Genomic DNA, 72,089 nt, shown 5'->3' with positions numbered 1-72,089 from the left:
AAATACATTTCTCTAATGAAAAAAGAGATTGGAGATGGAATAATAATTACTTTAATTAGAGTGAATGTATATAGCTTAAGGAATGGACCTGCAGCTGAGGTCTTCAGAGATTTGCGTTGGAAAATAAACTGAAACTAATTGATTAAGAAGAGTCATGATATACTTGGGATAAATAGAAAGGCAGTAAACTCAAAAATAGGATGGAAGCAAGGATTCCCAACTGTGTCTCTTCCCAGGACCTTTGATGCACTAACTGATATGAATAAATGTACAGTTTATACTTTCTTCATCTGAATTGGTGAGATTTTCATTGTCTTACCTTCTATGTTGGTTATTGCTCTACATATCATAGATTATCATCAAACCAAGGATCATTCATTATAGATATTTCTGCAAGCATATTTTTATATAATATATTTGTTTCAGTGCCAGGGTATACCATGGGATACCAACCTAAACATTCTTTCATAAACCATATATCAAATTATCGTAATAACCTCATGCCATCCAGAAGGTTGTTGTCAGAATTGTTTACAGGCTATCTGTGCATAATATTGGTGGTGGTGATATCGATGGAGTTATGATAATTCCATTATTTTAACAATAATGTTGCTTCTCTTGCTGTTGCTCATGCAGTTAAAGGTAAAGAAAAAAAGTTCAGTTAATTGAATGCTCTTCCCAAGATCCTATGGATTTTTCCCACACAGAAATAGACAGGATGGTCAAAGAAAATATAATGGTTCACTATATTCCCCGATTCTGTATCTGTACATAAATGTATTCAAATTTGAGCTTTTCCATAAATGCATCCTTATAAAGTTGAAAGATCAGATATCCATGGCAACCAGACTCCTATTAGTTGCCTCACAGAGATCACTATGTAGCCCACAGTCAAAAGAAAAATCCATCCCAACTCCAAGTACATCCCAACATCAATCTTTCCCCCTAAAGTCTAGTTGCATTATCATGGCTGGAGGTTTCTTTCCTCCATGTTCACTTTTTCTTTCTTGCTAGTTAAGGTTGTTGCTCTTAAGTAGCAGCAAACTCTTCTACAATTTTTCCATTTGTGTCCCTCCAAAGAGTGCACCTGTAATCCTGTGAACTTCAGATTCATCAATGAAGACTGCTTGATAATGGTGACATTGGTGTTCAAGAATTAAGTTAGAATGGCACAAAGAGATACAAAAATGATTGCTTGCAGACCGCCTCTTATGCAAACAGTATCCAAATGTTTAGTTTGCGTCCATCATTCAAAAGCCACTTCTATAACCAATTCTTGGGTTTATGATGCTACAAACCATGACCTGACAAGTCTTTAAAATAGGCTTAGAAATGGGGTTTGTCTTTTAGCATTTGAAGGCATACTTGCATTGTGCAGTTTAAAAGAAAATTCAGAACACAATATTTTTTGCAAAAAGTTCACAAATCAATGGGAATGCTACATTGTCAAAAACATATTTCGACAGAAAAGTTCTCTTTTAAAGGGTATCATCAATCTTGCTGATGAGAAACATATGCAACCTTCTAGCAAGGGTCTATTTCAATTAGGGATGTGAATCGTTTTAGGACGATTAAAATTATCGTCCGATAATTTTAATATCGTCTTAAACCATTATGGAACACAATACAAAAGAGATTCTAACGATTTATCGTTATAAATCGTTAGAATCGTGAGCCGGCACACTAAAACCCCCTAAAACCCACCCCCGACCCTTTACATTAAATCCCCCACCCTCCCGAACCCCCCCCAAATGACTTAAATAACCTGCGGGTCCAGCGGCGGTCCGGAACGGCAGCGGTCCGGAACGGGCTCCTGCTCCTCAATCTTGTTGTCTTCAGCCGGCGCCATTTTCCAAAATGGCGCCGAAAAATGGCGGCGGCCATAGACGAACACGATTGGACGGCAGGAGGTCCTTCCGGACCCCCGCTGGACTTTTGGCAAGTCTCGTGGGGGTCAGGAGGCCCCCCACAAGCTGGCCAAAAGTTCCTGGAGGTCCAGCGGGGGTCAGGGAGCGATTTCCCGCCGCGAATCGTTTTCGTACGGAAAATGGCGCCGGCAGGAGATCGACTGCAGGAGGTTGTTCAGCGAGGCGCCGGAACCCTCGCTGAACGACCTCCTGCAGTCGATCTCCTGCCGGCGCCATTTTCCGTACGAAAACGATTCGCGGCGGGAAATCGCTCCCTGACCCCCGCTGGACCTCCAGGAACTTTTGGCCAGCTTGTGGGGGGCCTCCTGACCCCCACGAGACTTGCCAAAAGTCCAGCGGGGGTCCGGAAGGACCTCCTGCCGTCCAATCGTGTTCGTCTATGGCCGCCGCCATTTTTCGGCGCCATTTTGGAAAATGGCGCCGGCTGAAGACAACAAGATTGAGGAGCAGGAGCCCGTTCCGGACCGCTGCCGTTCCGGACCGCCGCTGGACCCGCAGGTTATTTAAGTCATTTGGGGGGGGTTCGGGAGGGTGGGGGATTTAATTTAAAGGGTCGGGGGTGGGTTTTAGGGGGTTTTAATGTGCCGGTTTTGCGATTTTTCGATTTTTTCGATTTTTCACGATTTTTCACGATATTTTACCCCCCCAAACGGCAACAATACGATTCCCTCCCCCTCCCAGCCGAAATCGATCGTTAAGACGATCGAGGACACGATTCACATCCCTAATTTCAATGATAAAAACTATTGGAAAAATTGTATTCAAGCTGTTTCCAGTTGATTTCAGTAGACCAACTTGAAATGTGAAAAGGAAATTGTGGAACAAGCCTTGATGCAAAATATTGTGGGGGAAATAATACAAAAAGTCCTTTTATTGTTTTATGAATAATAAATTTAGCACTAAAGAAGTACGATGGCTGTGTTCATAAACATATTCTTTTAAAGCAGGAGTAAAAGGAAGAGAGGTAGCAGGAAAGAGAGACAGTGAGAGAGATGGGGAGGATGCTTAATTACCGAGGGAAATCTTTTGAAAATTGTCCTTAAAAAATAACTTCATAAAATCAGTTTCCAGAGTGAATAAAAATGTTTAAAAATTAATATTTCTAACTGCAAGTAAAAGTGATATACTCCCATCAGATGCAATCATACCAGGACTAAGCATCAATGAGCACATATACCCTTCAGCATAATTGAAACTAGCGAGTGTGTATCAGCAAGGTCGAAGAGTGCAATAAAATTGTGAAACCTACAGGATCCATTTCAAATATTTCCTTTTCCACTCACTCATATTACGGGCCGGAGAAAAATCACGTAACTTTTTTCTACTCTAATTGAGGACCTGATTTCTGAAGCTTTTTTCACCATTCCGAGTTTATGGGATGAAAAAGCTTAGCAAATCAGGCACTTAGGTTGCATGAACGTTGAAGAGGCAGCCTTGCGATCACTGAATGTGCCATATGCACTGAAAAACACTATGGAAATAAGAGCAAGTAACATTATTTTGTTGCATGCATTCAATGATGCATCCTCCCTCTCCCTACAGATGAAATTATTTGGTCTGCACAAAGAAATGAAATGAGGAACCAAAGCAAAGTGACAGAATTTATACTCCAAGGATTTTCGGATTCTGCTGAACTACAGATAGTCTACTTTGTGGTTTTTCTGATCATCTACATAATTGCAGTGGCCGGAAATCTTTTGATCATTACCATAATAAAGTCAGACCCTCAGCTTCATACCCCCATGTACTTTTTTGTTGGCAACTTGTCAATCTTGGACACATTTTACATATCAACAACCGTGCCCAAAATGCTGGTGAATTGCTTGTCGACGAGGAAGACGATCTCTTTCTCTGCTTGTGTGGCACAATTGTCTTTCTTCCTTTCTATGGCGGCAACAGAGTCTGCCCTGCTGGCCACCATGGCTTACGATCGTTATGTGGCCATCTGCAATCCTTTGAGGTATTCGATCATCGTGAATAAAAAATCATGCATTTTTCTGGCTGCGGCTTCATGGTTCATTGGTATAGTTTATTCAGTCATACACACCAGTAACACATTCAGGTTAAACTTCTGCGGTTCCAATGTCATTAACCACTACTTCTGTGATATTCCACCCCTGCTAAAGCTGTCTTGCTCTGATACCAATATCAATGTAATCCTGGTATTTTTGGTAGGGGGATTATTAATGCTGGGCTGCTTTGTGCTTATACTGACTTCATATGTGAACATCATCAAAGCCATCCTAAAAATCTCTTCAGCAAAAGGCAGAAGTAAAACATTCTCGACTTGCATCTCCCACCTGACCACTGTTGCTTTATTTTATATCACTGGCAGTTGTGTGTATTTTCGACCTGCATCCACCCATTCCCTGGATCAAGAGAAAATTGGAGCACTGTTTTATTCTGTCATTGCTCCGATGCTCAATCCCTACATCTACAGCCTAAGGAACAAGGATCTGAAAGGGGCTATAATAAAAGTCATGAGAAAGAAGCTGATCTTTCAGAGACACTGAGGGGTAGATATTGAAAAGATCCAGGCACCCAGCTTAAGGAGTCCTGTGACCAAGATCTGCCTAAATAAAAATCCCCCCCCTTCCACGGGTCCTAAATTTGGATATCTAGTTGTACTAGGCCCCTAAAAAATAGGTATGGTTAGGTTGGGGGAAGTAAGTTAGGCATTTAGAGCTGATTTCTAGTGAAAGGTGCCTAATTTAGGAGCTTATAGTTGGGTGAATGAATAGTGGATCCGAATTTAGATACCTCAATTTTAGGTCACTAAAGTTAAACACATTTTCATTCTAAGGGGGGTCATTCCTCAAAATGTGTTATGGCCTTAATGCGGGAGAGGAGGGGAGGAGAGAGAGAAAGCCTCTGTGGAGGGCCTCTCAATTCTGAACTTCAATTCTGCCACCTCTTACCACTGTAAGAGGTGGCATTATGAACTCAGGGTGAGGTTTGTGTGGTGAGTTGGGGTTTAGGTGACAGTTTATAGTTTCCTGGATCATTCCTGGAGCCCTTTTTCAATATCTGGATTACACTGGCCACCCTCCAGGCTTCAGGTACAATGGATGATTTTAATGATAGGTTACAAATTACTAGTAATAGATCTGAAGTTTCATTTTTTAGTTCCTTCAGAACCCTGGGGTAATTTGCTACCTTTCAGTTTGTCAATCTGGCCTACTATATATATATTTCAGTTCATCTGAATCATCACCCTTGAAAACCATCACTGGAACCCATATCTCCCCAACATCATCGTTTATAAACACAGAAGCAAAGAATTTATTTAGTCTTCCCGCAATGGCCGTATCTTCCCTAAGTGCCACTTTAACCCCTCAATCATCTAACGGTCCACCAACTCTGTCGCAGGCATCCTGCTTTGAATATATTTAAAAAAGCCTTTATTATGAGTTTTTGCCTCCATGGCCAACTTCATTTCAAATTCTCTCTTAGCCTGTCTTATCAATGTTTTACAGTGAAGTTGCCAATGCTTCTGCTTTTTCCTATGTTCTTCAGATGTATCCTTCTTCCAATTTTTTAAGTAAGTTCTCATGGTTAAAATAGCCTCGTTCACCTTGCCTTTTAACCATGCCAGTAGTTGTTTGGTCTTCCTCCCACCTTTTTTAATGTATGGAATTCATCTGGTCTGTAACTTTTTTCTACTCTAATTGAGGGCCTGATTTATCAAAACTGTTTTTCACCATTCTGTATCTATTGGATGAAAAAGCTTAGCAAATCAGGCACTTAGGTTGCATGAATGTTGAAGTGGGAGCACTGTGATTACTGAATGTGTACCATGTGCATTGAAAAACACTGTGGGGCAGATTTTAAATGCCCTGCGTGCGTAAATCTGGCCGGATTTACATGCACAGGGCCCTTGCGCGCCGGCGCGCCTATTTTGCATAGGCCTCGGGCGCGCGCAGAGCCCCGGGAAGCGCGTAAGTCCTGGGGCTTTCTAAAAGAGGCGGGGAGGGGGCGTGTTGGGGGCATTCCCGAAACGATGCGGCATTTCGGGGGCGTGCCGCAGTATTTTGGGGGCGGGCCCAGGGGTGTGGCGCCGGCCCGGGGGCGTGGTCGAGGCCTCCGGACCAGCCCCCGGGTCGGGTGATGGCGCGCCAGCAGCCCACTGGCACGCGCAGATTTACGTCTGCTTTTAGTAGGCGTAAATCTGCCAACAAAGGTAAGGGGGGGGTTTAGATAGGGCCAGGGGGTGGGTTAGGTAGGGGAAGGGAGGGGAAGGTGGGGGGAGGGTGAAGGAAAGTTCCCTCCGAGGCCGCTCCGAAATCGGAGCGGCCTCGGAGGGAACAGGCAGCGCGCGCTGGGCTCGGCGCGCGCAGGTTGCACAAATGTACACCCCCTTGCGCGCGCCGACCCCGGATTTTATAAGATACGCGCGGCTACGCGCGTATCTTATAAAATCCAGCGTACTTTTGTTCGCGCCTGGTGCGCGAACAAAAGTACGCGATCGCGCAATTTTTAAAAATCTACCCTTATGGAAATAAGAGCAATTAACATTATTTTGTTGCATGCATTCAATGTGGCATCCTCCCTCTCTCTATAGATGAAATTAATTGGCCTGCACAAAGAAATGAAATGGGGAACCAAAGTAAATTGACAGAATTTATACTCCAAGGATTTTCAGATTCTGCTGAACTACAGATAGACTACTTTGTGGTTTTTCTAATCATCTACATAATTGCAGTGGCTGGAAATCTTTTGATCATTACCATAATAAAGTCAGACCCTCAGCTTCATACCCCCATGTACTTAGACACAGAATTGCCCTAAAATAGCATTTTCAGCATATGGCTGTCATTAAAAAGGATTCAGCCCGTAATTTGTTAAATGAAAATAAATAAAATAGTCTAGAAATTTTGTGTTTATTAGGCCTACAAATTCTTTTTGCAAACAACTCACTTCCTTTCTTATATCTGAAGGAATCTGTATGTGTAATTCTGATAACGTATTTCTCTCCTTCCACAAAATCATCCACTTCAAACCTCCACTGACTTTCGAAAAATACAAAAATTAGACAGGTTTTTATTTTCTAAATTTTACCTGGTACAATCTTGTTTTAAAATAGAGAGGACTCCTATTTATGAGAACAAACCAAATATATTTCTCATGCACTTCCAATTTAATGGCTTTATTGTTTATCTATTTTATGATTTAAACTTCTAGGTTTGCATAACAATTTAATGTCACCAGTTTTAGGTTTTTACCATAATCCCTTTGTAAACACATAGATTACCTTGACTGCCTTCCTTGTTGCCTTCAACCACTGGCCCAGTGGTAAGTGCACATTCCCCCTCTCTCCATGACTTCAGATACTATTTATCATAACTCGCCATTCCTATTCTTTCACATTTAAAAAAATTCAAACTAACAGGACCATTCCCTGTCCAAGAACATTGGCCCCCAAGTTGGATAAATGTGGATATCATGGCAGTACTCCCTGCTGCTTGCTGAGAAGCTTTTTGTTTTTTTTCACAAAATTAAATTATTCTAACTTGTAGCACTGGATAGTCCAGGAGGTTATCACTTGGTCCTTTCCCAAGACCGCGGACATCAGCGAAGATGATCAGTGGTGAGTTTTTCTGTGCTACCCTCTCAAGTTCCTTTGAAATACGTGTTATGAATAATCTCATGTAGGCCTTTTTAAGGAGGCAACACTCAGAGCTGATGTCTTCCTCCAAACAAGGTACCTATTGCAACCTTATATTTATTTATATATTTCGTAGCTTTTGCCAGTTGATTGTGTGGAACGTGCTTTGTGTCTGTTTTCTTTTTATGTCACTTAATGCTTCCAAGGATACACAGAAGAGGAAAATGTAACTATAGGGACAGGATTTGTCATTTTGGGGTTTGCTGAATTTCCACACCTGCAGATTCCCCTTTTTTTCCCTGTTTTTTACTGATGTACCTGGTCATCCTGATGGGGAACCTCACTATAATAGCTGTGGCATGCCTGGATCCTCGCCCGCACACCCCCATGTATTTTTTTCCTCATTAACTTGTCCTTCCTGGACGTCTGTTACACTTCGGTCACTCTCCCGAAATTGTTGGATATCATCTCGAGAAAAAGTCAACATATTTCTGCAAATGGGTGCTTTACACAGTTGTATTTTTTTTGTGTGTTTTGCATGTATTGAATATGTTATTCTTTCATTCATGGCTTATGACCGTTATGTTGCTGCGTGTCATCCCCTACGCTCTGTAGTTATTATGAATTGGAGAGTTTGTGTCATGATAGTGTCAGGGACTTGGATCTTCGGATTTCTGCAACCGGTAGCAAACATTGTGCTCGCGTCCCATTTCTCATTCTGTGACTCCAATGAAATTAACCATTTCTTCTGCGATCTCTCCGCACTGCTTAAACTCTCTTGCAGCAGCACTTACTCTGTTGAAGAAATGACTTACATTTTCAGTGCTTTCGTGGCCCTGCCCTGCTTCACAGGCACCCATGCATCCTATGTCTGCATCATCTCTGCCATCCTGAGGATCCGTACCAGAGAGGGCAGGCACAAAGCCTTCTCCACCTGTGGCTCCCACCTCACTGTAATCATCACCCTGTTTTATGGAACTATACTCTGTTTGTACGTCAGACCAACATCCATGCAGCCTGCGGATCGAAACAAGATTTTTGCTGTGTTATACAATGGCCCTCATTCCACTATTCAACCCCATCATTTACAGCTTGAAAAACAAAGATGTAAAAAAAAAGCCCTAAAGAAATTGCTTTCTAGGAGCACATTTTCTGCGTCTGTGCTTGCAAGTAATTAAGGCTGAGCGTACGATAAAGGAAATGATTCCAATATTTGTGTGCTGTCTTTAGGTGAACTTGTAAGCTCCCTAGGGTTGATTTTTAAAATGCACGCCGACGACATACAATTTTAGATACTGAGTGACCATGAAAGGGTATTTCTGCTAGAGAAATTTACTATGGTGCTTGGACTAGGGAAAAATGTTGTTTTTTTTTTTTATTACATGAAGGGGAAAACAACTGTTTTATGGTTAGGACAGGAGTCGGATGATACATTTATGGCAAAAGTTGGGTGTCCTGTGTATACATACGTCTGTGGAAGCAAGGCGCCTAAGGTTTATACTAGAATCTGATCTTTCTTTTCATGCACAAATAAAAAAAGGTAACTAGAAATGCCTTCTTCCAGTTGCCTGCAGTAAAATCTTTAAGAGACTTGTGGGTAAATTTTAAGAGTAACGCGCGTGCGCCCATAAACGCATGTATCGCAGCACAAACTAAAACACGCCTCATTTTATAAAGTATGCACATGGCATTTAAAATACTGTTGCTGTGCTTGGGAGGAAGGGAGAGAGAGAGATAGAGATAGCACCTCTGTATAGGGACCGTCTGATACTTTATATATAGGTACCACTCTAGAGGGGCACTTTGAATTGGGGTGGGTTTTCAGGAGGTGGGTTAGGGTTGGGGGCTGTTGTTACAGACACATTCAGAGGTATTCACAGTAAAATTGACATCAGTAAAGAATTATAGCCCTTATAAGTGATGAAAAGTCCAACAAGAGGAGTTGATGTGTGTACACTGCTGTGCTAGCTGCATTGCACAAATCTACTCCTTTTCATCACTTATAAGGGTAATAATTCTTTTCTTAGTTCTATTGTATGAGTTTCATATGGTGGTACAGTCATAAGTTCATTGTCATCTGGACTATCGTAATTTTCTATATTTAGGAATTCCTAAATATTTGTTGCACATTATGCAAATAGATGGCAACTTTCAAGCCGGCACATGGGTGCACATTTGTGCATGTGCCCAGGGATGCAGCTATTTTATAACTTTTAAGAGTGCAAATCCTTTAGAAAATTAACCCCAGAAGTTCTTTGGTACAGTAGCGTCCTAGTATGATAAATACATATAACTCCCGTAACATGTATGAAGAAATAAATGAATGTCAATCAGATATTTATCTGATTAAAAGATGTCAATGTGTTACCTCCTTTGGAAGGAAATCTCGCAGGACAGGTATAGCTTTGTTGGGCAGACGTATCAAAAAGACTTAACATATTTATCCAAAGGCAAAAGTAACAGTGAAAAAGAGACCTTTCTGGGATCTCTCTGTTCAATTGTTTTCTGTTTCACAATTCTTTTCTATCATTTCCTTATTAAAATAACTTTTATTTCACATTTTGCTAATATAAACTTTTGGATTGTAAGGGCCTGATCAATCAAGGGTTTTTTTTTCTTTTTATAAGTACAGAATAAGAGAAAAAGCCTTAGGGGCGGATTTTCAGAGCCCTGCTCGCCTAAATCTGCCCAAAACCGGGCAGATTTAGGCGAGCAGGGCCCTGCGCGCCGGTAGGCCTATTTTACATAGGCCTACCGGCGCGCGCAGAGCCCCGGGACTCGCGTAAGTCCCGGGGTTCTCCGAGGGGGGCGTGTCGGGGGCATGTCAGAGGCAGGCCCGGTCGTCGCGGCGTTTAGGGGGCGTGTCGGCAGCGTTTTGGGGGCGGGTACGGGGGCATGGCTACGGCCCGGGGCGGTCCGGGGGCGTGGGCGCCCCCTCCGTACCCGCCCCCAGGTCGCAGCCCGGCGCGCAGGAGGCCCGCTGGCGCGTGCGGATTTACGCCTTCCTCTGGGAGGCGTAAATCCCCGGAGAAAGGTAAGGGGGGGTGTAGACAGGGCCGGGGGGTGGGTTAGATAGAGGAAGGGAGGGGAAGATGAGGGGAGGGCGTTAGAGGATTCCCTCCAAGGCCGCTCCGATTTCGGAGCGGCCTTGGAGGGAACGGGGGTAGGCAGCGCGGCTTGGCGCGCGCCGGCTATACAGAATTGATAGCCTTGCGCGCGCCGATCCAGGATTTTAGTGGATACGCGCGGCTCCGCGCGTATCTACTAAAATCCAGCGTACTTTTGCTTGCGCCTGATGCGCCAGCAAAAGTAGGCCTATTCGCATAGTTTGAAAATCTACCCCTTAGTGAATCAGGACCCTAAGGCTCAGGATGTGCCCTGCTTGAAAATGATTTCATTGGTCGACAGGATAAGTCATCATCCAACACTGGCTGTTCATTGGCTGCTCATTTCTGATACAGAAATAATAAAAAAAAGAATGACTCCGGAGGTTTTCTGCTTCTGTTTATTTTGTGACATGATGGTGATGGGAAAAAAAAAAGTGATTATGACTTCTAAATCGAGTGGATGTCAACTGTGGAGCACGAAACGATATCAGATTGTAATTGTAACTTAAAAGATTTTTTTAAAAATGTTTCCTCAGCCTTTGATACAGTGAATCACGAGCTGCTACTATCTCCACTTGCCGAGTTAAGGATTGGTAGGCATGTGCTTTCCTGGTTTCAGTCTTATTTATTAAGAAGGTTGTTTCAAGTTGAGAATGCCCAAAATAGCTCTACCTTGCGAAAGTTGGAAGTAGGTGTCTCACAAGATAGCATACTCTCAGCTACTCTTTCCAATATATATTCATCTCCTTTGTGTAGAATATTAGAGGAGAAGATTAGCATTTTATAAAATATATGCTGATGACATTCAGTTTTTTGTTTTTTTTTTAACAATGGATGTGGATTTAAAAACCACAGTACAAAACGTTATTCAATGTTTAGAAAGTATACAGACCTGGATGACTACTAGTCTGTTAGTACTGAAAGTTAAGAAGACCGAGGCTATGTTAATTGCCAGCGCTGCTTTTTTTCACAGTGGGACTGGGGTATTTGCCTTCAAAAACCGATCGAGCATATCATAATTCCTGCCTTATTCTATACTTATGAGGGGGGAATAAATACATTTTCAAAGGCTAAGGCCTAGATTCACTAATACCACCGGGCTCTTTGAATCGTGTGGTACAGGGGGGTGGGGGGTGAAGCGGGGGGTGGGCTTTTGCACCCAATAGCGCCATCATAAAAAGTGATGCTATTGGGCACAAAATTGGCAGCGAAAAGGGTTTTTACCTTTTCGCTGTCCGCGATGTCTTCGTGGCGTCCACCCCGGTGCCGCCACGACTCCTCCTGTTCCGGTCTTGACACCACCCCCATTTAGTGATTGCATGAGAAAAGGGACTTTTCGCATGCGATTGCTTTGGAAAATCACCCCCTAACTTAGGTGTTCAGACCTTTTTTGATAAATGGACTAAGAGTTGGCTTTAGGTCACATCTTTGATAGCTTAAGGGAAGATACATTCAGGTACTGTATATCCCGGGCCCCAGAGTGTTAACAATCTGAGAAACATATTAGCTAAGAAAAATTATAGAGATAATAGAAAAAATGTCTAACTATGACATTTTTATATGTCATAAACACAAAATAGGGGAAAACCTTTAGTAAGTAACCCCCTGAGGCAACAGAAAGTGAAGTGATTCACCAAAGGTCACAAGGAATTTCAGTGGTATTTGAACTCTGGCTTCCATGTTTTTTACTCTGCTGCTCTAACTGCTAGGCCAAGAGTTCTCAACTTGGTCCTCGGCGCACCCCTGGCCCAGTCAGTTTTTCATGATATCCACAATGAATATGCACAAGATAGATTCGTATGAATTGTCTTCAGTGTATGCCAGTATCTCTCATGCATATTCATCATGGATAGCCTGGAAAGCTGACTGATTAGGTGTGTTCGGAGGATCAGGTTGAGAACCTTTACCCAAGGCTACTCCTACAATCTGAGCTATATTTTTCCTGCAGACTGGAAAGGATGATAGCAGCAGTAGCAGTAACGCCATACATTATCGTTCACAGGAATATATGGTCTTTCCCACCCCACCCACTCCAGTAAAGACACAAAAGGGCATGAAGCCACAAGTTACAACCCCCCTCCACCCCTGCCAAAGAAGCAATCCATTCTTGGCATCCCAAGCATCAAATCTGAAGGTACATTCCCATAAAGACATCCCTACTTCCAATGCAAAGAAAGACCCCTACTCTCTGCTACTGGGACCTCCCCATTCACCATCTCTCTTCACCCCTACGTTCCTCCTACTTGGCATAGCCCCTGTCAAAAAAGAATAGGAGTGATCCCAGACACAGTAGCACCACTATGCTATCCTTCAATATGACAACAGCTAAACACGTGAGGACCTCCAAGAAAGCATCGTCACAACTTGCATGAAGCAGCAGTTACAGCCCTAAACAGCAGTGGTGAAACAGCATCAGGCAGGCTTTCAACTACACTGGTGAGACCTGCACGGAGTGATCATGATCAAAACCCAAACATCAGTGAGAATGGGGAGCTCAGAAATCTTTACAGCAGCCTTACTTAGAGGCTGAGTTACTAAGCCACATTAGAAATTAGCTGCTAATACATGTGTGATTAATATGCATTAATAATTGCCAATCTTATCACAGCTTACATTACAATAAACTAAATTTATTTAGTAAAGTGCATTAATAATGTCATTATTTTATGTTAATGTGCATTAATATGGCCGCGCATATTAGTAAATCAGCCTCTGACCTTGGCTGTGGATATTATTATAAAATTTGGTAATTAAGAGATAGAAGGGGGACAGGATGTTGCAATAAATACTGACCTAGCAATAAGCAGACTTGAAGATAGCAAGATAGGAAGTGTCCTTCTATTGGACCCAGTGGAGGACATCACTAACAATTTTGGGCATGCTTAGGACAGATATAGAGGACGATGGTGAGAAAAGGGTGGCAAGTTCAGGTAAAAGACATGGGGAAGCAGAATATTGATGCAAAGTAGAAGAATTTCAACTGGGCAGACTGGATGGGCCAATTTGGTCTTCATCTGCCATCATTTCCTATGCTGCTATGTTACTATTTAATCAAACAGAAAGGGAAGAATTTGCCTGTTCCCTTGTGCACGCTTTGACTTTGCTTTTCTAGCCTCAGGGACCTTTCCCAAATGGGACTACAGTGAGGATAAATATTCATGACTTGCTGAGGATTACCACATCAGAGATCATGCAAATCCTTCTGATATTTAAAAGGTAAGAGCCTAAGTATACCATTAATATTAGTCATGATAGAAGAGCATTTAAAATAGTATCTGTGACTGCTGTGGTTTGCACAATAGGAATTATAGAAAAGTCGTATCAAAACAGAAGAAAAGTTAAATAAAAGTTGCAGGAGAATTCCAGTCAAGATGGACAAACATGGCTTCTTCAGTGATTTCCTGAACTCCATGCAACAAACAAATGTGAGAAATTATATAATTAAATAACAAAATCATTATATATATTCCAGTGGGCAATTTATGCAATAGTATCATCATTCATGCAAATGGGATGGATGATAAATAAATAATCTATTATCTTTGCAGCTCAAAATCCAATGGAGCTTGCAAATTTCACCACAGTGACAGAATTCATCATTCTGGGATTTCCTGAATATCCAGAGCTGCAGATTCCCCTTTTCTGTTTCTTTTTACTCGTTTACCTGATTGTTCTGATGGGAAACCTCACTATCATCACCGTGACATGCCTGGATCCTCGCCTGCACACTCCAATGTACTTTTTCCTCAGTAACCTGTCCTTCCTTGACATCACTTACACCTCATTGACTCTTCCCAAACTGCTGGATATCCTCCTAAGAAACAGTCATCGGATTTCTGCGAATGGCTGTTTTACTCAGATGTATTTATTTCTATCACTGATAGCCATGGAATTTTTGCTTCTTTCTGTCATGGCTTATGATCGTTATGTTGTAGTATGTCAACCTCTTTGCTACCATTTAATTATGAATCAGAGAGTTTGTATCTTGATGACCACAGGGACATGGATCCTTGGGTTTCTGATACCAGTATCTTATGTTATTCTTCTTTCTCAGGTCTCTTTCTGTAACTCCAATGAGATTAATCATTTCTTATGTGATTTTTCAGCATTGTTAAAGCTTTCTTGCAGCAGCACCTCAACTATTCAATGTATAGTTTATATTTTGGGTGTGTTTGTTGGGCTGACTTGCTTTAGCGCAACCCTCACATCTTACATGTACATCATCTCTGCCATCCTGAGGATCCGTTCCACAGATGGGAGACGCAAAGCTTTCTCCACCTGCTCCTCTCACCTCATGGTAGTCATTCTGTTCTATTTGACTATGATCTGTTTGTATATCAGACCACCATCTATGCAAACTCTAGAGCAAAACAAGCTTATTGCTCTTTTGCATAATGCTTTAATTCCTATGTTTAACCCTTTGATTTACAGCCTGAAAAACAAAGATGTGAAAGACTCTTTCAGAAAAGTGGTATATAGAAAGCTATTTTTCTAACGATTGAAAATCATATCTGTGTTTGATTGTGAATGTAAAAGAGTATGGCTCACCAAGACTTAAAGTGGGAGGTGTCTGGCTGAGATTATTCACTTTAAGGATGCCATTTCATGAAAGGCATGACAAGATGGTATCTAGAATTTTGGAGATTATTCTCAGAATTACACCCTTAGGAGTCAATTTTCAAAGAAGTTTATCTGGGTAAGTAAGAGTAAGCACTTACCACATAAATCAAAGTCTGTGAATTTTTTTTTAATGGATTAGTGAAGGTTGTATCATTGAGATGACATTATCTTTTGTGCGTAGGACTATGTTATCTCTCCTGATAAATCTGCTTTGTTTATCAATCGAAGGGCTCATGTCTCATTCAGAAAACGTAAAACTCAACTGCATTCAATGACAACTAACTGAAGTAGATCATTTAATTTGAACTTGTGCTTAGATCTTCTTTAGCTCTCTTCCCATGAAGAGGGGAAGGAATAAGAAGGGACCTGATTGTCCACCGGAAAAATGATGGTACTTAGAGACTCAAGCTTCTTGGTTTTTTTCCCCACTACCTATGTGATTTTAAAATTAAATATAAAGACAGAGCAAAAATCATACAGCATTGTTTGAGGGTCACTTTGTATGCACAATGATTTTGTGCGCGTGAGATTTGGCCTTGTGCTAAGTATATGACATTCTGCTTTGAAAGTGCAAGCTGGTGGAGGAAACCTGGCCACTTTTGTGTTTGGGTAATTTTCACCTACCTTGAAGCAGGGGATTTCAAAATGAAATCTCCACATTTACCTTCTCTCCACTGGCTTTTACCAACTCCCTTTTTCATTTAGGAATATAGCATTGAGTGGAGAAGGGTAATGGTCAATTCATATTTTTACATGGACAAACACAAATTTATCCATGTAAAAACCTTGGATTATTGTCCATATAACGATTTATGTCATCTGTGTAAATGACTACATTTTTATGTTACATTGCTGGAAAGTCAAGATAGCTGTGCAATCCTTGAATTTGACAAAATACTAAATATTTATTCCTGAAAAATATTCATATATTTGTGGAATATGTTTTAAAATGCTTTCCTCCAATTTTTAGACTTATCCCTTGGTATAATGGCCGATCCATCGGGCGATAAATTAAGAGAGACACCTCTGATATTTGTTTCAGTTTCCGATATTTTCTAAGGAAAGATAGTTTTTGAATAATTCTTTTGAGTCCTGAAAACATCTTCCCCTTGAAGTATTCTTCCTCTTTTGCCTTCTCAGTTTATATTTGAAACCATGTCTTTTCCCACCACATGGAGCTGAGGCTGGATTTGTTGGCACACTTGCAAGCAGTCATTCACTGAGGAAGAGAACAGCTGAACGTTTTCTGTTGAATGTGCATGACCCCTCATTCTAGTAGCCTCAGCTCCATGGGAAAATAGAATTCCATGGAACTCAAAAACACACATATTCTGCTTGTTTTGCCAAAAACTTGGATTGTTACAGTTTTATTGAATTCTCCACGTGGGAAGATGAGTTTTCCCCCTCATCTTTGCTTCATAACGTAGCACAGTTCTACAGATGTGAATGTACAAAGGAGACAAAGAGACATTAAATCAATTTTCAAAGATATTTCTTTGTTATTGTTGTTGTTGTTGTTGTTGTTGTTAGTCCCTGTAGAGATTTATATTAGGGAGGGAAAGTTACATTGGGGGAGAGTGAAATTTGTACAATTGTAAAGTCTTTGGCATTGTTTTATTGGAGGGTGTTTACTTATGCTCTGTTTATGTCTGGTGATATTTGCTAAGCTTTAATTCACAAATTTAACCAAATACATTTTATAAGAAATATGGTACTCATCCAATTAGACTTAAGGACTTAAATGTGAATTTTAAAAGCCTGGCGCACGCCTAAACTGTGAGATATATGAACAAGTCGGGCCGCCGTGTACCGAGTGGATTTTGAAAGCTGCCTGCGTATGTGAAGCTAGGCGCACAAATGAAAAGTTCCAAAAAAGGGGAGGAGCATGGTCTGGGCAGGGCATGGGCATTCCTGGATTTCCTATTGAAATCTGAGCATAAATTCTTACTCACACAGGTGCGCGCCCTGCCACGTAACATTACTTCTGCTATGGATGACATGCAAGTAATAAAATAAAATCAATAGACAGATCGGCAGTGTTTTAAGTGTCAAGAATAACAGGGGAAAAGGGAGGCTATTAAACTAGCAGGGTTTGAAAGTCCTATATCTTACCTGGGTGAACTAGGAATGAACTGGTAAAGCTGGTAATGATGTTGGCGTACATGTTTTTTAAAATCCCCCCACTTAAACAATAAAAGCTTGATACCCTCTCTACCTAGCTTGATGCCAGCTTGATGCAAACTAGGTAGAGAGGGTATCAAGCTAGGCAGAGAGAATATATGGCACAAATCTCCTCTTCCTTCACCTTCCATCCATCCAAATCACATTCAATCTTCGCTAAACGTAGCTGTGCTGTTTGTATGTCTCATTGTGCATCTTAAACTGCCCCCTAAACCCCTATTCACCACACAAACCTCACCCCAAATTACTAGTGCCATCTCATCAGTTGCATAAATAGGTCAGAAATCTATGTTCCTCCACAGATTCTTTCTCTCTCTCTCTCTCAAAAGGTATAGTTATTTCCTGCAATAATGTGTGTTAAGTTTGCAGTGTTATGGTAACCTAAACCCCATTTTGATGGGGTTAAAGGGCCTGGGGTAACTGGAGGGAGCTCAGGCTATCAAACCAGTGGGGATTTGGAAAACCTAGCTGTTAACTTGGTGAACTGGTGAATGAAATGGTGAAACTGACAATGGCATGGATACGCAGCCCTTTTAAAATGCTCCAGCTTACACGATAGAATCGGGATTTATGCTCAGATTTCAATAGGAAATCCAGGAATGCCCATGCCCTGCCCAGACCATGTTCCGCCCCTTTTTTGCAACTTTTCATTTGTGCACCTACTTGTGCATGCGGCCATTGTGTTTTATAACATGTGCACATTTGTGCACAAAAGTTATATAATCATCACCTATCTGGACGTGAGCCAATATACATCCTCCAATGTGCGGCCATGTGCCGATTTGAAAGTTACTGTCAATACATGGAAGAGCTGTGGAGGGTATCTATGACCCCTGCATGACTCCCAGTGTCTCTGAAGATAACAGAATCGGTTCATTTAAATGATTTTTCCCATTTGGATTATCAGAATGCATTATCCCTATCTATCCTGTTCTTTCATAATTATCCTAGACCTACCTCCTCACCTTACTTTTAGTCTAATTACTCTTCTTTTCCATCATAATTCACTCCTTCAAGCTTATTTTAGCTTTTCCTAGTCATTTTTATCTCATGTCCTGGCACTCCACTACATCTTATCACCTAACAACACCTTAACTCCATTGTAAAATATTGCATTTTATATATATATATAACATGCAACTTAACCATGTTTAGCATGTGAGCTAAATGGCACCGGATGCAGAAATCCCCAGTGTGGGGGCAAAACTGACTCCATACACCATGAATTCAGGTATATTAAATGTTAGTGTCCCCGCATATGCTAAACATTTGCATGGTATGATTATGATCTCATTACCATACTGTGTTCAGAGAGCAGGCCGAGAAATTAAATTAACCGATTGTGGTTCAAAATTTGATATTGCAGAAATATATCCACTATCCACTAGTACTAAAATTGGGTGAAAAGAAAAACCTGCCTAAAAAATTGCAGCAACTAATATGGACCAATGCTTATGCCTGGACAGGGCCAGCGGAGCCACTAGGCAAGCTAGGCCTGGGCCTAGAGTGCTGACTTCTAGGGGGCGCGAGCCATGTGTGGCCATGTGCGACATGGAGGAGTGAACTTTCAGCAGGAGTGAAGTTTCCGCCCCCACCTTCTCGCGGACCAGCAATGTGATGGAAGATAGGAATCAGTGCCAAGATCGGGGGGGAGGGGGGGGGGGCAGTGTAACCAGGGGGGTGGCATGACCGGGGAGGGGTGGGCACAAGGCAGAAGCTGCCTAGGGCTCTTAATCCCCTTGCGCTGGCCCTGTGCATGACCCAATACAGTTGCAAGGAAATATATTAATCTTTCCTCAGACGAGTGTTATGAAGGTCATTTATACTGCATAGGTGTATTGAAAAAGCAATGCTAAACATATTTTGAATCCTCAGTTATTTGTTTACAAATATTTTTAGCCAGAAAGTTTTGAAAAACATCATTTTAAGAAGATTTGAGTTCTTCTTGATCCTGTCTGAATGAAAAGTGCTTTACTGGATATTGTTAATGGGGGCAATGATTAATCTACACAGTGGGGACCCTGCAAGGGGTTTCTCTTTGAAAATCCGGCCAGCAGAGGGTTTACTGGACACCTAGTACCCGCATATACTTGCATCTGCCTAAAAGCTGGTGCAGATATACCAGCAGAAACTGCAAGAGGACCTTGCAAAACTGAGAGACTGGGCATGCAAATGGAAAATGAAATTTGATGTGGACAAGTGCAAAGGGAAGCACTTAAAGGCGAAATTTAAAAGCCCTGTGCACCCAAAAGCCAGGAGATACATGCCTAAGTCAGTCTGGTGCATGCCACGCAGATTTTAAAAGGTAAGCGAGTATACGCTTATCTCCTGGTATGAGCACAAACATATTTTTGGGGGATCAATACCAGAATTAAGCTTATTCTGTCAAAATCGGTAAGGAACTAGTCAGTGGTATTTTCTTATTTGACAAAAAGAAATGAAGCTGATTAGAGGTAAAAAAAAAAAATGTGCGTGAAGCCCTGGTATCTTATAACATACTTGCATGGAAGTGTAAGGAGGTATGACGCTCCTATTTCAATAACTCTTGGTTTTAATAAAAGCTCTCCGTATTGTAGGCAATTTCTTAGCTTTCAAAGCTGTAAAGTTTTCTTGCACTAGTGATATTAGGTCCCTTTGAGGACTAATAAGAGAGAGAATTGAATATCAATATTTTTCTTATTGTTATTACTTTCAAATTATAGTGGAAAGAATTATTTGCTTTGAAATGTTGTAATTGTTTTGGTAAGAATATTTGAAATTTGATAATTGTCAAAGCTCTCCCTGTATTTCATGTCAAGATGTTTAATGCTTGAAATGTTATTGTGAAAATTTATAAAATATAAATAAAAAACAAAGCAAAACAAAAACTAAAATATTTTTGAAAAAAAAAAAAGGGGGCAGGGCATGGGCATTCCTAGATTTGTCAGAGAAATCTGTGCAGAAGAACGCCGGGGTCCCCGACCATGTAACTTTATTTCTGCTAAGGATGGCATGTAAGCCCTGAAACAAAAAACAAACAAACAAACTCAAGAGGTTAGCGGGATTTTTAAGGGTTGGGGCTGATAGGATAAAAGGTAGGTTAGTTAACTAGGGGGAGGGGGGTTGGGAAGTCCTATCCTTTAACTGGGCAAACTGGGAACGAACTTGGAAAACTGATCATTGCATTGGGGCGTGTTTCTACTAAAATCCCCCCCACATACATGGTAGGCTTGGCATTTCTATGCACATATGCGTGTCTATATAAAATTGGGCAGATTTTATAAAACTACACGTGCACATACTTTTGTTCGCGGACCAGGCGCAAACAAAAGTACGCCGGATTTCAACAGATATGTGCGTAGCCGTTAAAATCCGAGGTCAGCGCGTGGAAGGCTGCCCAAAATCGACAGCCTGCGTGCACTGAGCCGTGCAGCCTGCCTCCGTTCCCTTCCACCCCCCCGCACCTTCCCTTCCCTTCCCCTCCCTAATCCACCCCCCCAGCCCTATCTAAACCCCACCTACATGGTCCGGTCCGAGGGGCTGGTCCGGAGGCCGCAGCCACGCCTCCGGAACGCCCCCGATGACACGCCACCACGACAAGCCCCCCAATACGCCCCCCCCCAGGAAAACCTCTTTGCGCGCACTGGCAGCCTATGCAAGATAGGCTCGGCACGCGCAGGGGGGGGGGGTTTGGGGTAGGTTTTCGGGGGTTACGGGCATAACCCTTTGAAAATCTACCCCAATATGTGTGCACACAGCCTAATTGCCGTCATACACGCATACATGGGCGCACGCATGGATATTTCAAAGTTAGCGTCTTAGGGAATGTTAACCCAAATTATAGCTACACAGTGCATGGTTCCATATTAGGAGTCACCCTTCAGGAAAAGGAGGTCATCGTTAACAATATGTTAAAATCTTCTGCTCAATGTGCGGCAGCAGCCTAGAAAGCAACTAGAATGCTAGGGATCATAAGGAAAGGAAAGGACAATAAAACTGAATATTGTAATGCCTCTGTATCGCTTCATGGTGCAAACTCATCTTGAGTATTGTGCGCAGTTCTGGTCACCACATCTCAAAAAAGATATAGCAGAATTAGAAAAGGTACAGAGAAGGGCGACCAAATTGATAAAGGGGTTAGAACGATTCCCCTGTGAGGAAAGGCTAAAGAGGTTAGGACTCTTCAGCTTGGAGAGGAGACGGCTGAGGGGAGTTATGATAGAGGTCTATAAAATAATGAGTGGAGTGGAATGAGTAAACGCTAATCAATTGTTTACTCTTTCAAAAAGTACAAAGACTAAGGGACCCAATCAAATTACTAGGCAATACATTTAAAACTAATATGAGAAATATTTTTTTACTTAGCACATAATTAAGCTCTGGAATTTGTTGCCAGAGGATGTGGTGAAAGCTAGTAGTGTAACTCTGTTTAAAAATGGTTTGGACAAGTTCCTGGAAGAAAAGTCCATTCACCATTATTAAGGAAGAGTTTTAGAATTCCACTGCTTATTCTTGGGATCAGCAGCTTGGAATCTCTCTACCCCTTGAGTTCCTGCCAGGTACTTGTGGCCTGGATTGGCCACTGTTGGAAACAGGATACTGGGCTTCATGGACCCTTAGGGCCAGATTTTAAAAGGGTTACGCACGCTGGGCCTATTTTAAAAAGGCCCGGCGATGCGTGTAAAGCCCCGGGACACATTAAAGTCCCAAGGCTTGTAAAAAGGGGCGGGGCGTGGATGGGGAGGGGGCAGAGTCAGGCTCCCGGCACAGCGGCCATATTTGCTGCTGTGCCAGGGATTGGGCGCCGGCAGTTGGCCGGCGTGTGCAACTTACTTCAGCCCCAGGGGGGAAAGGATGGGAAGGGAAGGGAAGGTGGGGTGGGGGGTGGGGGGTAGGGAATGGGGGAAGGCAGCGCGGCTCGGCGCACGCAAGGTGCACAATTGTGCACCTCCTTGTGCGCGCCGACCTCTGATTTTATAACTTGCGCGCGCCTGTGTGTGCAAGTTATAAAATCCAGCGAACATGTGTGCGCGCCGGGTGTGCTTCTTTTAAAAACTACCCCTTAGTCTGACCCCTTATGGCAAGTCTTTTGTTCTTATGCCTATGTTATGTCTGCACCAGGCTTTCGAAACAAAAGCCCTGTAAGTCCACCTCCAACCTAACCTCGTGCCTTCCTTGCCCCTTTGTGGACAGGGATAAAACTGTGAGCATTGCAGGTACTTTCAACCGCAATAAGAGGAATGGACAACTTTCACTGGGGCTTTTTAAAGGGAAAGCAGCTGTTCACCCGTGCAAAAATCTATGAAAATCACCCTTCCATATACATAATATTTTGTTTGTGATCCCTGTGCGATGACACGTTTAATTGGTGATGTGCATCATTCCCTCTGGAGAGGATCACAGATGCTCTATAATGTTTATACTGGTAAGCATGTAATGGGAATGGGTTGGCTGATCATTTCCCTGAGGTCCTTGGGTATTAGTTTGAATAGCCCTTCCCATCCGCATGTGTCGCCTCATCCAGATAACCACGGAGAAGAGCGATCCGTACTTTTGTTTTCTTCTGCTGGCAGAACAGAATCTGCCTCTACATTAACACAAGTAGCATCTAATATGACATCGAAGCCATTGACTTCTTTCACTGGAGATCCCATAATCAGCTGAGCTGTGTACAGACAAGTATGGTGAGAGAGTTTCCAAAATATATTTACATGAAATATGTTTTTATATATATATATATATATATATATATATTTATATATATATATATATATATATATATATATATATATATATATATATATATATACATATACATACACACAGAACTAGTACTGGAACATATATGAAGTGATTCAGATGTGCACGGGGAGTCTACACAACATTCCTGTGAAAAAATTACAAAGTATCTTTTCTTGAGTACTGTGCTTCAACTATATCCCCTTATTAATTAAGTTGTCATCCATGTGACTCATTTGCAATTCACAAAGTATCTTTCTTGAAGTTCAGCTCTATTGAAAAGGTTTTATTGTTTCATTACACGCACTCTGTATGTATTTTGGCAATGTTTTATGTAGTTATTTATACATGTTATAAATGCACAACACTGAAGAGAGTTTAGAAGTGGTGTGAATTAGGAATGATTGATTAGGACAATTAATCAACATGTGTGCATGTTATTGTGCCGATTTTATCTTTTGAATAGTTCTGGTATTCTTTGTCATTGCGTAATAAAGCTTGCAACATTAAGCATCTTTCAAATCATTTAAAACATTAGTGGTGTTACTTATCCTATTTTAGGGTTCTCTGACATATATATATATATATATATATATATATATATATATATATATATATATATATATATATATATATATATATATATATATATATATTATTGACCTAATGTGAGTGGCTCTGTTTGGTTATTTGGCCCTTACAAAAAAAGTTATTCAAGATTCTTATACTAATTATACTTTATATGCCATTCCTTAATTCATTTAATAAAATGAGGAATGAAACAGTAAGAAGGAAGCATAATGAAAGGCTAGTTGTCTTGAACAATACTGGGGGTTTCTCATCTTATATTATAGAAAATATTATGAGTCTCTCTCTCTCAAGTTTTGATGTCCATGTCTGCTTAAAGCTTTTGAAAATCATGCAAATAATTTATACAGTGTTTTTTTTTGTTTTCATGCAAAATATATAACCAAACATATTTTCTCAGTGAAAAACATTTCTATTTTTCAGGATAGCAAAAATATGTTTTTAGCTGATTTGCTGTCTATCTATTGTTCTGTTGCTCTATTGTACTGTCTACAGTATATCTCTGTCACTCTGCCTATCCATTTGTCTCTCTATTGCTCAGTCTACCTACCTTCTGTATCTATCTATCTATCTATCTCTCTATATGTCTGTCTATGATTGTATTTCTCTATAGGTCTGTCTACTTGCTGTCTCTCTCTATATGTGTGTATCTGTCTACCTATCAATCTATCTTTGCATTTACAGTTTTTCAATGTTGCCCAAACAAGAGTGACTCACAACAAAACTTTGAAACAATTAAGGTATATGGTACAGAGTAATTGCTAAAAAAAAACTCAGGCCAAAATCTGGAAATTATTTCAGATTTGTAAACCAAATGAATGTAAATATATCTAATGAATACCTGAACATATTCTGGTTAATCCCATGCTATAGGTTAATGCCCTTGGATGCTGATACTTTACATGAATGAGATTTTTTTTTCCTCTACAATAATCCACTCTGATCCACTTTGACACTGTTCACCCTGAGAGTTTTCCTTTATCCAACAGGTCAGTTACAGAAATGGAATGGAAATCACAAATCAGACCATGCCTTCAGAATTCATTATTTTGGGGTTCTCCAATATTCTGGAGTTACAGGCTCTATTCTTTGGTGTCCTTTTGGTGATCTATTTACTGACCCTGGTAGGAAATATTGGTATCATCATAGTAACCAGAATTGACATTCACCTCCATAAACCGATGTATTTTTTCCTTGGGAATTTGTCCTTCCTGGACATCTGCTACACATCTGCTACAGTGCCCAAAATGCTGGAGAACCTCTTGATGGATTTGAAAACCATTTCTTGCATTGGCTGCATTGCGCAGTTGTATTTCTTTGTTTCCTTTGTGGGCACAGAGTGTGTCCTGCTGGCAGTGATGGCCTACGATCGCTATGTGGCAATCTGCAACCCCCTACGATATATGATCATCATGAATAAAATGGTGTGTTGCAGTCTCGCAGCAAGTTGCTGGCTCGCTGGTTTGGTGAATTCAGCGATACACACTTATTTCACTTTTACACTGCCCTTCTGTGGTGCCAATAAGCTCAACTATTTCTTTTGTGATATACCTCCTCTACTTTCCATCTCATGTGCTGATACGTCCATCAATGAAGCTCTGCTATTAACCATTGGTGTGTTCATAGGTTGGACTCCCTTTCTGTGTATTATCATGTCATATGTTTATATCATATCAACCATCTTAAAAATTCGCTCTAGCAAGGGGAGACATAAAGCATTCTCTACTTGTGCATCTCACCTGATCATGGTGATATTATATTATGGAAGTGCAATCTTCACCTATGTACGCCCAATTTCAAGCTACTCACTAGATAAGGACAGATTGGTGTCCATGTTATACAGTTTTGTGACTCCCATGTTGAATCCTATCATCTATACCTTGAAAAACAAGGACGTGAAAAGTGCATTGTCAAAGTTATTTGTTAAAAAAATATTCTCAAATTCCTGATGTTGACTGATTTTTATGTGTAACCCATTGTGTCCTTATTATCAATTATAGCACCAGTAAAGGGTATTATTTAAAAATCAAGGACTGCCTAATGGCAAAAGGTAGAAATGGAACAAAACATAACCTAGTCAGTGGATAAAATTCTCATAAATTACTGTTTTCCAGGGATGTGAGCAGAAAAGAAATGATTTTATTTGTTCAGTTTTACATCATTTTTTTATTTTTTATTTTTTCATTTCATGAGTTTTTTTAAATTAATTTTTTGTTCCTTTTGGGAAACATGGCACAATGTTTACAAATTGTTTGTGATTTTTGCAAATATCACCTGCAAATAGTGCATGCTATTTCCAAAACAAATAAAAACAAAAATCTGGGCGATGTTCAGCGTGTGTGTGTGGGATTTTCCTTTGTTTTGGGGTAAAACAAACTCAAATAAAAATGGCTGCTTTCATTTCATTTAAACAAATGCACATCCCTACAGTGCTTTTACCATTGATTCTGTGGGATATTTGGAAATTCCCTACTTCCTTTTACCTCAATTTACCTGGCTGGAGGGATCTCGTTTAAGATAACTTTTTTCTTTGTACATTTTTTGGAGCATCTTTCCAAACAAATTGTGAGATTTACTATGTCGGAAATGGAGCCGTGAGAGTCCCTTGAAATGTTACTGTACAAATTCTGAAGATCGTTTTGTGAGCAATGGGTTTGAGAGTATAGCATCGCTGTTAACATGGAGGGCTTTAGGACCGGTGTGTGTTTAAACATAATAAGGTTGAGCACAACAGAATGGTTGTGGGGATAAGCATCGTGTGTTTTTGTAATCACCTTTTGAAGATCGTTATATAAATGTTTGGATTATTATTATTCACAAACTTCTACCCGTTCACCACTGTATTCCAGCGTACCTTACTTGTGCACACACAAACACGAAACAATCGTATCACTGGTCAATAGTTCATGTAAATCAATCTAGCCAAGTATATGTAGGCCCCTCATTCTGAGGGTCTGTCAAAACATACAGACTCCTAAATAGGTATGGGGCCACCTTGCTTTATTATTATTGGATTATTATTATTGGATTATTATTATTGGATTATTATTATAACAGATGAACATTTGAGAAGTTTGTTTGGACTGGTGATATACATGTAGTTTATTTTTCATTCTTTCTCAATTGTTTTTGTATGTAATGATTAAAAAATATAGTCATCACCTTATGGGAGATTCAATAAGTTGGTCTATTTATAAACACATTTTTTCAATTGTCCACACCAAAGGAGCCCAATAGAAGTAAAGTATTTTATATACACAATTTTGAGATATATTTACTTGCATACTCAGTGTCTTTGGACCTTTTAGTGTCCGTAAACATTCAATGCATGCACATCACTTACAAAATACTTCAGAATCCTGGCCTGGAAAATCTTCAGAAAGCCCATGTTTTCACTCACATAAAAGCATATGCGAAATAGTAAGTACACAACTACTTCTGATCTTCCGAAAATTTGCTAAACATGGCCAAGGGCTGCATACACATGTGTGTACCTATAATAGGTGCACTTCCCTCATCTAACTCTGTGAATGATAATTTCGTTCTCATTTTTTTGTTTGAAAATCTCCACGCTACAGTATGTCAGCTCCATTTCTCAATCTGATGCCCAAGTTTGCCACTTATAGTCTCTTCATATGAAATTCTCAAGATGAAATAAAAATGTTCCCATTTTTAATACATTTCCATTGCTACTTTTGAGTGGTTACTGGGTATACTTTACTCAGGAACAATATCGTTCTCTTTGATATGAAGTTTTATGAATAGAAGGAGTACTTATTCCATTCATCACTGGCTTTGCAAAAGCTCTGATCCTGAGGGACCTATTCCCAAAGCTGTGATATTGTAACAACATACATTAAATGTAGACTTTGGCATTTGATTGAGCCTTAAACCATATTATTGTGTGATATCAGAAACATTCATGCAAGCATTACTGATATCACAAAATAAATGTGAACCAAGGCAAGTAAAATATTAACAAGCTGCTTCATGCAAATACATCTAAATCAGCCTTTTAATAATAACCGTATAGTTTAGATTCCCCCAAGAGCATTGACAGATTAAGACACAGTTGGTAGATTGTAAATTAGCAGGGGTTATGCTGAGGCAGGGGGTTTATAACCAAGGAGAGGGGTTATGCCAGAGCTACCACATAATATTTGGGCAGGGGGTTTAGCAGGGGTTATCCTAGGGTGGGGGAGGGGGGGGGGTGTCAGGATGGATCTTTCATTGGTAGAGGGGGGATTTGATGCCTGGGAGGGCCTAGAAACTCAGGGTATCTTTAAAGATTGCATCCCAGGGCTACAATTATATATGGTCATCCCCCCCCCAGAGCTGCAATCATAAATTGCTACAGACCAGTTAGGCTCCTCCACTCCATTTTGATATGCAATAGGCTATATCAGGATCCAGTAACACAATAAATGATGGCAGGGAAAGGCCAGTTGGCACATTTGATCTGCCCACATATTCGGTCCATACCACTAAGGATATGTCCAGGGCAACCCAAAGTAAATTTAAAAAACGAAACAAAGCAAACAACAAAAGTAAAACAATTTTCCACCTGAGCCCGGCCAGCAACATTTTGTACTGCCAGAACATAAGAACATAAGAACATAAGAAAATGCCATACTGGGTCAGACCAAGGGTCCATCAAGCCCAGCATCCTGTTTCCAACAGTGGCCAATCCAGGCCATAAGAACCTGGCAAGTACCCAAAAACTAAGTCTATTCCATGTAACCATTGCTAATGGCAGTGGCTATTCTCTAAGTGAACCTAATAGCAGGTAATGGACTTCTCCTCCAAGAACTTATCCAATCCTTTTTTAAACACAGCTATACTACCTGCACGAACCACATTCTCTGGCAACAAATTCCAGAGTTTAATTGTGCGTTGAGTAAAAAAGAACTTTCTCCGATTAGTTTTAAATGTGCCCCATGCTAACTTCATGGAGTGTCCCCTAGTCCTTCTACTATCTGAAAGAGTAAATAACCGATTCACATCTACCCGTTCTAGACCTCTCATGATTTTAAACACCTCTATCATATCCCCCCTCAGTCGTCTCTTCTCCAAGCTGAAAAGTCCTAATCTCTTTAGTCTTTCCTCATAGGGGAGTTGTTCCATTCCCCTTATCATTTTGGTAGCCCTTCTCTGTACCTTCTCCATCGCAATTATATCTTTTTTGAGATGCGGCGACCAGAATTGTACACAGTATTCAAGGTGCGGTCTCACCATGGAGCGATACAGAGGCATTATGACATTTTCCGTTTTATTCATCATTCCTTTTCTAATAATTCCCAACATTCTGTTTGCTTTTTTGACTGCCGCAGCACACTGAACCGACGATTTCAATGTGTTATCCACTATGACACCTAGATCTCTTTCTTGGGTTGTAGCACCTAATATGGAACCCAACATCGTGTAATTATAGCATGGGTTATTTTTCCCTATATGCATCACCTTGCACTTTTCCACATTAAATTTCATCTGCCATTTGGATGCCCAATTTTCCAGTCTCACAAGGTCTTCCTGCAATTTATCACAATCTGCTTGTGATTTAACTACTCTGCACAATTTTGTGTCATCTGCAAATTTGATTATCTCACTCGTCGTATTTCTTTCCAGATCATTTATAAATATATTGAACAGTAAGGGTCCCAATACAGATCCCTGAGGCACTCCACTGTCCACTCCCTTCCACTGAGAAAATTGCCCATTTAATCCTACTCTCTGTTTCCTGTCTTTTAGCCAGTTTGCAATCCACGAAAGGACATCGCCACCTATCCCATGACTTTTTACTTTTCCTAGAAGCCTCTCATGAGGAACTTTGTCAAACGCCTTCTGAAAATCCAAGTATACTATATCTACCGGTTCACCTTTATCCACATGTTTATTAACTCCTTCAAAAAAGTGAAGCAGATTTGTGAGGCAAGACTTGCCCTGGGTAAAGCCATGCTGACTTTGTTCCATTAAACCATGTCTTTCTATATGTTCTGTGATTTTGATGTTTAGAACACTTTCCACTATTTTTCCTGGCACTGAAGTCAGGCTAACCGGTCTGTAGTTTCCCGGATCGCCCCTGGAGCCCTTTTTAAATATTGGGGTTACATTTGCTATCCTCCAGTCTTCAGGTACAATGGATGATTTTAAGGATAAGTTACAAATTTTTACTAATAGGTCTGAAATTTCATTTTTTAGTTCCTTCAGAACTCTGGGGTGTATACCATCCGGTCCAGGTGATTTACTACTCTTCAGTTTGTCAATCAGGCCTACCACATCTTCTAGGTTCACCGTGATTTGATTCAGTCCATCTGAATCATTACCCATGAAAACCTTCTCCATTACGGGTACCAAGTAACAGCTGCAGGGTAGGAATAACCAGGGACCCGCTTCTGTCCCATGAAACAATAAAAAAAGGCAAAAGGTTTCAGGGTGGGGGAACTGGGAAGGACTCGGAGTGTTTTTTTGGGCACTAGTGACTGCCTTTTTATTTTAATTTTTTACTGAAATAAACAAAAATGAATGACATTTCATGTGTTTTTCTTTCATTTTATTATAAAATGAGCTTAAATGAATGCACATCCCTATCCTATTTTATTGCACCACAAAGGCGACCCAGTGCTAGAGAACTTCCTAACTCAAAACTACGACATCACAAAAGCTACAAAGCAGCTCCTGAAGAGCTGCCTAGGCTGCAGCTCTGGCACCTGACCTGTAAGTTACCTGCTTGTCTTGCAAAGCAGTGCTTGAAATGAAATGCACTTGGGTATTGCTTTACCCTGCAGTTCTCAGACCAGCACCAGGGCTGGCTCTGAACTTAAGAGACATACGGCCCGATTTTAAACGGGCCACGCGCGTAAATAACGGGGGTTACGTGCATGGTCTGGCCTTGTGCGCGCTGCGTACATTTACGGAAGAGCCTGGCCATGCGCGTAACCGCCCTTATGTGCCGAAGTGCCAGGCCTCTCCAAAGGGGTGGGGCGGGGGCGGGGTCAGGGAGGGGCGGGGCCGAGCTCGGACAGCGCCATTCGACGCTGTCCTGGGGAAGCACGTGCAGGCAGCAGCGGACCCGGAGGGAGTTGGAAAAAAAAGGCCGACCGTGTCGCTGCACGCAATTTGAACATTCCCCCCCCTGTTTGTGATTCACGGGCTGCTCGCACATACGAGCGCGGCCATGCGCGCGCGCCAGGAACTGCATGTGCTCAGGTCTTAAAATCAACCCTTAAGAACTCTCCTGGCTGCACGCCCTGAGGGTGCAGGAACCTCTGTTGTCAATCCCCAGTGGCAAAAAAAAAAAAAATATATATATATCTTCTATGTCTCTTATAAGGATATGCAGATTTTTTTTTTAATTATATTCATTTTTGGATCTTTTTAAATTTTCTTTTGTAGTCTTTTTGCTTTTTTCATTTTTATTTGTTTTACAAATAGTGGGGTAGATTTTAAAAGAAGCGCGATCAGCCTACTTTTGCTTGCGCATCAGACTCAAGCAAAAGTACGCTGGATTTTAGTAGATACGCGCGGAGCCGCGCGTATCCACTAAAATCCTGGATCGGCGCGCGCAAGGCTATCGATTTTGTATAGCCTGCGCGCGCCGAGCCGCGCTGCCTCCCCCCGTTCCCTCCAAGGCCGCTCCGAAATCGGAGCGGCCTCGGAGGGAACTTTCCTTTGCCCTCCCCTCACCTTACCCTCCCTTCCCCTACCTAACCCACCCACCCGGCCCTGTCTACACCCCCCCCTTACCTTTGTCGGGGGATTTACGCCTCCCGGAGGGAGACGTAAATCCCCGCGCGCCAGCGGGCCTGCTGTGCGCCGGGCCGCGACCTGGGGGCGGGTACGGAGGGCGCGGCCACGCCCCCGGGCCGTAGCCACGCCCCGTACCCGCCCCCAAAACGCTGCCGACACGCCCCCGCAACGCCGCGCGCTCCGGCCCCGCCCCCCGACACGCCCCCCTCCGAGAACCCCGGGACGTACGCGAGTCCCGGGGCTCTGCGCGCGCCGGGAGGCCTATGTAAAATAGGCTTCCCGGCGCGCAGGGCCCTGCTCGCGTAAATCCGCCCGGTTTTGGGCGGATTTACGCGAGCAGGGCTCTGAAAATCCGCCCCAGTGTGCACTATCAGGCAAAATAAATGAACCTGGAAATGTTTGCCATTTTGTGTGTGTGTGTGTAGGGGGGGGGGGGGGGAGGAGGGGTCATTATGCATTTGTTTCAGAGTAAAATAACCAAACTAATGACCGATTTAGCTCAGGTTGCTTTTCGCTTTAAATAAATTTGCGTCTGCTACCACTAATAAACATTTCTGCAGCGCAACACGACATACGCAGCGCTGACCAGACAGAGACAAAAAGACAGTCCCTCCTCAATGGAGCTTATGATCAAATACGACAAACATACAGGACAAGAGACTTGGTTAAAAGAAAAGAAAGTGAGTCAAGACTAAAAGCAGACAATCAGGCCGAAGATTTAAAAGTGGTTTCAGAAAGGTGGGTCTTTAGCTGGGATTTAAACACGGTGAGAGAGGGAGTGGGACGCAGCAGCTCAGGGAGACTATTCCAAGCACAGGTGGAAAGCATGGGGGTATGGGATTGGCAGCAGTCCAGTCTGTTACACGTTAATAAATCGGTGTTTTCAAATCATTTCCATTTTGAACCCTATAAAGAGACTATTGGAATTAAATAAATCTGCTTGCAACCTGACACCTTGTCTAACTGACAGAATCCGAAGCGTTTGATGGGCTCTAATAAAGTTTAGCTTTAGAAATTTCTTCGTTACAAGCCAGTTGCATTCTGCCGCCCCCCTTTTCCCTCTCCCTTGCTTAATTTTTCAGCTTAAAATTAAAACGGAAGAGGCACCATTGGGGCTACCAACTTGCACAATTCCACCACAGCGCGGGTCTGACCCAGCATAATATTTGCGCCAGGATCTCCCCAACTTCCTGCCCGCCCTTTCTCTTTTCGTTCAATAATATTGAACGAGCATAGAGGCAGGAATATTGGAAAGACATTTGGCTGCAGCTTTATTATGTATTACATTGACCTTACACATGCATCCCCCAAAACTACTCCAAGATGTAACAATCTTTACTAAGCACAAGTAATTCATTTAGGTAGTACAACATGAGGGTGTATAGCACAATTATTGCATTTCTTGATGCTGGCTTCCTGGCCTAATACATTGGTGGCCTGTCAGGCAGATCTGGCCCTTGCAATCCATTCTTTGCAGCTTTTCAGACAGAGCCAGCTGTGCACTACTGCGTGGCTTGCCACCTGCCAGACAGTCCCAGTAACCTGCTTGAAGGTCCTTGAATATTTGATAAGCTGCTCTTGGACTTAGTTGTAACCATTGTCTCTAGACACCAAATTATCTTGCTTTGTTCTACCAGGGATGATGCAATCCTCTGTCTGGAAACCACCATAGCTGCAAAATCTTAGCCCATTCTGATGGGAGGGAGGGAGGGATGGGGTTTACACAGTCCTCTGGAACAAAGAGACGGCACACACCACCCCTTTATGCACCCCTCAAGCAGCCCAGTTTTGAGGCTTCCCACTAAGTCACCAGGCTGTCCCTTCCCCTGGTGTCATGTTCCTTCTGGTTTCGCTTTTTTACCCTATGACGGTGGGCCCACCACATGGTAGATATTCTGGCCTCCTGCCTCAACACACGGAGGCATCAACAATCACATTTCCAAACACTTGGAGATGCCATTTAATATCTTTGCTAATAGGGTTTTTGCATATGCATCTTTTATTGCTACTTATCATCATTAGAGAAACTCAGAAGCATAGAATATAAGAGCAGATTATTATTATTATTATTATTATTATTGATCCTCCTAAGTCCACTCCTTTGGAATCTCATACCATGACCACTATTCTCAAACTTATTTACTCTTAGAAAGGTTTGCTCTTTCCAGCCCAGGGTCAAACTCCCATATTGTAAAATATTTTTGGCAGCTGATTAAATGATGGATTGAAGTCTATGTAAACGACAGAAAATAAATGTATTTAACATATATTGAATATAGAGTACCTACTAAAGTGCACATTGTATCATGTAATCAGAGGGGAAGATTGGATGCCAAACTCCAGCTGGGCTAAATCAGGATATTACCAAACATTTTATTCTATTTTTCTTTATAGTTCTCCAAAAATTGGTACAGTCTAGAAACAATCAGGACAGGTATCGATCCTTGGTACCATACAGCCCAGAGACGAGTCTTCAGACCAAGCTTGGAACAGGAAACACTGACAGAGGAAGATGGTGTTTGCTAGGTTTCGCCTGACCCGTTTTGCTATCTCAGAGCGTTTGATCCAAGTGCAGCCATTCCTATTCCACGCCCATAACTGGTCTTTGGAGGAAAAGATCTGAAAGCCATTTCTTCCTGAGCCATGACTCCTACCACCAGGTGACTAATGAGCATATCATGTATCAGTTAGTCCTCTGTCATCAGTGCATCACCTCCTTTTCTTGAAAGCCTTGGAAACAACCCTGCAATCAATCCATTGTTCCTGCATTGCATATGAAGCAAGAGATAAAAAGTTACTTTTATGATATTTACTTCCTGTATAAAACTAGAATAATTGAACGTTCTCAAGTATTTTTATGCATCCGTTATCCCAGGAAGTAATCATACATGCATACCTATAACATTATCGGATTCTGAATATGCATGTGTGATTAGATGCTGATATTACATCTGATGAACACGTTTTGTTTAGTGGGGCCTGCCATGCTCCATGTATTAAGGCAAAGTAGCAGAAGGAAATACCAACTCGGGTATTATTTAACCACAGGTGCCACTCACCAAAATTAATTTATCCAATATTAGAAAAAATGTTTTTGAAAAATATTGCTTTGCCGCATCACCAAGCCTGACAGCGTGCCTACCTTACTTTCAAATGGAGGCCGCCCGGTCTTCTAATCATCTGCAGTCACAGTCTTGTTTTATCTTTCTTTTTCTAAAACATTTTTTCTAATATTGGATAAATTAATTTTGGAGAGTGGCACCTGTGGTTAAATGATACCCGAGTTGGTATTTCCTTTTTGGCTGTGAATTTTCACAAGTGGAAATCAAGATAAGCTCTGTTTTTGTGTGTGTTAAGGCAAAGTAGACCATAACGCTGATGAACTCAGTTCACTCTGAGAGAAAAGAAGACTTGTGATAAATCCAAAAAGTAAGTTTTGATCTGAAAACAACTCAGAAAATGGCTGTCTTTCCTGTTGGATATTGAGGTATTTTTTTTGTTTCAGTGATGTGTGTACATACAGGTGAACATATTTGTATAAGAGAAGGTTAGCAGTTCTGTCTGACATAGTGAGTCGGAAATGAAACAGTTCCTGGCTAGGAGTTTACTGTGCAAACTCTGATTGAAGAAGTGGATGAAAGGTTAACGTCCTCCTCATAGATAAGACCAGTGGCGAAGCAATTTTTAACACTTCCCATGCTGCTGAAGCAGGATGACAAGGATATGGTTCATTGGGCATTATTACAAAACTGGGTAATAAGTCTCAGAAGGGGGCCTAGGTGTTTGACTTAAATATTAGTCTTACAAGAAACAATCATACATTTATTTATTTATTTTGAACATTTCTAGCCTGCTAGTTCCTAAATTATTTGCTCTTGGAGGATAACAACTAAAATGAATATGCAAAATTGCACATAAAGGTATCAAATGTACAATCAAAACCTACATTGTACAGCAACATTAGAAAAACCCAGGTCATGTTGAAGATGGTGGGGCCTGAAATGGCCTACTAACAGAGGTGGTGGAGAACATTACTGTAACAGATTTTAGACGTGCTTGGGACACATGTGGAAAGCAGTGGCACAAAAAGGGTTGACAAGTCAGGTATAAAGACATGGGGAAGAAGGAGATTGTGTTGGGTTGGCTTTTAGGAATTATTTGCGCATGAACTCACAATGGACAGACTGGATGGATCTTTTTGGTCTGCCATTATCTTCTATGTTGTTATGTGAGATACTATTGAGTATATAATAATTTATAATTTAGTATGTTTCTGGCCACAGTATGATGACATTTTTTATTGCTAATGTGCAACCTTACCCTAGGGAGGGTCTCAGGTGCTAAATGATGTTTACAACAATATGAATATATTTAAGAATGAGTTGATTGATCATTTCCCTGAGGTTCCCAAGAAACATTATGAATATTCCTTCCAGCACCCATGCATTGCCATATCTATATGAACAAGGAGAGAAGCAATCCATGTTTTATTTTCCTCTGTTAGCAGAGTAAAAAATCTGCTTTTACATTAACAGAAGTAGGATCCATTATGCCACCAAAGCAACTGACTTTTTTCATGGGAGATCCTGTAAACAACTGAAGTTTGTGCTATCAAATATGGTGAGAGAATCTCCTGAATGTAATTGTATGCAAAATGCTTTATAGATTTATACATATTTTTATGCCATTCTTTATTTAAATTCACACTCATTATCTAATTCAATTCACAAGATGATGAGAACCATGACATTTTGGTGCTAACATACTGAATGGCTTCTCCATCAAAGAATGCTTTGCGGTTCTCATCATTATTTACCAAATGATGCTATGTACGATGAGCCTCTTCATGTCTTTCTGTCTCTGTTAGGTACTGACAACCCTTGATTTTTGATTGGAAAGATGGTAGATTGGGGCATCAATGCTCTTTGATGGTTGATTTTGGGGGGAAAGAATGGGAGTTGGTGATTGTGTTAGCCTTGATAACTAATAATGCATCAATTTATCTACATCTGTCTTTTAGTACATAGAATGTTTAATTCACTGATAATAACCATGTTAAAACTGACACTTTAACCCATGCTAGCAACCAATCTTAACATGACTTACTACAGAAACACTTTTCTCCCTCTCTTTCCCAAGCTGACTGTGTCTGTTTCTCAAGACTGTTGAAAATGAAAATGATGCTAACAACGTGTAATTTATTTTTGGTTTTCATCCAACGTATACCATCAATCTTCCAATCTTTTTGAGTTAAAAAAAAAAAAGAAAAACATTGCTTTTTATAGCAGTGCAGTAATGTCACCATCTTAATATTAATGTAGAGATTTGATCAGTGATTTGCTACCAAAAAAATGATGTGCGTCTAATGTATGATGGTCACGTTTGGACGGCCATTTCTTTTTGGTCTGCTGGATATCAAAATAAGATGAGAGCAAAAATAGAATTACATAGCTAAAAATGTTTAGCTATCTGTTTTAAAAAGCCCCATATTTAAGTGGGGAGTCTACACCAAAAAGCCTCTATAAACCATATTGATGAGAAAACCTAACCATTATTGTTGTTATTATTATTATTATTATTATTAGGTATAAGCTCATAACATTTGTGAGTTCGATTTCCTACAGACAAAGAATGGGAGAAAAATGTTTCAGGTCCTATATATTACAAGCCGGCCTGATATGTCTGCTTTTCATTACCGCGAATTAGCATAGTCATGACTGCAGGTCTGTTTCCTGCCACTTATGTATGCAACCAGGAGCCTTCTGAGTTACCTCTCTGTCTTGCATTTCAGAAGTCCATCCACGTTTACTCACACACCTGATGAGATGTAGAATCAATACCACACATTGCTCCGTTTCCCATCATTTCATCTCCATCGATTCTCCCTCTGAAAGTCTACAATTTAAAAAAAAAATTCAGAAAGTTATTCATTTTTTTTCAGTCTGTCATGGGGTTAATTTTAAAAAGGTTTCCATGCATAAAATATCCAGGGACCGCATTGTACAAATGAACTCCTTTTGTTGTGCAAATCAACTCCTCTTGTTGTACCTTTCATTGATTGAAATAATAGAAATTATTCAGTGATTTCAAATTTGCAATTAATTCCTCTGAATGTGTAACACCACCCCCGTAAACCCATCCTGAAATGAATGTGCCCATCTATAGTGCTAGATGTATATAGAGTCCTATTTTCCCTATTAGAGTGCTCTCTCTCCAGCTATACACAAACCACATAGTATGCAACGTAAAATGATATGCGCTGTGATACCAAATTGTCTATGAGGAAGATAGGAAATTAGCCTAACCACACCTATCTATTTTTACCACAGTCGCTATATTTCTGCTATAGTTATTGCATTTTGATGACTCTAGGGGTAAGGTACTAGTCTTTTGTCTGCAGTTTTTGGGTGGGAAGTCTGGATTAAATGGTGAGGGATCAGGGTGAAGTGCTGGATGGTCAGGGTGAATTGGTGGAGATCCAGCTGAATTGATGGAGGTTTTGGTAAACTGCTGACTCCGAGTTTGCTAATAAATATTTGCATAAGCAGAGTATGTGAAAAGGAGGTAATTTTCAAGAGGATTTAGGCGCATAAAACTGGGTTGTACATGCATGTACATGGACTTTTAAAAATTGCTACTTTTACATGCGTAACTCCTTTGAAAATTCCCTCCATAGGACTGAATTTTCAAAAGGTTTTATGCATGTAAATGAACTTTATATGCATAATTTGGATTTTAAAAATTGATATGGTATATGCTAATTTTCTATGCGTAACTCTTTTGAAAATTATCTCCATACTTTTTAAAATAGCTGCCTCTATGTTTAACTCTGGGTTATTATGTGCACATTGGGGTAGATTTTAAAAAGCATGTACTCGAGCAAAACTGGTTTTTGCTCAAGTAAATACACTTTACTCAAGTAAGTGGGCTTTTCAAAATTGCTACAATATATGCCATTGAATTGTCCATAGGATTTACTCAAGTAAGTGCACTTTACTTGAGTAAATAGCTTTTGAAAATTGCTACGATAGTATGTCACATTTACATGCGTAACTCCTTTGAAAATGACCCCCATTACACTTATTACAAACTTAAAATATAAGCTTGTACTTATATATAATGGGTAGAGAAAATATGTATTTTCCTGCATTAGAAACATCTACACAGCTGAATGTACTTTCAGGACACAGATATGTGCTATTTTATATACTGTGTGGTACCTGCAACTTTACATGTTCTGAGTTATGCACCTATGTAATAAGTTACACAGACTATTGAAAACTTCTCTCCTACAGTCTAGTAATAAGTTGGAATTTAACCCACCAGCAGTCCTAAAAAGCTCCAAGTCTAGTTTACCTCATAAATAAAAATGTAATCTATCCCTCTTATCTACTTGGTAGAGTACCATGCGAAATTCCGGACAAAAATGCACATAGAAATGGATGCAACTTGATTAATATGTAATATAGATTGGCCACTGTTGGAATGGGATCGACCTTTGCTCAGACCCAGTATGGCAAATCTTATGAATCTAGTTATCCTGAAAATTAGCCCTGTATTTGGATAATAAGAATGTGATCCTTGGCCAACTTCTATTTCCATGGCATAGATTCATGACATTGGAAGCTGCGGGTTCTACAAGTAAAAGTGTGCATGCAAAACTGGCTTTCCTACATACTTTTACCCATAGCTTTTGAAAGTATATGCAGAAATCTCCACACAAAAAGATCCACCTGCTCTAGAGCAGATATAACTTTGTGCACTTACACCTGCATGCATAGCAGAGAAACCTGTGAGTTGTAAGTGGACATAAGTCCGCTTTGAAACTGTAAGCCAAAATCCAATAGCAGAAAGTACCGACAGACTTTAACTCTGTTATCTGTTATAAAATTACCTTCCATATAGATGAGATTTTTTTCCTACTATGAAAATTCACTGTTTGACTATAGAATTTCACCCTTACAGTTTTCTTTTATCCTTTCATGAACCGCCTACCCAAGAGATGAAAACATAGAGGAAATGGAAATAGGAAACCAGACCACACTTACAGAATTCATTATTCTTGGATTTTCTAATCTCCTGGAGCTACAGAATCTATTATTTGGAGTCTTTTTGGTCATCTATTTGGTGACCCTAGTAGGTAACATTGCCATCATCACTGTAGCCAGAATTGACATTTGTCTTCATAAACCGATGTATTTCTTCCTGGGGAATTTGTCCTTCCTGGACATCTGCTACACAACATCTACGGTCCCCAAAATGCTGGAAAACCTCCTGGCAGAGAAGAAATCCATTTCTTACCCTGGCTGTATCGTGCAGTTGTATTTCTTTCTTTCCTTTGTGGGCACAGAATGTGTCCTGCTTGCGGTGATGGCTTACGATCGCTATGCAGCAATTTGTAACCCCCTGCGTTACACGGTCATCATGAATAATATGGTGTGTTGGAGTCTCACAGCAAGTTGCTGGATCACCGGCTTGGTGAATTCGGCAATACACACCTATTTTACTTTCAGACTTCCCTTCTGTGGTGCCAACAAACTCAACTATTTTTTTTGTGATATCCCACCTCTGCTGTCACTCTCCTGTGCTGATACCTCTGTCAATGAAGCTGTGCTTTTAGCCATAGGTGTGTTCATAGGCTGGACTCCCTTTCTGTGTATTATCATGTCATATGTTTATATCATATTGACCATCCTGAAAATTCGTTCTAGCAAGGGGAGACACAAAGCCTTCTCTACCTGTGCATCCCACCTGACTGTGGTTTTACTATATTATGGTAGTTCGATCTTCACGTATGTGCGCCCAATCTCAAGCTATTCACTAGATAAGGACAGGCTGATTTCTGTGTTGTATAGTTTTGTGACACCCATGTTGAACCCTATCATCTATACCCTGAAAAACAAGGATGTAAAAAGTGCATTGAAAAAGATATTTGTTAAAAAAATGGTCTCAAATGCCTGATGTTTACTTAGGTGCACATCAATAAACAGTTGTACTCTTATTTTCAGTGACTGTTGTTTTTGAGTGCTTAATATGAAACCAAACAATGTCATTCTTTTCTATACCACTGTATGCTTTGAGTTAACCTCCTTAGACTGTCATCACTAAAGGTCTGGCACTTACCCTATAGCTCAAACCCCTATAAAAGTTTGAAGCCCTATAAATCACAGGTAACTCTGCTTTTGGTACCATATATGAACCAAGCGAAAAGGTTCACCAGGCTCTTTCCCTGTTATACTAAATCCTGACCCTCCACCCTGCAACATCTGCAGTATTTACAACCTGTCATCAAATTTCACAACCATCAAGGAATGGGTTTAGATTTTCAAAATCCAAATTATTAATTTTGGTGTGGATGTGAGCAAAGAGAGTTTCAATCTATAAAGCAATTTCTCATACCTGTATATTTCTCATTTCAAATTAACTTTTTTTTTAACATCAGGATCAAAGAATTTATTCAATATCTTGAAACAAGCCTTGTATGTATCCCTTTATTTGAAATGTTATGCAAATTATATGCAAATTTATTTTTGTTGAGATAGAATGCCCCTGGTCATACAAAGATATATAAATCTTGATGTGAAAATTTTTATTTTTCAGTGGTTGCATGTTGTGAATAATGTAAGATAACAATATTATGCTGAAAAAGAAGAAACAGAAGAAAGGCCATACTGGGTCAGACCAAAGATCAATCAAGTCCAACATCCTGTCTGTGACAGTGGCTAATCCAGATAACAAGTACCTAGCAGGATCCCAAGGAATAGGTTCATAAATAGGGATAAGCAGTGGCTTTCCTAAGTCTACATAGCTAAGGATGATTTATGGAGTTTTCCTCTAGAAAATTGTCTAAACCTTTTTTAATCCTAGCAATGCTAATTGCTTTCACTATATCCTCCGGCAAAAAATTCCACAGTCTTATTGTGGGCTGAGTGAAAAAAAAAATACTTTCTCTGATTTGTTTCATGGAGTAGCCCCCAGTCCTAGTTCTACATGAAAGTTAAACTGCCATTGCCTGTTTACCCATTCCACGCCATTCAGAATTTGATAGATCTCTATTATATTTCCTTACAGCTGTCTTCTCCAGGCTGAAGAGCTCTATCCTATTTAGCCTTTCCTCATAGGTTAGCCGTTCCATCTTCTTAATCAATATTCTGGTACCAAAAAGATATTCTGTTATTTGTTTCCTGATGGATAAAGTAAATTTGATGACATTTGTAACTGAGTAATAATGATTGATGATGGTGATGATAAGTATAGAGATAATGGTTATGAATAAAGAATGCTACCATAATGTTGATTGCATAAGGAAAAGATGATGATAGTGTTGAAAATGGTAATAATGATGACGGTGGAAATGGCAGTTACATGGATGATGATGATAATGATAATGCTGATGGTGAAGATATTAGTGTTGGCAATAGTGGCAAATAAGATGATGGTAATAACAGCAGTTGTGAAAAAGGACTGCCGTTTCAATGTATCACCAAAGTCTAAGCCTTTCACGTTAAGTCTGTAGGTCAGATCCATCATGGTGGGTAATAGAAAAGGTCACTTTTATATGAAACATTTGGTGAACTATGTGAAATGAGTTGGTATGGTTTCCCATGTGTGCATTACAAATTCATGAAAAATGCATCATACTTCTAACATCAAACTTCTAACTTGTAATTCAGTGATTAATGTAGGGTGTTTTGTATGCATCAAGAATATAAAAAGCATAAAATACAGAACTATAGAAAGAGCAAGATGTTCTGCATAGAATTAACATAACCTAATTTCTAGAATTCATATACATGTTTGAACTATATGTGGTCCACAAATAAATAACCCTGGATACTTTTGGACACCCATGTCATGTACTGAATATTTGGTGTGGATTGGACAAAAATTACTACAAGGACACACACATACAGGCATAGCAAGGTTACAAATATACATTTCTTTCTTCAACATGTAAACAAAAATAAGAATGATGATAATGTTGATATTTATTTTAAATATGATGCTGATAGTAATGGTCACAATATTGTTCATGAAAATGGTAGTGGTGTTGATGGTGAGTTGGTAGTTGGAAGTTGGTGGTGATGATGGTAATTACTGATTCTGGTGAAAGGGATACATCTCTGGTAAATTATCTTTACATCTTTATTTATGGATTTTATATTGTTTGGAAGTGCAGGGGCCAATAATGATAAAGGGGCATAAGAAAGCATGGTACAAGCAGAGATAATGTTTTATGGCAAAGGAGAGGACACAATCAAATATAAAATTATACCTCTGTTACTGCATTCAAAGAGAGAAATGCAGGTAAGAGCAGCCTTCCCATATTTCTTCTAGTGACCCCTCAGCCAGCCATGTTTCCACATATGCATACGATCTATTTGAATACATTGGAGACCCAATACATGCAAATTTAGCTCATGCATATTTATTTTGGATCTTATGAAAATCTAAATGGCTCTGGGGTCACCATGATATGTTTGGGAAGCCGAGAGGTAAGTCGAGACCTGTAGTCATTGTTTCCCATCATATTCTGTATTTCTATTATTTATCTGGACATTCTGCCTGATCTTTGCTTGTAAAATGTATGCACAAGTTGAAATATGAATTATAATTTTACAAAAGACAGACGAGGTGAGACTGTGTATAATGATGCCTGGAGCATTGTGCTTTATGATCATAACTTTGCCGCATTCAAAGAGAGTTATTTTGTTTGTCTGACAAAGGAATCAGCATCATATTCCTTCCGCACCTAAATCTCCAGGGAATGATCACTGCATCTGTCTTCATTTCCTTTATGGATTTATCTCTTAAAATATTTCAAACATTGACACATTTATCTATTTTTAATTTTCTGAACCTGGGTTTAACCCATTTCCCTCAGTCATATTGGTACCATTTTTAAATTTAATTGAATTTGTCAGATAATAAATTAATACAGCAAAATGTAGATTTAATGTTATTTAGGAATAAAAATTTTCCCCGGCACTTAGTGTTTTTAGCAGAAGTGTCTGTGATGGTACTATGTGTTCTCCCCATGGTAGACATATCAGCTGCCACTTCACCTGAATAATAATAATAATAATAATAATAATAAAAAAAAGAGATAAATGAGGTTTTTTAAATTCATTTCCCAAAGGTGTCTAGGAGGCATTAAAACAATCACGTGCAGACCTAATCTTTGCTGTTATATAAACGAGCTTCATTCTGAGCCTCCGTTTTCACAGGCTGATCTGATATATTTCCGTCATTCCTGAACAGTCTCATCTCGATAAATTGTAATAACGATTAATACCAATTTCATGTGATACAGGGAAGGGCAGCCTTGAATAGTAACTGAATTTTGGGCAACTAATGAGGGTGAGTAACAATTCTCGTCAACACTATAGTCGGTCACAAAAGGAAACAAAAGTAATACAGTGAATAAAATGACTGTGTTTACCAACCACATAACATCACCATAGCAGACAGACAGACAGACAGATAGACTGATTTATTTTTGTGGGATGGTAGCACAGTAATAGTAATAGTACTTCTTTTTAAACTGCTTTACCACCTAATGATTTAGTTCATATAAAGAAAGCTACACTCGTATTGATTACTGACCTGCAAAGTACATTAACTGGAAAAAGAAACACCGCTGCTGTGATGTGATCTTCCTGCTGCTTCTTTCACAAGGTGAAAACTACGACTGATCATACTTTGGAAGTGAAGCAAAAAAAGGCGCCTGACAGCACCACAAAGAGAGTTAAGAAGCTGAGCTCTTGTTAACTTGGAAGGAAAGGGAAGACGTAGTGAAGCGAGATTTTTTTTTTTTCAAATTTTAATGAAATTTTGATGTGAAAGTCAAGATTAGCTTTTGTCTAGTAGTTAAAAAAAAAAAAAGGGACAAACTCCATGGTGTTCTGACACGCTTACATATTCTGGCTTGTACCAGCACTGGTTATTGATGAGGACGCCATGGTAAGAGACATTCACTGATGCAGCAGAGCCTTTTTTGCTTCAGAAATACACTAACATAGACACTGAAACCTTCTGCCTTTCTTTACTATGGACATTGTTAAACAATGATGGAATGCTGATTTTGTAATGCATACACTGTACATAGAGAGGAGCAAGGCCACAGCGGTGAAGGTTTAGAAAATGATTCAGTTTGAACAGAAAGAAAAGATATACATTCCTAGTAATGATGATCATAAGTGGAAGAATATCTCCATGGACACATAAGCTGATGTTCATAGTGATATTAACAACTATTTTCAAACAGAGCAACATACGTGCAAAAAAAACAGTGGGCGATTCCCAGTGCCAGCAGAAGAAACCGCATGTACACATTTCAGGAAGCTCAAAATAATTTAAAAAAACACTAAAAAAAACCTCTTCAACAAAAGAAAATTCATAATAAGGAATTACCACCAATCAAACTTAGAAAACAAGTACAAGATTTCTCTTGCCATCCTTTAAAATCTGAATGAGTTGAAAGTTCAAGATGAACTTGAGGCTTATGTGTCCCTGTACCCAGAGTGGCACAAGTGAACCCAGACCATGGCATTATTGTGGCTAAAATAAATGTGGTAATATCAATACATAACAGTCCTAGTTTCAAAAATATATATACAGTAAAGGAAACCATGACAATGAATTTAATAGTGAACAATTCTCAAGATGGCCATATTGATCTTGAAAAAAAACAGCATTCCTTGAAGATTCAAATACCATTTAATGGACGAGTATCACCCAAATATTTTGTTGGACATGTGATTTCCATGACCTTTCACATTTGACAATTAGAGTATGTAGTCTCAAAACTCACAACCAACAAACAGGTTAGATAAATAGAAACATAGATAATAGCATATACGAAGCCGTGGCTAACAATACCAGTGAATGTGTCCCATAGGCAATATAATCAAGTTCACCAGTACCTGACAAAAAATGAACTACTGGCCAGTAAATAATCACTGTCATGGAAAAATCTACAAGAAGACAGTTCTGGAACAATGAGGTACTGAAGGCATGGTCGGCATGAAAAGACAGCAGAAGGTAGGTTTAAGTACTCTAACCAACATGTTCTCAATTGATAGCACCATTTCCTGATCATTTGTTTACAACCCATCAGCCTCTGCATTGATTATGAAAATATTAATGGACAAGGTAGAATGCTTATAAAGTAACAGTAAAAGGGTATGTAAATAGTAAAAATGATCATGGATGCAAAATAACCAATTATACTAGGATTATATACAATTATTTTTAATATGGCAATCAGATGACTTTTATTTATTTTTTTAATGATCATTTTCCTATTAATATGCCCACTTATGGTTATGCTGAAGTCTCTGGTTGTGAGGAACTGAATTCCTTATTTTGAATGTGACTGTAGAAAGCTGACATGCTATCAATCTCATTTGATATTGTTGTTTATACTGTAAAAGTGTAAATACATTTAGATATGGCCTGACTTGTGGCATTTCTTCATGAAGGCATACACACAGCGGGTTAATATAGGGGTGCCGTTATCTTATGTAACTTGAAATAATCACCAATATCTTGTGCATACTGTACAGTCTCTTAGTTGGGTAATCTTGGGTTGTGTTAGCTTATACTGGAATCAAAGAAGGATATTGTAGAGCATGAACTACATAGCTCCTTTCTTCACTAGAAAAAAACAAATCTTATCTGCATTGCTATCTGCATCCCGATTTACTTTAACTCCTATCTTACAGGTGAAGATCTCAAGTAATGATGGAAATAAAAAATTACACTGCACCCTCCAAATTTATATTTCTGGGGTTCTCAAGTCTTTCTGAGCTATGGATGTTACTCTTTGCTCTCTTTTTGTTTATCTACATGGTAACCTGGGTGGGAAATGGAATTATTATAATAGTAACAAGAATGGATTCTAACCTTCACAAACCCATGTATTTTTTCTTGGGGATTTTGTCCTTCCTGGACATTTGTTATACTTCAGTTACAGTTCCTAAAATACTGGAAAACCTCTTGCAGGAGAAGAAAACCATCTCGTTTGAAGGCTGCATGGTACAGATGTATTTCTACCTTTGTTTTCTGGGCACAGAGTGTGTTCTGCTTGCAGTCATGGCTTATGATCGTTATGTCGCTATTTGTAACCCTTTTCATTATCTGACCATTATGAGTAAGAAGGTTTGTGGATATCTAGCAACATTTTCCTGGTTTGTAGGTTTAGTCAATTCAGCAGTCCATACTTATTTCACCTTCACACTGCCCTTCTGTGCATCCAATGAACTCAACTATTTCTTTTGTGATATTCCCCCTCTGTTATCACTCTCCTGTGTTGATATCTCCATCAATGAAACCGTGCTGCTAGTCGCAGGCACTTTGTTAGCCTGGACACCTTTTCTTTGTATCATCATGTCTTATGTTTATATCATATTAGCCATATTGAAAATCAGCTCTAGTGAAGGGAGACAAAAGGCCTTCTCCACCTGCAGCTCCCACATCACCGTGGTTATCTTTTTCTATGCCACTGCAATCTTTACCTATATGCGTCCCATCTCAAGCTACTCACTAGACAGGGACCGGCTGCTCTCTCTCTTGTACAGTTTTGTAACGCCCATGCTGAATCCTGTTATCTATACCCTGAAAAACAAGGATGTGAAGAGTGGCATGAGAAAGGTATTTTTACCAAAAGCATTTTCCTCACATGCTTGATGTTAGACTGGTGATTCATGATTCTATTTTTAACATCTAGGGATGCTCATTGTTAATGCTTGATTGTAGTAAGCAATGTTTACTTTCCCCCTAAAATATCCTTCTGCCCAGGATCTGAGTTCCCCAGTAGGCAACAGCAAGATAAGCAAATGAAAAACTTTCATGAATACTTCAGCCTTTCTGAAGGTCAAATCCTTAGTGGGTGGATAGTGGCAAAGGTCATTACCGCAGGGATCTTTTTGTGGCATATGTGAAATGACTTGGCATGGATTCACACCTATCTATTAATCATTTCATAAAAAATGTATTATATTTCCAACATATATCTCACAATCATTGTAATGTGGTAATTAATATAAGGTGTTCTATGTACATCATGATTTAAAAAGATATAGAAAGAATATGAAACTTTACATAGAAGTAATGGAGCCTACCTTCTGGAATCCACAAGGAAATACCCTGACAGGATATACTTGGACCCCTGTTTAGTTGAGTCATGCTTTTTTTTAGTGGAAATCAGTACTCGACATGCATTACAGAGCAACATTAAATTAAAATATAACATATAAAGCATCATCATAGAATACAGTGCATTATCGTTCCCTCTGAGCACGAGCAATCTCTCAGACATTTCAGAGCATCACGTACAACTTTTACATGGTCGCTCACATACATTTTTCTTTGTTCTTTATACAGAAATGGAATGCTAATACAGGTGCTCAAACATTGTTGATTTAAAAAAAAAAAACAAACCTGTTGCTCACAGGAAAAAAAATTTGCACACACACCTAGTCACTCCTTGGAGGGAATATTGCAGTGCATACATAATGCAAAGAGAGCGGGGTCCTGAAAATTAAACCACACAATGTATCCATAAACTGCTGCAGATTTGGTGTGGATTGAACACTACATAGAAAAGTTATTAGAAAGATGTATACGGGCACATCAATCTCAAAAACGTCCTGTTCTTCCTTTGGAAAGCAGGCAAAAAATAGTTGATGATAATGTTGATGTTGGATATGATGTTTATTTTGAGAATGATGATGGTAATGATGGTCACAATATTGTTCATGATTATGGTTGTGGTGGTGCTCATGGTGAGTTGAGTGATGGTGGTGATGAGGATGGTAACACTGATTCTGATGACAGGGAATAATGTATTGGTGATTATCCATACAATTTTATTCAATGGTTTTAATTTGTGGCCTTTCTTAAAATCAAGATTTGTTATGGATTTGAAAAATGCATGCTAGAAAGCAGCTGGTAGGCTCAAGACTAATGTGACAAAGCATTTCTTCACATAAAGGATGATGGTGCATTGGACAACCTTTCAGTGGAAGTAGTGTGGTCAGAAATGGTAAAGGAGCACAAGAAAGCAGAGGTCAAGCACAGAGAATGTTTTATGGTATGGGAGAGAGGATAAAATCAGAGATAGAACTGATACACAGAAAGTAGGGTTGACTTGCAGGTTAGACCAGGCTTCCCATATGTATCTTGTTGACCCGAAAGACATTTGTGCTTGCAGGATATCCATCCACAATGAACATGCACAAGGTCAATTTGTATACAGTGGAGGGCTAGTACATGCTGATTTATCTCATGAATATTGATTGTGGATATCCTGAAAACCCCAATGGTGGTGGGGGTCACCAGGGCAGGTTTGCATAGCCCTGACGTCATTATCTTTATACCTAAGTGTATTTGTTTTATATACAATTGTATTAAAAGTAACCCTTATCATACATATGTGCTCCACTTGATAACCCTGCACCTCGCACTGAAAGCCATGGTATTCGGTATCGACAAATAAATAATTAAATGCCCCATCACGTGTTCCGTGTCTGTATTTATGTGTACACTCTGCCTTAGTCTTTTCATGTAAAGTCAGTGCGCTTACTGAAAAATAAATTATGCTTTTACAAAAGAAGGAAGAGGTAAGACTGCTTATAATGGTATCCCGGTCAAACAAGTTTCATGATCATCATGTAAGTACCATGACTGATGATGCACAAATCATGGGGAAACTACAAAACTTCAAACGACAGCGAATAACTTCTCCACTGCCTATAAAAGAAAGCAAAATGAGGGGGCAATATAGTTTTCTGACTTTGCCATGTTCATACATTGTTCTCCTTTTTGCTTCACCTTGAACACAAGCAACTATCTTCCTTCTGCAGCCGGCACCACTGTAATCCAAAGAAAGGTCACAGCACCTTTCTTCATTGTTTTTATGAATTTCCCTCTTAATTGTATATTTCAAATGCTTCCACATATATCTGTTTTTTATTTTCTGAGCCCGTGTTTAACTTTTTTCTTTAGTCATATCATGGCCCCGTTTTTAAATGTAAATGGAAAAGACATCAGATAACAAACTAATGCAACACAGTTGAGATTTAAAGTTTATATATGGAAATACTGTTCAGCACTTTGGGGGTCAATGTTAAAAGGAGCGCACGCACATGGACGTGCTGATTTTGTAACATGCCACACGCCGGCACACACATGTTACAAAATTCGGTGACTACGCGCACATGCGCACCAGATTTTAAAATTTGCATGTACACGTGCAGGCGGCACTTGAAGGGTGGGGTGGGTGAATTTTCATGAATTACACAGGGCGATGTGAGTAGGGCTCCCCCAGTTCTCTCCCAGTCCACTCCAATTAAAGAGTGGACTGGGAGGGAACTTCCCTCTACCCCTATCTAACCTTCCTACCTTTCCCCCTCTCCTCTCCTCCCCGACCCCTACTCCCTATCTCCTTCCTAATAGGTTTCTTTTTGTTTTTCTGCTTACTTCACCTTTCCAGTTGAAGTAATCTCTGCGCGCCGGCCAGTTGCTGGCGCACACTGTCCTATCCGGACCTAGGCCTGACGACGGGACCTGGCCTGTAGGTCTGGTCCCAATGCCTGGGTCTTGGGTCAGGCTCAGGCCCAGAGCCCAGGCCTCATGCTGCTCCCTCATCATCCTCTTCCTTCTTCTGACGCCGTCCACTGGTATTGCACCAGAGTTAATTAACTAGAACGTCGGGCCTAGTTCCAGGTCTGGGTCTGGACTATTATTAAAAAAAAAGTCCACCAGTCTTTTTTCCCTTCCTGCTACCCTCCTAAGTGTCCTTTTTTTTTTAAGTTTCCTACAGGTGTCCCTTCTCTCCCTGACTCCCAACAGACCTTACTTTGGCTCTCCCCTGCCTCTCTGCAAACCTCCAGATTTCTCTTAGAAAAATAAAAGAAAGACTACTGAAGGGGGCCAGCCAGATTAAGGCTTGCAACTGCCTTTAGGTGGAAAGCACTGAAAATGAGTGCCAGCCACCTAACTTTCTCTTCCTCCCATCTTTCTGTCTCTCATCAGCCATGGTGCCTAAAATGTTACAGAACGTCCTGGCAGAGAAAAATAAATACATGCGCAAGTCAATTTTCAGTAGGCTGGCCAGGGAGAAAGTTACCCAAAAAACTTTATTCACACATTCAGCGGGACAAATTTCCTGCTGATAATACTTGGCTTAAATTACACAGATAAAGTTATCCAGGTATCATTGTTGCTAGGCGGTTTACTCAAAATGGAAATAATTATACAAATAAAAGCTGATTGGTGCCTTTTCTGACATCTGTCAGTGAAATGACCAATCCCTGTTTAGAATTTAGAGTTCTATATCATACTTTTAATTCATATCTCTCCAGTAGCTGTTACTTTAATATGGCCAGAGCATTTTCCCAATCCCCCTCCCCAACCTGATCCCCATCATACCCCGCGTCCCCAACACATTCCTGAAACCTCTACCCCCCCCAGCCCCAGCACACTCCTAATCCCACTCCCATTACCCAAGCAAAGAAACACTATCCCTCCCCCCCAAAAAAAGGTAAAAGATATTACCCCCTTTACTCGCCTCAGTTCAGCCAAGGCCCCCCCATTGGCCTTAGGAGGCCTCCACAGCATCCCTCACCTCCAGCCCTTACCCCATCAAGGGTTTACAAGTCTTTCTATAGCAGGATCCATCACCAGGGTCTCCCGCCTCTGTCCGGCTTTGCAAATTACCAACATCAACCCAACTCTCGATGTCATTAAGTCGAATGGCAGATTCTTCTGTACAACATAATGGCACCGGCCTTTAGTTTGGCCAATGGCCATTTATCTATAACCACTGTGACCAATGCATGCTACTTTGCTTTATATACTACCCACATAAAAATAATTGGGATGCATCAAAGCCTCAAAGTCCAGCAAGCAAAATAAACTGGATGGGCAATGTGAGTTATCAACTTCTCTCCATTCCAAGAGCATTCTCCTCTTTGACAACAAAGCTTTATATTCCTTCTGCACGTAACATCGGTGTGGTCCAGAGAAAGGTCACAGCACCTTTATTGATTTGTTTTTGTATGATTTTTCCCTTTTAACATTTTTCAGATGTTAACATATATATTCGTTTTTAATTTTCTGAATCTCTATTAAACTATTTCCTTGAGTCTTATCATGGCACCATTTTTTTTTTTAAATGTAAATGGAATAGACTTGTCTGATAATAAATTAATGCAACACAATAGAGATTTAGGGGCACAGTTTTAAGGAACTGCAATAGAAATAAAAAAGGTCATGGGATAGACACAGAGAATCCCTAGTGGGTAGAGGATAGAAATGAGGAAATTTGGTAGCCTGTGGTGACTTTTGGTGTAATGTCTCCTCATGCAGGTAACCTGCACAGAGAGGCTGTTACAACACTAAACAACTTGTTGGGCAGGTTATATGGATCAGCTGAGGTCTTTTCCTGCCAATTTTATAACAGCCTGCATTAGCTGAAAACAGGCTGTTATAAAATTTCCCTTCTTATGTTGTTTATGTGTAGAAATATTGCCCATCACTTCAAGGTGAATTTTAAAAGCCCGGCATCCACATCAACGAGGGGATGGGAGAAACAAGTCAGGCTTCCGCACTGACCGAATTTTAAAAGATGCCCAGATGTATGCCTATCTCCTGCAGCCTGCACATCTCACTTGGTTTCAGAAAGGGGTGTGATCTGAGCCTGGGCATTTCAGGGCATGGCCAGGAGATAAGCATGTAAATACTTACTCGTCCTGGCGCACATCCAGGTCCACTGCCACGTAAGTTTAATTCTGCTAGAGAGTAGATTTAAGTTAAAAAAAAACAAACAGCCTTCCCTGAGGGGTTTAAAAGGTGCAGGGTAAGTGTGTTTGGGTGGAGGGGTACAAGCTAATTAAATCAGTGGCCATTTGGAGAAGCCTGCTCTACACTGGGGGGATGAACTGGTGAAACTGGTCATGGTGTGGGCATGAGCCCATTATAAAACACGCGGCAGAAACCTGATATGCATGGCTGCCCATGCACAAACTTTAGATAGGGCTTGCATGAGTGTGCTCTCACCCTATTTTATAACATGCGGGCATATGTGTGCACAAGTTATAAAACCACCGCGTCCCTGGGTGCTTGCCGACGTGCACACGTCAACGTGCGCCCGCGTGTCCCTTTGAAAGTCACCGTCCCAATGTTTCTAGCAGAAGTGTCCATAATGGTACTCTGCGTCCTCCCCTTATAGAGATCTCAGCCTCCAGATCGCCTGAATAATTAAAAATATATATATAAATGACTTGTTAAGTGTATTTTCCCCAAGGTGCTAGAAGGTATTTAAAAAACAATTACCGTACTCGCTGACACCATCTGCTGTTATATAAAGGAGATGCATTCTGAACCAGAGCTGGCAACAGCCTGAGCTACACATTTCGGTCACTTCTGTGCTGTTTCATCTCCATAGTCTTGTTGCATTCATTAACTTTTTTTTCATGTGAGACAAAGAGGAAGCCTTTATGAGCAAATTAATTTTGGGCAACTAGAGAGGGTAAGTAATAATTCTTTAACATTATAGTAATACAGTGAACAAGACTATTTACCAACTCTATATCATAATACACTGTAGCAGATAGATAAATAGAATGGTTTATTTTTGTGGAGTGATATTGCAGTCATAAAGGTGCTTCTTTTTTTAATTGCTCCCTATTGATGTATTTCATAGCGAGAAAGCTACACTTTATATTGCACTATTGCCCTAAAAAATAAACAGTCTTGACAAACAGATATTAGCCCCCCCCCCCTACTCCTGGTTCTGTGGTTTGTTTGACAAGAAGAAAAAACGACTTCTGATCCTGTATCAGGAATAAGGCAAAATGGCATTAGTCAACAAAGAGAGTTGGGAAGCAGAGACATCATTAACCAATAAGGAAAGGGATGAGGCAGTGAAGTGACATTTTATTTTTTTCAGTTCTAATGAAATCCAAGTTTGAAATGCAAGGTTTACTCTTAGCTAGTAGTTTAAAAATCAAGTCTAAAAACCACAGTGTTCTGACACACCAGTATAGTAGCCACACTGAAGATTGATAAGGACACCACAGTAATAGGCATTCATAGATAAGAATGTTATTCACATTGATGTAACTGAGCCATATTACTTCAGAAATGCACAGCATAGCCACCGGCACATTCTTCTTTTCTATACTAATGGACATTGTTAAACCATGGTAGAATGTTGATTTCATAATGCAGATACTGTGTACACAGATGTGAACATGGACACATCGGTGTAGTTTTCAAAATGAGCCAGGGTGAAGAGAAAGGAAAGATTTGAATTCCTGGTATTGATGATCATAAGTAGTATAGTATCTCCATGGACAGTCACTACAATATGCTGATGTTCGCAGCAGTACTAATAGCAACTAATTGCAAAAGGAATACAACATGTATTGCAAAAGAAATGAGGGTAAATCCCGGCATTAGCCGATGAAAGTGCATGCACACATTTCAGGAAATTCAGAATAAATAAATTCCTCAGAAGTCTTGAACAAAATTCTTAATAAGCAATAATCTCAATAAACAAAATTTCCTCTTGCTTTCTGGACTAAATACGTTGAATAATCAAGATGAGCTCGAGGCTTACGTGTGCCTACATCCAAGTGTGGTGCAAGTGCTCCATATAACATGGTATATGGCTAGAAATATGCAGTATCAAAAGAAAATATGAACTAAATCTTAGCAATGTGGCCATATATGTCATGAAGAAAATTAGATTCCTTGAATGTTCAGATATCATTTATTGGACCAACATAGGGATAATCCAAAGATTTTCTTTGGCATGAGGTTTCCCTACCGTGCAATTGACTTCTTTAGAAATGACTTTTCACATTTGATAACAGGACCATTTAGTCTCAAAACTTCAATATTTTTCATGGCAAGAATCTAGGAACAGTATTAATGACCTGCATGTCAGAGTAATGTTTTGGTGAAAATATAAATGTACAAGAAAATTAATAAATCATGGCATGATTTTGATTATGTAATCATTTTATACCTCCTCCTTTCTTAATAGTTCCAATATACCTCTTATATTTTTCCTCTTTCTCCTTTTTATTAACTCACCTTTCCATTGTCAGTTCCCTTCCTCTGGATGCGCCTTTACCTTTTGTATGGTATGTGTTTGAAATGATGCTCATTTGTGTTTTTATTTCAGAGGAGGCTGAAGAGTTATAAATGCCATATTAGACATAACTCTGAAAGTTCTGATTTTTGTGCATTTATTTTAGAATCGGAATGGAACGCTAGCGAACATTTTCTGACAACAGACAGATCGATAAATAGATAATAACATATACTGAGACATATAGCTAACTATAACTTTTGAATGTGTCCCCACAGTTGGTATAATCAAGTTGACTGTTTTCTGAAAAAAATGAAATGCTAGCTAGTAAAAAATGTAATAGAAAAATCTACAAGAATATTGTTCTGGAACAATGTGGTACTGAAGGCACAATCAGCCTGAAAACGGACAAAAAGTGATAGGAGAGTATGACAGTCATTTACATTTTGTGCTGACTGACATGATAGCCATGACAAGCAATACAATGCATCTCATTTATTTATTTAACCAATTAATATTCTGCCGATCTCTGAATCTTGGCGAGGAAGCCACCTTCTGAAGGAAACCATGACTATGAAAAATCAAGAGTAGAAACCAGATGGCAAGTCAAAACTAAAAGTACTTCAAAATTTGACAAAGAACATGACATAGCCTTAGGAGCCTTGACAACCTTGATAGGGAGCAATTTTCAAAGGACAGGAAAAAAAATAACTATCAGAGAATAGGAACTAGCCAACTAATTTAATCATTTCCCCTGCAACCGCCATCCTGTTTAATCATTTCCCTCATATATTTGCTTTTTTAAAAAATGTTATGAATACAATGTATTAAAAGTAAGATATGTCAAAGCTAATATGCATGTCAGTAGTTCTGATATTAGAGGAGCATGTTGTTATCTGCAAATCGAATATTTGATGGTATGGTTCCCACAGGAGACTTTCCAATTCATAGAATGACAGCCTTCTCAACATGAAAAACCAGCCAATTTTTGTTTAGCCAATCACTTATCGCTGTCATGCTTTCACTAAACTGAGATATTGGAAAAATTAGAATCCGAGTTAGGAGTAAAAGACTGAATATTGTCAGCATATATCAAATAAAAAATATTCTGTTGCTTAAAAATCTTACACATTGGCTGCGAATAAATGTTAAAAAGAGCTGCGGAAAGAGCAGACCCCTGTGGCACCCCTCGCTCCATTCACTTCCACTCTGTTCTAGAACCGTCTATCCACGGGCACTGTTTCCTAGATGATACAAATGACCTGAACCATGCCAATACCTGTCCTCCTGTACCAGTTATAATTAAACTTGATAATAAAAGAGAATGATCTAGATCAGTGATTCCCAACCCTGTCCTGGGGACCCCCCAGCCAGTCGGGTTTTCAGGATATCCACAATGAATATGCATGAGAGAAAATTTGCATGCTATCCTGAAAACCCGACTGACTGGGGGGTCCCCAGGACAGGGTTGGGAACCACTGATCTAGGGTATCAAATGCCGCTTTAGGGATCTTGGCACCTTATATTGGACCAAAGAAGGATAATATAGATTATAAGCTTTGAAAACACATAGAGCCCTTCTTCACTAGTTAGCAAATCTCCTTTGTATTGCTATGTGCATACCCTGCATAGGATAATAATATATTTTAATTCCTACCTTTCAGGTGAAGATCTGACGTAAGAATGGAAATGAGAAATTACACTGCACCCTCCAGATTTATATTTCTGGGTTTCCCTAGTCTTCCTAAATTACAGATGTTACTCTTTGCTGTTGTTTTGGTTATCTACATGGTAACCTGGGTGGGAAATGGAATTATTATAATAGTAACAAGAATGGATGCAAACCTTCACAAACCCATGTATTATTTCTTGGGGAATCTGTCCTTCCTGGACATTTGTTATACTTCGGTTACGCTTCCCAAAATGCTGGAAAACCTCTTGCAGGAGAAGAAAACCATCTCATACGAAGGCTGCATAGTGCAGTTGTTTTTCTTCCTTTGTTTTCTGGGCACAGAGTGTGTCCTGCTTGCAGTCATGGCCTACGACCGTTATGTGGCAATCTGTAACCCCTTGCACTACCTGACCATTATGAGTAAGAAGGTTTGTGGATATCTAGCAACATTTTCCTGGCTTGCAGGTTTGGTGGATTCGGCAGTCCATACGTATTTCACCTTCAGACTGCCCTTCTGCGCATCCAATGAACTCAACTATTTCTTTTGTGACATCCCCCCTCTGCTATCACTCTCCTGCGCTGATACGTCCATCAATCAAACCGTGCTGCTAGTCGCAGGCACGTTAATAGCTTGGACTCCTTTTCTTTGTATCATCACGTCCTACGTTTATATCATATCAGCCATATTGAGAATCAGCTCTAGTGAAGGGAGACAAAAGGCCTTCTCCACCTGTAGCTCCCACATCACCGTGGTTATCTTTTTCTTTGCCACTGCTGTCTTCACCTATATGCGTCCCATCTCAAGCTACTCACTAGACAGGGACCGGCTGCTCTCTCTCTTGTACAGTTTCGTAACGCCCATGCTGAATCCTGCTATCTATACCCTGAAAAACAAGGATGTGAAGAGTGGCTTGAGAAAGGTGTTTTTACCCCAAACATTTTCTTCACGTGCCTGATTTTAGATTGACGATTCATAATGTTATTTTTGACATTGCTCAAGACTGATGGTCTAGTGTGATAAGTAAAACTCCTCTCCCCTCCCCCCCCCCCCACCCCCATCCCCAGTTTCTGCCCAGTTTCTGAATTTTTTTTGTGTCCTGGTGCACAACAGCAACATAAGCAAATAAAAACTGAGCACAAAAAATGTAATAAAAGCGTGAAGTGCATTTTCAGCAGACATTAGCTGCCTAACTAGGGAGTGGCCAGATCATATGTGGGGTGAGTTTCTCTCCTCTCAACTTTTAGATCTCGCCATCTATTTTCATAAATCTAGCCAACGGGAAAATGGGTGACCACAGAGGCACGCCCGTCTACATAAATCCTTCATACGTTTTAAGGTCTTTTCAGGAAAGTGTCCACTTTTGTCCGAGGCTAGAGTCATAGGAACCAGAGAGAAGGCAGTCTGTACTGTTGCACCCACCCCACTGCAATTGTTGCCAGGACTTTGTGTATTAAAAAAAAAAAGAAGAAAAAAATGTAATTCCTGGCTTTTTAGGAAAGCATTTAACATTGATTAATTGAATCTTTGTTACTGAAATTATCATACACTGGTAGTATCGTGTTAATTTTGGATAAGTACGATTTTTTACGATGTTTACGATATTTTAAAATGTTGTAAGTTATTTTTGTTAACACAGAAATGTAGGAATGTTTAATTAAAAATTTAAATAAACAAGGCAGAGGGAAGATTTAGCTAACATCCATTTTTAGCATTTTGTTAGCCAAAATTAGTTGCCGAGCTCTACAAATCGGCCAAATGACATTCTTAAATCTGGTTGATCTTTAAATGCTTAGCACATAAAACCTTTGGACCCCTCTCTTTCAAGTTGTACTGTCCATGTCTATTTCTCATGACATTTGAAATTGTTGCAAATAATTTGTACTGTACTTTATTTTTGGTTTTTGTTCAAAAGATAAATGTCAAACTGGCAAGTTCTGGATAAACAGAGAAAGATTGTTGCTTATTATGGCAGTGTGGGAGTGTTACAATATTAATGTTAATATTAAGAATTATGCTTGATCATTGTATTGCCCATCATAAACAATATTGTATTTTCTAAAGGTTAGAAGATATGTTGGGACTACCATTTGCATTCAGTCTGGTAGATTTCAGAACAATTGGTAAGTGGATAAAGCCCCTTTTTGGACAAGAGGAAAGGGGGAACCCCCATTTCATACACTATCCATATTTGATAAAAAAAAAAGAAGGGGAAAAGGAGATTAGAGATGTGCATTCATTTGAAACAAATGGTAAAAATAGGTCAAATTAGGCCATTATTGGTTCTTTCCAAATAAAGCCATTAACATATTCCTGTGTGTGTGTGTGGAGATCTCCCAGAAGCCCTCTGATCCCCCCACCTCCTGCCCCCAACTGAAATCTCAGGGCCCAGAACAGGCCCAGTTTGGGCTTTCTAGACCCTTCCAACCATCTTACTCCCACCTCAAAATAGTTCATGACAGTGTAGCTGGGTTCAAAAAAGGTTTGGATAAGTTATTGGAGGAGAAGTCCATTAATGGCTATTAATCAAGTTTACTTAGGGAATAGCCACTGCTATTAATTGCTTCAGTAGCATGGGATCTACTTAGTGTTTGGGTAATTGCCAGGTACTTGTGGAAACAGGATGCTGGGCTTGATGGACCCTTGGTCTGACCCAGCATGGCAATTTCTTTAGTTCTTATGTTCATGTCCCAGACCTACCCAGCTAGTCCTAGCTGGGCCTAGGTAGCTCCTTCTGACTCCACTACATGTTATTTTATTATACTATCAGTCAACCTGCTGTATATAGTTAGCTAGGTTCTCAATTTAATATGTTATACTGTATCTTGTCATTAAGGCCAGCCTTAGACATTCTGTTATATGTAAACCGATGTGATATACCATATCGAATGTCGGTATAGAAAAATAAATAAATAAATAAATAAATAAATAAATACTTTTTTTTCCCAAAGACACAAGGGTCAGTGGCTGGGGACATGTCTGGCCCCATGTACTCCTTCCATGGGGGTGTGGAGGTTGTAAAGGGCAGGCGCCCTGTTGAGGTCTCATTAAAAATGGTGGCATCTGCTCTACTGAGCAGCACCAAAGTTACTGTCTCAGGCGCAGCCAGTGCCATGTCGTATGGCTGGGTGCATTTTTTCCAGTAGTAAATAAGAAAGAGAGAGACCTCAGGGGTCTTTTTTTAATGTTTTTTTAAATAGCAGGAAGTCAGGTGCAAAGGAGGCAAGGTAGAGAGAGTTGCACGATCCAAAAACATGGAGTCTGGTGGGCGGCAGAGAGGGAAGTAAGAGCCACAATATCAAAGTGAAATCCGAGGGAGGGGGAGGCCTGCATGGACTTTTTAAAAATAAAGTGCAGTCGGGAGGGTAGGACGGAGGAAAGGAAAGGGGGAACTTTTCTTTTATTATCATCAGTGATAGGTCAGATTAAGGCCTGGGATTTGCAGTGCTTAGATTTGACCAAGTAAGTTGGGTATCTAGTGCTAACCACCTCATTTTCTCCTTCCAGCCTTTCTGGACTTCTGCTACACATCATCCATAGTCACTAAAATGCATCATGTCTTCTTGTTGAGGAAAAAAAATTGCAGTCTCTGTATTGTGCAGTTGTATTTTTTTTCATGCCTTTGTGAGCACAGGGTGTGTCATTAATGCAAGTTCTGTTTTGCGATTGTATCCCATGATCATTATGAATAAAATGTTTTGTGGAGTACAAGCAGCGAGTTGATGAATTGTTATTTTGGTGAATTTTGTAATACGCTGCTGTTACTCTTATGCACTGATACCTCTATCAATGAAACTATTCTTTTAGGCAAAGACGTGTTCATTGCCCTAAAACTGGGCAAATATTTATTTAAAAAAATATTCACAAATCCTTGATATTTATTTAGTTGCCCACTTTAAAATTATTCTACCCATATTTTCAATTATAGCATAACTGAAGGTTATCACCAATTGAAAAGCCAAAGATAGGTAATATGTGAAGCAATTGTTGTTATGGAGACAAGATGGAATTTGTCAGTGATACAGTTCTCACAAATTCCAGGTTTCCCCACTGATTCTGTGGGTATTTAGGAAACTCACTTTCTCTGTGTGCATCAACTTACCTTCAACTAAGTTGCATAGTTGATGGTGATAATATTTTCCTTTTTTCGAAATTGTCATACATGTCAGACACCAGAATTGGTGGTTAGGTATTGTATAATAATGGTGACTATATGCATATTTCTGATAATTCATGATAGCATTCAAAATGATTCTATACTTTGGGACCCAACAAGACAATTATCATAATTATATATTATTATTTCCATGAGCCAACTAACATATATGCTAATTCCTTTCATTTCACAAGTCCAAAATCTCCAGTTAGAGCATGTCCACTATATTTCTTAATCAGTCCTTCCATGATGGCCATCAATAGACTCACATCGTGAATTCCCCTCCCCCTAATAAATAAATAAATAAATAAAGTCGGTTCCACCTTTGGTTATGATTTTTATTTCTTTCTTTAGTGCTTAATGCAAAGCCATCCTTAGGGAAGACACCATCTTTTGAAGAGCGTGCTTTAAGGAGCACAAGAAATACTTAATTTTTTTTCTTCATTGGGTTTAGTTCTTCAAACTCCAAATTGATTTCTTTATCGCCATAGGGATAGGATTCAAGACAGTTTCAATCTAACATCGAATGTCTTATTCCTTTCTAATCCTTATTAAAAAATGGAATTTTCTCCAGCAAGCAAATAGTGAAAAGGGAAAAAAAAAATCCTTTAGAAATCCAGTCCGAAGATTGAATTTGATATATTGAAACAAGCCTTTATCTCCTCCTTTATTTGAAATGTTTTGTCAGGGATAGAATATGCAAATGAACTTTACGTATGGAATTCCCTTTGCCATACAATGATAAATAAATAATCTTCTTTATGTTTCAGTGGTAGCAATTTGTATGTGTTAACTACTTCCCTAAGGTGCACTGGAAACTTTAAAAAAAAAAAACCTTTCAGATTCGATTTCCTATCTTTGCTGTTATATAAACAAGAGCCACTGTGATCTTCAGCTCCTTACCAGATTGATCTGCAATTTTTTTGTAGTTTCTGATCAGTTTCCTCTGCATAATCTTAGCATATCAATTAATATTCGTTTCATAGTAAGAAGAGAGGCAGCTCCCTTGCACATAATGGTGATTAATAATGGTGAGTAATATTTCATTGCCACTACAGTGGACTCCTGGCCTTGTTCTAATAGAGCCGGCAAACTCAAAGCAGCCGATTTAAAAGAAACACTGTAATTCAGGGTGGCCAACTCCGGTCATCAAGATCCATAAACAGGCCCTGCTTTCAAGGATATGCATAATGAATATGCATGAGAGATATTAGCATACAATGGAAGGCAGTGAATACAAATCTTTCTCTCATGCATATGCATTCTGGATATCCGGGAAACCGGAGGATCGAAGTTGGCCACACCTGCTATAATTGATCAATTTATTGTAATCCACCTTGTGACCAACTTTGGAAAAAGGCGGAATATCAAATGTTCATAAATAAATAATAAACAATTGATCAATAAAAGACAGAAAGTAAAGAAAATGCTGTTTCCAGGAATGTATAACTAAGCTGTTTCATGTCAAGTTTTTACCCATCATCCTTTTTGTAAATGAGCAAATATATGCACTGTCTATTGAATTCCATGATGATATTTTGCTTCAGGAAGGGTTATGTGTAACAAAGCTTTGTGTGAGAAAGCAGTGTCAAATATTCTGGCATATATCCTTCTAACATAGGGCCTTATTTTCTAAGGCTATCGCACGCTTGCACTAGCAACGCAAGCGTGTAATAGCTAGAAAGCTTAGCACAGGCCTGCGCTAGCTACTCGGGGCAGAGTCGTCCCCGGAAGAGGAGGAGTCAGGGCGTCACCGGGGCCGACTCCGCGAAGACGGCGCCAACAGCAAAAAGCTAAGGAGCCTTTTCGCTGCCTATTTTGCGCCGAATAACTACACCTTTTATGGTGTAGTTATTTGGCACGACGCCGGCAGCGATTGTACCGTGCCCGCTTCGCCCCCCCGCCCCCCATTAGTGCCGGGATTCACTAAGCCTTGCAGCATTAGTGAATCCAGGCCATAGTAATTATGGCAGAAAAGGACCAAAATGCTCCATCCAGTCTGCCCAAGAAGCTTCTTATGGTAGTATCTGCCGTGCCGTGCAGGTTACCCCTATGTTTCTCTTAAGGGTAGCAAATGCCACTCTATGCAGTTATCCCCCGGCCTTATGATAACCCATAAAAATTTACTGCTAGCAACATTTTTACTGGGTGACGAGCCTTTCTGAAAATTCAGTGCTGCTTGATGTCTTTTGCTTATGGGCTTGGCTGTAGAAGCAGTCCTGTGGTTTTATTTTTCCTTATGTCTGTGCATCAGTTCCCCAGACTTTAAAAGTCGGGGGCCCTCGTTGGTTGCTGGATGAATCCAATTCCCCTTTTCCCACTGTGGTTGAAACACAGAGCAATGTTGGAGTTGCATCAAAGGTATCAAGGCTTATTGGTTAAGGGTAGTAACAGCAAGTTACCTCCATGCTTAACAGTTCCCTAGACAGTAAAAGTCAGGCTCTTGTTGGTTGCTGTCTGAATCTATTTCCTCTTTTTGCCTCGATATTGAAGCAGAGAGCAATGTTGGAGTTGCATGAACAGTATTGAAAGGACATTTTTTGCCTTCCATATCTACTCCTGTATGGTAAGTTCAGAATGCAAGGTATTGAGAGGGTGATATTATTTATAAGAAAAAGATATTTCAGTTTTAGACTTATTATGCATGGCGGTAGTTCTGATATAAAAAAGAATATATTACATTGATTGGCAAAATAAAATATCAGTCATTGCATATTTATAAATATGCTGTGGTATAACCCACTAGTGATTTACTAATTAAATAGTTGCCAAACGCATCAGCAATGTGCAATTACTTTCCAATAAGTTGCCAATTGAGAGCAGCTTTTCCTGCAATCTATCAGTCTCTACATTGACAATGGAGATTAGAGCATTAGCATGCTAAGATGTGCTAACGTGCCTATCTGAAAATATTGTTACTTATAAATATGTTGAGATATGACCTGACTTGTGGCATTTCCCTTATGAAGACATAGACAAGGGATTAATATATGTCTAGTTACCATATGCAACTCAAAAGAATCACTTATATCTTGTGTAGACTACATCTTATAGGATATTTTCAGTAGCTGGTGATCTTAGATTGTGTCTTGATACTTTATATTTGAACCAAAGAAGGCTATGGTAGTACTATAGCTTTTAAGAACACTTTTAACAGCATCCTTCTCTGTATAATTGTATATTTAAATACTATATAATTTCAACACTTAATCTGTAACTAAGCTGTTTTATATTTTCAACAGCTTCCTTCGATGTATAATAGTTATTTATTTATTTTATTTATTTATTTAACAGCTTTTAATATACCGGTGTTCGTGCAAGCACATCACGCCGGTTTACAATAAACTTGAGAAAGGAGGAAATTACAAAAAACAGGGAGTGGGGGAGTGGAGCAGGAGCGAAAAGAGGGGGGGGGGGGGGGGGGGGAGAGAGGTAAAGGAGGAAAGACAGCAGCTGAGAAAGGTACAAGGAACGTATCAGTATTTACAGGATAGGTTGCTTAATGAGGTTAGAACAAGGTTGATTTTTACAGCGGCTAATGAGGAATAAATAGATTATATAATGATATATATTAAAGCTTAATTACAGCAGTTATGGTGGATTATATTGATAACTTATTAAACAATTAAACACATATACATAAAGTATTAGCTTATTTACAGCAGTTACAGCAGGTAATGGTGTCTTGATTTCGACATATAGGTTGTAAGTTTTAACTGGGTTACAGTGGAGCACGGTAGGAAGGTGGCGGGGGGGTGAGAGGTGGGCGGGGGTATAGGGAAAGGGTGAGGGGAGGGAGGGTGGGGGTATGGGTGGGTTGACGGGTGAGGCTCGGGTGGATTCAGGGTGGTGAGGCAGGGGAGAGACAGGGGGGAGCGATTGGGGGGGTTTCAGGGGGGTAGACTATAGGGGGCTGGAGCAGATTTAGGGGGGTGGACTATGAGGGGCTGGAGCAGTGGTAAGTTACAACTGTAGTTGTATAATTCCTTCGATGTATAATAGTTACAACTGTAGTTGTTATCATTCTATATATATTTTGGATTAATTTAATTTAATTTATTTTGTATTTATATGTCTTAATCGTTTTAGTCCTTTTATTTATTTTTTTTATTTTTATTTATAGCCCTGGGTCTGTTCTTTAAAACCCTGGGGAGAGTTACCACCTCATTGTTCTATGGAATCGTTCTGTTTAAACTGTTACATGTAAACCTTGGCTTTCCTTAAGCCCTTTGGCTTCCTTGTTTTATGTAAACCGGATTGATTTGTATCCCTACAAGAATTTCGGTATATAAAAATTATAAATAAATATAAATAAACATAGGATACTTCTTCAGTAAATCATAAATATAATCTGTATTACTATCCATATCCCATGAATGATGAAGTACTTTAACTCTAACCTTACAGGTGAAGAAATAAAAATGGAAAGGAGAAATTACACTGCACCCTCCAAATTTATAATTCTGGGGTTCTCCAGTCTTCCTAAACTACAGATGTTACTCTTTGGATTTTTTCTGGTTATCTATATGGTAACATGGGTAGGAAATGCCCTTATCATAATAGTAACTAGAGTGGACATAAACCTTCACAAACCCATGTATTTTTTCTTGGGAAATTTGTCCTTTCTTGACATTTGTTATACATCAGCTACAGTGCCCAAAATGCTGGAAAACCTTCTGCAGGAGAAGAAAACCATCTCATATGAAGGCTGCATGGTACAGTTGTATTTCTTCCTTTGTTTTTTGGGCACAGAGTGTGTTCTGCTTGCAGTGATGGCTTATGATCGCTATGTAGCGATCTGTAATCCTTTACGCTATCTGATCATTATGTGCAAAATGTTGTGTGGGCATCTGGCAACAGCTTCCTGTCTCGCAGGTTTGGTGAATTCAGCAATACATACTTATTTCACCTTCAGACTGCCCTTCTGCGATTCCAATGAACTGAACTATTTCTTTTGTGACATTCCCCCTCTGCTATCACTCTCCTGTGCTGACACCTCCTTGAATGAGACCGTACTGCTCGTCACGGGTGTGTTCATAGGTTGGACTCCTTGCCTGTGCATCATTGTGTCCTATATTTATATCATATCAACCATACTGAGAATCAGCTCTAGTGAAGGGAGACAAAAGGCCTTCTCCACCTGCAGCTCCCACATCACCGTGGTTATCTTTTTCTATGCCACCGCAATCTTTACCTATATGCGTCCCATCTCAAGCTACTCACTAGACAGGGACCGGCTGTTCTCTCTCTTGTACAGTTTCGTAACACCCATGCTGAATCCTGCTATCTATACCCTGAAAAACAAGGATGTGAAAAGAGCCTTGAGAAAGGTATTTGCAATGAAAGCATCTTCCTCACAAACTCAGTGTTAGTTTGATGTTTTATGGCTTTTTTTTTTAACAAGTTTGGGTGCTCATTACTAATATTCTATTGGGATAATTAATAACGTTTTCCATTAAAAACAAAGATCCTTCTGACATGTGATAAAATAAAATCTGAAAAAAAAAAGTAAAGTCCTTTTTATAGTTTTATATATGGGCAACACTGATACTGTATTTATGTATTAAACAAACTAGTGGTGACATATAATTTCCTTTATGCACACATAAGCCATCTGAATTTCAGAACAAATTATATTCTCTAAGGCTGGCATTCTCTTCCCGAGTAAGACGTCTACCATCAATCACAGATCCTTGCTTTTCTCTCCCCTTTATCCTAACTTCATGGCCCCAGAATATGGAATTCGCTTCCTGTGGAATTGTGCCTACAAGGAAATCTAAACACATTCAGAGAGGAACTAAAAACCTGGCTTTTTATGAAGGCCTACCAGGTCACAACATGATCAAAGCAGCTCGTTATCTATTGCACTCCCATTTAACTTTTATTCTTTTATGTGATATTTTACTATTTCTTTGATCTTATGTTTTATTATGTTCTTATTATTCTATTAACTATTGCTGAGTTATAACAATGCTTGTACTTTACATTTTTATTGCGTTTTATCTCAGTGATGTATTTATTACTTTTCATGCCTTTTTGCCTTTTATGTAACAATTTTATTTATCTACCTTATTTTTATTCTCTTTATTTTACTTCTCTTAGATACTTGTAAACTGTTGAGATATTTTACTGAATGACGGTATATAAAATCAATCCATCAATAAATAAACAAATAAATAAATAAACTTGGTGTCACCCAGGATCCAGAATTATCTTCTAAATCTATAAATCTATTCTTTCGTATCTACATGATCATGCCCATGATTTCTTGCAAAGACATTATTTTTCATGTGTTTATTTCTTTGTCATTTCATTATTGAATTTATTTTGTGTGTCTTCTTCATCTTGCTGGGATTGCCACTTTAGTGTGTTTTGTATATTATACTCTATATCCCATTTTAGGGGGTTATTCACTATGGGGTAGATTTTCAAAGGGTTATGCACGTAAGATATGCGCATACCCCCGAAAACCTATCCATGCGCGCCCCGAGCCTATTTTGCATAGGCTCGGCGGTGCGCGCAAGCCCCGGGACACGCATATGTCCCGGGGCTTTCCAAAATGGGTGGTCCAGGGGTGGGGCCAGGGGCATGGCGGAGGTCCATGGGTGGTCTGCGGGCATGGCGGCAGTCCGGGAGCGGTCCTGGGGGGTCCCGATTGCTCCAGCACAGCGCACCGGCAGCCGGCCGGCATGCGCAACTCCTGAAAAAAAGGTAAGGGGGGATTTAGTTAGGGCTGGGGGGTGAGTTAGATAGGAGAAGGGAGGGAAAGGTGGGGGGATCGAAAAAAAAATTCCCTCCAAGGCTGCTCTGATGGTTTTTAGAGATGTGAATCGTGTCCTCGATCGTCTTAACGATCGATTTTGGCTGGGAGGGGAAGGGAATCGTATCGTCGCCGTTTGGGTGTTTAGAGTATCGTGAAAATCGTTAAAATCGTGAACCGGCACACTAAAACCCCCTAAAACCCATCCCCGACCCTTTAAATTAAATCCCCCACCCTCCCGAACCCCGGGGGGTTCGGGAGGGTGGGGGATTTAATTTAAAGGGATTTAATTTAAGGGATTTAATTTAAGGGATTTTAATTTAAAGGGATTTAATTTAAAGGGATTTAATTTAAGGGATTTAATTTAAAGGGTCGTTCCGGACCCCCAGCGGGGGTCCGGAACGACCTCCTGCAGTCGAATCGTGTTGGTCTATGGCCGCCGCCATTTTGCGCCGCCATTTTGCAAAATGGCGGCGCAGAATGGCGCCGGCTGAAGACAACACGATTCAATTGCAGGAGACCGTTCCGGACCCCCGCTGGACTTTTGGCAAGTCTTGTGGGGGTCAGGAGGCCCCCCCAAGCTGGCCAAAAGTCCCTGGGGGTCCAGCAGGGGTCCGGGAGCGATTTCCTGCCGCAAATCGTTTTCCGTACGGAAAATGGCGCCGGCAGGAGATCGACTGCAGGAGGTCATTCAGCGGGGGTTCCGGACCCCCGCTGAATGACCGCAGAATGGCGGCAGAATGGCGCCGGCTGAAGACAACACGATTCAATTGCAGGAGACCGTTCCGGACCGCCGCTGGACCCCCAGGTAATTTAAGGCATTTGGGGGGGGGGTTTGGGAGGGTGGGGGATTTAATTTAAAGGGTCGGGGGTGGGTTTTAGGGGGTTTTAGTGTGCCGGTTTTCCTGCCCTCCCCCTTCCACCGATTTACGATTTTTTGACGATAAATCGGGGGAATTGGTATTGTATCGTGGCCCTAACGATTTTTGATGATTTAAAATATATCGGACGATATTTTAAATCGTCAAAAAACGATTCACATCCCTAATGGTTTTCCCCGTTCCATCCGATTGGATGGAACGGGGAAAGCCATCGGGGCTCCCCTTGGGCTTGGCATGTGCCGACCCAGGATTTTATAACATGCGCACGGTAGCAGGTACATGTTATAAAATCGGGTGTACATTTGTGTGTGTAACATTTAAAATCTGCCCCTAAAGGTTTATCGTGTGCGTTAGGTCCTTATCGCACGCGAAAAGGGCCTTTTTGCGTGTGATGGGATGTAAATTAGCTGGAGGGGAGGAGTCGGGGCGGAGAGGGGGAAGAGTTGGCCGTGGCACCGCTGACGGTGATAATGTGAGGAACATTTAAAATCTGCCCCTAAAGGCAGTAGCGCGGCGAATAACAGCACCTTTTATGGTGTTGCTATTCGTGCAATAGGCTGCAGCCAGCTGCACCAGGGCTGGCAAAATTGCACAGCCACGGTGTGAACGGCTGCGGCCTTTCGCAGGCCCACCCCTCATCCCCCCCCTTGCCCCCTTTTTCGCGGGATTCATCATTTTGTGAAGAATGATGAATCCAGCCCTTAGTCTAAAAAAGAAGTGAACCATGTCACTCAGTAAAAGTTAAAATGTGTGAAAGTAGATAACCAGGAGCATAGTCATAAAATGTAATTGGTCCCATGGCACTGGAGTAAAAAACAGGGAAACCAGGGTTCAAACCCCCAATTACTTTCCTTGTGATCTTGCAAAATCATTTTATCTCTAAACGCCTTGGATATCCTCTTAGACTTTAAGCTCCTTTGGAGTAGGGACTTATTGCCCCTGAATTCTAACAATGCTTAATTCACGATTTGTAAGGGTGGACTAAAAAATCCCAAACCTTCTTACAGTTTTTATTTTGTGAACTAAAGGGTTTTTTTAAAATCATTTTTTAGCCCATAAAGATTTTATGGTATCAAATATTTAGCAATCAGGTACAAATTGCCTTCATCCCGCTATGCCTATTGGACATATTCTTTCAAATATCCAGTACGTCCCTTTAATCATGATTTACATCAGCCTTTTATTCTGATATTAATTCTATGTCAATTTTTTTAAACAATTTTTAGATTTAAAAAAAAAAATGAATCAGTAGTTTATAATCTTTCATAACTATCTAAGGGATTCATCAGGCCATCTCTGGAGAATAAGTAAAATGAGAGTCTGAATTAATAACAATGATAACTTAATCACATGTAAACACTTAGGGGTAGATTTTAATACCTACGCGCACATGTCCATGTGTGCGCGCTACACAGTTCGCACACATGGATGCCCAATTTTATAACATGCACGGGCAGGTGTGCGCTTGTTATAAATCAAGGGTCGGCATGCAAGTGGGTGCACAATTGTGCCGTGCCGCCCCCGATACACCCCCGGCACACCCCCGACATGCCCCCCAAGCAAAGCCCCGGGACTTACGCGGGCCCCAGGGCTTTGTACGCGCTGATGGCCTATGCAACATAGGCGCGCCGGTGCGCACGTCCCCTGTGCTCGTAAATCCGGCTGGATTTACGCTCGCAGGGCTTTTAAAATCTGCCCCACTGTGTTTACTTTTAAAAACCACTCTGGTTTACGTTACACCTATAATCTCATTTAAACTTACAGCTCTCTCTTACAATAGTCTTAGCCACATTTTCATTCACAATTATACTCATGATGTTTGGAAACAACATTGTAGCATATATTATTCTGAACAACATTGTGCAAGCAAAGTTTTATATTATTGTAGTACTTTTCTAAAGTCCCTTTTATTAGTCTCTACTCTTTGCTTACTTATTCCAACATCCAATTTTGCAATGTATCACATTCAAAGCTCCAGTATTCTTAGGGAGTGCTCTGTTTCTCTTTAATGCTCTCCTGCAGGCTTCTTTGACATCTTTGTTTCTTAGGCTGTAGATGAAGGGATTTAAAAATGGAGTCACAATGCCGTAGAAAACAGCCACAAGTTTGTTCTTGTATGGGTCATCTCCTGAGGGCCTGACATACATCACACAGACAGTTGTGTAGAATATGGTGACCACTGTGAGGTGGGAGACACAAGTGGAGAAAGCTTTCTGCCTCCCTGTAGCAGAGGGAATTCTTATAATAGTGGATATGATGCAAATGTATGTGCCCATGGTGAAGACAAGTGAGCCAAGAGTTGCTGAGGATGCAGATAGGGACAATATGATTTCACTGGTGGAGGTATCGGAACAGGCCAGTTTAATAAGGGGGGCAGATTCACACAGAAAGTGGTCAATTATGTTGGGGCCACAGAACGTTAATCTAGACACCAAAATACATGGCAGAGAGGCAACAAATAAACCAGCAAACCAAGCTCCAACTACCAAGTGAGCACATGTTGTGTGGTTCATGATGGTTGTATAATGCAGAGGATTACAAATGGCCAAATAGCGATCATAAGCCATCAGTGCTAGGAGAAAGTTTTCAGTGGCTCCAAGTACACTAAAAACGAGGAGTTGAATTATGCAACCTAGAAATGAGATAACATTATTGACTGAAAGGAAGCTTACCAACATTTTGGGGACCGTAGTAGAAACATAACTAATTTCCAAGAAGGACAAGTTGCTCAGGAAGAAGTACATGGGAGTGTGAAGGTGGGCATCAGTTTTTACTAATGCGATGATAACGAGATTGGCAGTGATGGTTAAAATGTAGATAACAAGGAATATAGTGAAGAGTATGACCCGCATCTCTGGAAGGCTTGGAAATCCCAGGATAATGAATTCAGTGACTCCAGTACTATTCTGTTTAGGCCATGATATCATTTTTATTTCTCTAAGGGTCATGGAGAAAAAGAGAAAATAAATATATATCATAGTTAATATTAACAATATAAACATATTTAATATTTCTGGTTGGGATATGACCCAGGAAGAAAATTAAGATCACATATGTGTGCCTATGTAAAATGACTTTCTTTAATATATTCAGCATAGATTTAAAATGTGTCAGTGTTTTACAGTTATTATAAATTATATTTACTAGAGAGATTCATGCAGATCATTTTCTCAATAGCCTGAATCTGAATTGATGTATCATTTGGCCTATATCCACTATGAGGAAAATAATTAAACTTGGAGGGGAACTTGCATGGATTTTCCCTTTGAAAATTTAGGCTGAGAAAAAACGGGTACTTTTTGTATCCGTGAATTAAGCACCTGCCTCGAAAAAGGCACAAATATGTGCATGAAAGTACATACACTGAAGGGTGGGGGAAAATTTCAAGCTGCATTTATTCATGGGTAAGCATGTTTTTACATGCATAAAATCTTTTAATTCCCCTGAAAAATATATACACCGTATCAAGGAGACCATTTTCTCTGCAGTTATTATTTGATTACAAAAAATATGTTTCTATCTACAGTATGAAATTTAGTCACGATATTGCATTTGTGCACATATGAGAACAAGCAGAGATTTATTCTACTATTTTATAAAATGCACAGCGGGTTGCTGCATGGTTTATAAAATACAGTGTAGTTTTGCTCTGAAAAAATCACATGAATATTTGCAATACAATGAAAGCACTTACATACATCCTCTACCTATTTTATAAACATATGCACATATATTTTGCGTCAGATCTTAAAATCTACGCGCGGGTGTAGATTTGTTTGCGCAATCCGGTGCGAACCAGATCTACGCTCAATTTTATAACATGCGCGCACCGCCGATGGCTTTCCCCGTTCCCTCCAAGGCCGCTCCGAAATTGGAGCGGCCTTGGAGGGAACTTTTTTCTGCCCCCCCCCACCTTCCCTCCCCTTCCCCTATCTAACTCACCCCCCCCATCCCTAACTAAATCGCCCCCCTACCTTTGCTGCAAAAGTTACGCACGCCGGCCGGCTGCTGGTGCGCCATGTCCT

At 40.1% G+C, this 72,089-nt stretch overlaps 7 protein-coding genes across 7 annotated transcripts; 6 read left to right on the top strand and 1 right to left on the bottom strand.

Annotated features, from left to right (window-relative positions):
- Positions 1-3,502: 3,502 nt before the first annotated feature.
- On the top strand, positions 3,503-4,441 carry LOC115077359 (olfactory receptor 1019-like). The gene has a single exon (XM_029579654.1). The coding sequence runs from the start codon at positions 3,503-3,505 to the stop codon at positions 4,439-4,441; it is 939 nt and encodes a 312-aa protein (XP_029435514.1).
- A 20,313-nt stretch (positions 4,442-24,754) lies between these two features.
- LOC115077358 (olfactory receptor 5V1-like) lies at positions 24,755-25,696 on the top strand. Its single transcript, XM_029579653.1, has one exon. The coding sequence runs from the start codon at positions 24,755-24,757 to the stop codon at positions 25,694-25,696; it is 942 nt and encodes a 313-aa protein (XP_029435513.1).
- A 13,804-nt stretch (positions 25,697-39,500) lies between these two features.
- LOC115077357 (olfactory receptor 5V1-like) lies at positions 39,501-40,454 on the top strand. The gene has a single exon (XM_029579652.1). The coding sequence runs from the start codon at positions 39,513-39,515 to the stop codon at positions 40,452-40,454; it is 942 nt and encodes a 313-aa protein (XP_029435512.1). The 5' UTR covers positions 39,501-39,512.
- Positions 40,455-46,238: 5,784 nt separating this feature from the next.
- On the top strand, positions 46,239-47,183 carry LOC115077356 (olfactory receptor 5V1-like). Its single transcript, XM_029579651.1, has one exon. The coding sequence runs from the start codon at positions 46,239-46,241 to the stop codon at positions 47,181-47,183; it is 945 nt and encodes a 314-aa protein (XP_029435511.1).
- A 9,097-nt stretch (positions 47,184-56,280) lies between these two features.
- On the top strand, positions 56,281-64,834 carry LOC115077355 (olfactory receptor 5V1-like). The gene is made up of 3 exons (XM_029579650.1): positions 56,281-57,189; positions 58,332-58,390; positions 64,831-64,834. The coding sequence occupies exons 1-3, from the start codon at positions 56,281-56,283 to the stop codon at positions 64,832-64,834; spliced, it is 972 nt and encodes a 323-aa protein (XP_029435510.1).
- Positions 64,835-64,844: 10 nt separating this feature from the next.
- On the top strand, positions 64,845-65,795 carry LOC115077354 (olfactory receptor 5V1-like). The gene has a single exon (XM_029579649.1). It carries the CDS (start codon positions 64,845-64,847, stop codon positions 65,793-65,795), a length of 951 nt encoding a protein of 316 aa, XP_029435509.1.
- A 4,197-nt stretch (positions 65,796-69,992) lies between these two features.
- On the bottom strand, positions 69,993-70,991 carry LOC115077353 (olfactory receptor 6B1-like). The gene has a single exon (XM_029579648.1). It carries the CDS (start codon positions 70,989-70,991, stop codon positions 69,993-69,995), a length of 999 nt encoding a protein of 332 aa, XP_029435508.1.
- Positions 70,992-72,089: the final 1,098 nt, after the last annotated feature.

This window comes from Rhinatrema bivittatum, chromosome 16 (genome assembly GCF_901001135.1).
Source record: "Rhinatrema bivittatum chromosome 16, aRhiBiv1.1, whole genome shotgun sequence".
Lineage (NCBI taxonomy): Eukaryota > Metazoa > Chordata > Amphibia > Gymnophiona > Rhinatrematidae > Rhinatrema > Rhinatrema bivittatum.
The sequence above is the reverse complement of the archived record's forward strand: the minus strand, read 5'-3'. Positions and strand labels throughout refer to the sequence as shown.

What these genes read in the sequence shown, in the direction of transcription:
- LOC115077359 (XM_029579654.1), top strand. Translation starts at nt 3,503, where the DNA reads ATGAGGAACCAAAGCAAAGTGACAGAATTTATACTCCAAGGATTTTCG.
- LOC115077358 (XM_029579653.1), top strand. Translation starts at nt 24,755, where the DNA reads ATGGAAATCACAAATCAGACCATGCCTTCAGAATTCATTATTTTGGGG.
- LOC115077357 (XM_029579652.1), top strand. Translation starts at nt 39,513, where the DNA reads ATGGAAATAGGAAACCAGACCACACTTACAGAATTCATTATTCTTGGA.
- LOC115077356 (XM_029579651.1), top strand. Translation starts at nt 46,239, where the DNA reads ATGGAAATAAAAAATTACACTGCACCCTCCAAATTTATATTTCTGGGG.
- LOC115077355 (XM_029579650.1), top strand. Translation starts at nt 56,281, where the DNA reads ATGGAAATGAGAAATTACACTGCACCCTCCAGATTTATATTTCTGGGT. An exon ending in TGAAGAGTGGCTTGAGAAAG is followed by an intron (nt 57,190 to 58,331) that starts GTGTTTTTACCC and finishes TATTTTCTAAAG; the next exon opens with GTTAGAAGATATGTTGGGAC.
- LOC115077354 (XM_029579649.1), top strand. Translation starts at nt 64,845, where the DNA reads ATGGAAAGGAGAAATTACACTGCACCCTCCAAATTTATAATTCTGGGG.
- LOC115077353 (XM_029579648.1), bottom strand. Translation starts at nt 70,991, where the DNA reads ATGATATCATGGCCTAAACAGAATAGTACTGGAGTCACTGAATTCATT.